Source organism: Rhipicephalus microplus, chromosome 5, assembly GCF_043290135.1.
Source record: "Rhipicephalus microplus isolate Deutch F79 chromosome 5, USDA_Rmic, whole genome shotgun sequence".
Classification (NCBI taxonomy): Eukaryota; Metazoa; Arthropoda; class Arachnida; order Ixodida; family Ixodidae; genus Rhipicephalus; species Rhipicephalus microplus.
In genome coordinates, this window is record NC_134704.1 from 58,994,109 (window position 1) to 59,066,197 (window position 72,089).

General features: G+C 44.6%; 1 protein-coding gene and 2 long non-coding RNA genes across 3 annotated transcripts; 1 reads left to right on the forward strand and 2 right to left on the reverse strand.

The window, feature by feature from the left end:
• Positions 1–5,477: 5,477 nt before the first annotated feature.
• Positions 5,478–7,435, forward strand: LOC142817268 (uncharacterized). The gene is made up of 2 exons (XR_012895141.1): positions 5,478–5,744; positions 6,179–7,435. It is a non-coding gene; the product is annotated as an uncharacterized LOC142817268 (long non-coding RNA).
• A 2,651-nt stretch (positions 7,436–10,086) lies between these two features.
• LOC142817797 (uncharacterized) lies at positions 10,087–15,208 on the reverse strand. The gene is made up of 3 exons (XR_012895366.1): positions 15,075–15,208; positions 13,665–13,750; positions 10,087–13,300 (listed from the first exon to the last, which is right to left on the reverse strand). It is a non-coding gene; the product is annotated as an uncharacterized LOC142817797 (long non-coding RNA).
• Positions 15,209–21,643: 6,435 nt separating this feature from the next.
• On the reverse strand, positions 21,644–23,436 carry LOC142817269 (uncharacterized). The gene is made up of 2 exons (XM_075894326.1): positions 23,177–23,436; positions 21,644–22,741 (listed from the first exon to the last, which is right to left on the reverse strand). Exons 1-2 carry the CDS (start codon positions 23,327–23,329, stop codon positions 21,809–21,811), a joined length of 1,086 nt encoding a protein of 361 aa, XP_075750441.1. The 5' UTR covers positions 23,330–23,436; the 3' UTR covers positions 21,644–21,808.
• Positions 23,437–72,089: the final 48,653 nt, after the last annotated feature.

The window sequence follows — 72,089 nt, forward strand, 5'->3', positions numbered from 1 at the left end:
GTTGACAGATTTGCTGTGTTTGGGTTAACAGATTTGCTGTGTTTGAAATAACAGATCTGCTGTGTTCAGGAATACAGATATGATGTGAAAGAGAATACGGAAAAATGTATAACAGAGACTTCGTGATACGGAGCCTGCTGTTACTCATTTACAGAATGCCTCCGGCAACGATTTACCAGCAGCTTTTGCTGTGTACCGAGACATTTTTTTTTACAGTGTACCTAATACTTCCGTATTCATGTAGCGCCTCAAATACGCGTCATATTTGCTTTTTGATTGACAACGTTCCCAAATACGAACGCAACTACCAGGTCAAGATGGGTGGGCTTTGAGCACAGGCTTAAATTTTTGCCAGCTGGCTGAATCGTTGAACACACAGACCAACAGACAGACCAAAATTTCTGCTTTGAGGCATCCCAAGAAAGGCTGCCGTCTTTATAAAGCATTATGGCAGCTTCGCCCTCATGGTGCCAGGCCTGAAGGAACTGTGGGGCTAAGCAGCCTTTTCTGTTTGTCTTCGGTCCTTTTTCTCTCTTTCCTGTTCTTTTTCTGTTTTTTGCATTTTGTAGTTTTTCTGCCTCTTTTCTTTCTGTATTTCTATTTCTTGCTACTTTTATGCTATTTTTTGTTTCTTTCCTTCTATCATTTTATGTTTTGCTTGCTTCCTCTCTTTTTTCAATGTTTATACGTTTCGTTATTTAAAGCGCTCCGCATTTAGTACCATTATAAAGGAGATCGAGGAAGAAGAGGAATGAAACTTCTCTTTGGTGTGAGCGCGCGCTGAATGTGCTGCGGTAAGCTATGTGGTTTCGACTGCGTTAATATCATCATCGAGGCAGCAGAAGGACAAGAGAAAGAATAATTGTATTTGGCACGAGCGTATGCTCGGATGGCTGTGCTATACGCGTATGTGGTTTTGTCTGAATTACGACAATCGACTGCGACATCATGGCCCCCTTAAAAAGCTCGGCAGTTCACTGACTCACTCACTCACTCTCTCACTCACTCACTCACTCACTCACTCACTTAAGAACAATTAACGTTTACGCGTGCGAACTGCGGTATGAGTAGGTGCTGGTGATGGTGAAAAACATTTACTTACAAGTAAGAGAGATAGGGGCGGCCTTGAGGCCCGACCCTGTATGAACTCTAGTAGGAGTCCCTAGTCCGGGACCCACGTGTCTTCCGCGGTGGCACGCGCCCTGGCCACGAGGGCTCTTTAACCCTCCAAGGTCGAGCAGCCGATCAGGGTAGCCTCCGGGCACGCTGTTGTGATGGCACGCTGTTGTGATGGACTCCATGTCAATCGTTATTACCCCGTGGGGCTTTGACATGTACGTAAGAATAAGCACGGGTGTTGTATGGCGATTCACCCCTCCTCATTTGCCAAAAGCGGCCACCATGGCCGGAATGCTAACTCGCGTTCTCGGAGGAGGCAGTGCACAACACCTCCTCTAAATTCAAGTATATATGACTGAAAAAAAGTGTGCACGGAAGAGAAGACCACATCATATTAACATGCCCAAAAGCCAGAGAGTCGGCAAGAAAATACGTAGTTGGGAAGCACGGGTAGCACGCCGCCAAATACTTTCAAAGAAGGAGTTCATGGTCGTGCTGAGCGGGATTTACGTTTGTTTGTCCACCTTATTTACGCTTCCTACACACCCTGTTCAGAAAAAGTGGTGAACGATTTATAGTACTTGGTACTCGACCATGAGAGACCATGAAGCCGTCCCGTAGGCCTCACACTAGATGAGGCGTTGGCAAGAATTACTCCTCGCATCGTGAACTGCCAAACCCCTCACGTCTCCAATTATTATTTGCCCTATACTGCTGCTGTGCGACCCTTTCAAGACATGTGGAACTTGTTTTGCTTGCAGAGAGAGCCTTGTTATCGGGCCCCTTTATGTGTCGCTTTTCAAGCAACGAGAGAATATACATAAAAAAGACTTGCCTCCACTTACACGGTACGTGACCACGGCTAGCTACTCCTCACTTATTTCTTTATAGTCGCTCATATTAAGTTGCGCTCTTATCGCTCGCACGTATTAACAATGTTTCTTCTCCGCATGCTTGACGCTGCTGCTGATTTCGGAAGATAGTTGCATGGTCGCCCACTCCCTAGAAGTGGTTCAATATGGAAACCTCTGGGCGGGCGGTGGCATCTGTGCCGCGTGCCTATCTTCAAATTGCGCTCGTTGACGCCCGTGTAATGTACCTGTGTATTTTTTTTCTTTTCATTCCTCGGCTGTGTACCAGCCGAGCCGTGCGAGAATTAATAGCCAGATAGAAAGTTGTGTCTCATGCACCGCTTCATCCACCGCCCTGCGCTGCCATAAATTTTAACAACCAAATTCGCAAGCTCTTTGTTCTAATATTTCTTTTTTCTCGCTTATCTGTGAGACAGAGAGACAGACGCAACTTTATTCCGCTTATCTATGAGCTAGATTTTTTTCTTGACCGAATAAAACATTTGGTTCTTGACGCGCGCGCCGCCTAATAGCACCTATTTTGAACTGCAGCTACTTCGTTAGTTTTTTGTTTGTTTGTTTGTCTGTTTGAAGCTACCTACTGTCCTGTTTTCTTTATTTCATTCTTTACAGGCACACCAAAACATCTAGTCCACACGTATGCCTCCTATTATTGAATTGAACACTGCAGCTCTGATGTTAATAAATGTTACTGTACAATATTACAACTCGGTATTGCACTCCATACTCCATACACTCGCCAAATATCGAAGCAACTTGAAATAGAGTTTTGAGCACATACAAAGATAGTGAAACTCTGCTCGATGCCTCTCGGCATATAACACTGCTTGAAAGCTTAAATAGGGGCTCTGCTTTAGTTGCTCCTCACCTGTTTTTGTTTGTTTGGTTGATTGTTTTTTTGTATTGAGTACCTGCACTTCTCTCCCATCATTTGTACATCTTTCGCCGTCGCCATCTCTCTAGTGCAGGGTAGCGAACCGGATGTTTCAGTTTCAGTTGAACTCACAACCTCTCCCCCATTTTTATCCCTTTCCACACTTTGAGACAAGCTTCAAAAGGAGAGGGTAGCGGATAACACACATAAATTACGTGAGGTATACACAAAGACGCCCAAAGTATGTTTATTGCACGCGACGCCATATTTTGTATCTTCCCCGGTCGTTTCTCTTGATTTCATAAGTAAAATCGCAAGAAAATTCAGCATCTCCGATATGTTAATTCAAAGAGTTACAGAACTGATTCACCTACCGAAGAGCGAAGTGAACAAAGATGAAATGAAATCGAGCGAAGCTATGTGAGGCTATAGTTAATAATTGAAAATGCATGGCCATCATGCATAATGCTGTCAGGATATGTCGGCATATGTACGCGGCAGCGTATACGCATGCATGTATAGACAGTGCTGCAGACGCTCCTTTTTTCTCTGAAAAGTTGAATCGTGTATATAGTTTAGCACGTTTATTATGGACACAGCGCTTGAGTTATTGTACACCGCAGCAAAGCTCTTCCCACTAAGCTACCGGGTGTTCTGTATTGCGCGCATGAAAACTGCACCCGAACTGTAAGCGATGTGCGACAGTCTTCGGTATATACTTTGAAACTAAGAATTCATTCAGTGCCACAGAACTCCGTAATCAGTGGGCACCGCGGTATTTTAAATGGGAATGCATTTCTTAGCCGAGCTATGTCAGGCGTCCGTCGGTATCCGACCACCGCTCTCTTCCATAACAACAGCAGCGGGCGGGCGCGTCCCAATCGCAACCGCAGTCCCCACCATGTCACGCTTCGGCGTCGGCAGCTGTCAGCAACAGCTGCGGACACGCGCGCTTATTAAATGTGAAGCATTTCTTAGCCAACTTGGGTGACTTAGAGCGTATCTATTTATCTATCTAATCTAGCCGCTTACGTTTGGGTGCTCTTCTGGTCACCCCTTTAATTTGGCGGGAACCAAAATTTGCATGGAAGAGTAAGATGATTCAACGAATATGATGCGCTTGTATAGACACATGAATAATGTCACAATCCCGTCGCGACGTCGTCAAACACTTCCCACCAGACAGCGGCACATAACCACGGGCGGTCATGTGCCGCTGGTATGCGCGTATGTGCCACAGGTGATCACACTTAGTATCTACCCAGGAACAACGAGAACACAAAGGGGTAATTTTAACTCACGAGCGTTAAGAAATACCCGACATCGAGAGCGCCGACCCCACGAATGCAAAGAATAAATGTCAGGGTCCAGCTGGAATCGAACTCAAGCACCCTGCGTGGCAATCAAGCATTTTACCGCGCAGCTAAGCCATGTCTCGGAACTATACATTTCAAATAGACGCTATCTTCATGAAATGTCAATAGTGGTTGCAGTGCTGCCTACCCAATGTTATAAACGTTATATATGTACTCCTTTGATACAGTCATCACGTCGGCTTAATGTCGATTCTAGTTAGTTGCCGTACGTTGAAGTTTTTCGTGCAGCAGTGTCCAGGATCAGCATGGTGGCGAGCATCAGCGCTTCAAATCAGCTTCTGGTGTTGGTAATACGCATGTTCCAGTTAGCATCGCTGCGCAAGTGCAAACAACTGGATATGTAAACGTCTGCAACTCTTCAACATATGTCTGTATGAACAACACTTACACATATATTTAGCGTCATTTCATGACATGTCACTATAGAACAAAATTGAAACACGGTCATCTTCCCTCCTCATGTTTCGCATAACGTCCATTCCCAGGTACGTCGGATCTGCCGAATTTTGTTATTAAATGCGAAGCATTTCTCAGCGAACTTCGGCGATTTTGAGCGTATCCATCTATATCTATCTATAGCCACCTATGCGACTTCTAGCTCTCCTGGCCGTTGCGTTAATGGTATCGATACCAAACTTGGTATGACATAACATGACTGTATTAACAACATATTTGACTAATCATAACATGAAAATATGAATGTCATGAATGTCATGCTTTACATTTCATGGTCCTGCAGCTCTTGCGGTGGTTTCGTTCGCATGGCATGTTGCAAAACTGGTACGGTATGACATGATTGCATGGTAAACAAAAGCGACAGACCCTAACTAGAAAATTGTACATGCGCGTCATGTAACAACATGACTACATGCCACACTTATGATGAACTCACGGCCGTTTCACTAGCTTCACATATGGCAAATTTGGTATTACGTGTTGCTAATGGATGACGAAGGTATGTGACTGGCGCAAACATGATAATCGTGAGATGCGTGTCATGCGATAACATCACCACATGCCACAGTCAAGGCACCAATACATTTCGACGTCACGCGGTCTTTGTGCTCACACCGGCATTCATTTCGTCGCGTCACGCCGGCGTTGCCACGCCAGGCGCCTGTACTGCCATATACCGTCACCCCCGGAAAATCTTTTCAGGCCTGCGCCCAGCAATCTGACGTCATTTCCGGCCGGCCGACTCTCGGGGAAGCCGCAGCGGCAGCGAGCGCAGCGCGAGCAGCGGTGGTGACGGTTCGGCGGCGTGGTGTTGACGGTGTTTCGCGTTTGTTGCTTTCCGTTGTTGTTTTGCGGCAATTTCGTTTCCGTGCGTGATGCTGGAGTGATGCGACAATGCCGAATAAGTGTTGTGTACCCGGATGCACCGGCAACTACAAAACAGGAAAGAAGATACAAGTGTTTTCCTTCCCTAAAGACGCCGACGCTCTCAAACAATGGCTACGTGCCATTCCTAGGAAGGACTTCGTGCCGACTTCGTGCACTAAGGTAAGAATTTGAGATGCTCCTGTTCTTAGCATGTCGTTGCTTGTTCGGGTAGAAATCACCTATGATGGGAAATACTTGAGCGTGTGGCCGCCGGGCCTCGCGAAGCGCTGACGCCAGCAGTTGATGAGAATCGCCCAGAAAGGCACGTTCGCAGCAAGGATGGTCAGCTGCGCTTTGTTCACTAACAGTGCCGTGGTGCCGTCCATTCTTGCAAGCTCTCGGTGGAAGCGCTTCGTGGAGTGCGGTGACATCACGCTCCCGTGTTTCCTTTCATGTTGCTTGTACCGCTTAGCGCAGCGCTTTTATTTAGATGCTTGCGAAACGTAGGTAGACTTTGTTTTAGCTACACGGACTGTAAACACGGTCATGCAAACGGGAGCGCATTTTTTTCTTTTGAGAAGTGCGTCTCAGACGTTCTTGAAACGTTTGTGCAGGTGTGCGCGGATCATTTCGACGCTTCATGCATTGAGAAGACGACATCGTAGACGGATCCAAGGACAGGGAGAGTTATTGAAGTTGCACTCCCAGTACCACGGTTGCGTCCTGGATCTGTCCCAACGGTATTTCCCGGCTGTCCGTCCTACCTATCAGTACGAGACCAGAGCACGAGAGAAACCCTTGACGCCAAGAGGAGCCGACAAGAAGCCTCCCAACTCGCCCGTGCTGTAGAAGAGTCGCTGGCGTCATATGAAGCGGAGCAAGAACGAGACCGGTTTTCGTCCCTCGAAGAACTAAGGGCTCGCCTGCAAGGGGTGTCAGTGTCTCCGAAGTGGACTGTGATTCATAAAGAAGAGTGCTCCATGTTTTTGAACATTATCGACTATCGTGAACCTTGTTTGAATGCGTCATTGACCGTGTTTGCAAACCTTGAAGTCTTTGCCTGCTATCAAGGTTCACCAATCAAGAACCTTGGTAGCGCTGTTGTACCAGACTCAGTTCAAAAAGTAAGTTCCTTGTTGGAAATTTTGAACAACCTGTCGATGCTGTCTGAGGAGCGCTGCACTTATTGCCACCTGGCTCAAGCAATACATTCCCTTGTTTGAGCCTTGTTTCCAGTTTTGTATCTCTTTACAAGTTGTTAGCTTTTAAAGGTGGTGTACTTTTTTCTTTTTTTTTAACTCGAACTGCCTCGGTGCCCACTGTAGCAGTTGTACAGTCCGTTTTGGTACCTAAGCTGTGTACACTTTCCTTGTGCACTCTGTGTACAGACATGTTGTGCACTGTGATTTGTTTTTTCTTAGATTTTTGTTTGATTTTTTTCCCTAGGACATGCACCTACCTGTGGCAATACAATTACTTTTCTTTCTGTCATTTATCATGCTGTGGACCACAATTTAGTCACCAGTGTTCTTATGTATTGTATTTTTTTGGCAAGTGTTTGAACCTGATACCTTGTGTTGCTACTGCTACTATGATAAACGAATGGTATGTTTTCCTCTAACCTACAATTTAAATGAAAGTGTGCTTTTTCTGTTCCAAAGCTCGGGGATGTTTTTGCTGTTACAATCTGTTTTGTTTTCTGAGTTTTATGTGGCAAGATATTGTGTTTTGTACTTTTGGCATATTTTCAGCATTAAGGGCAACATCTTGTGTTGCCTGTCGTCTGCCTGGACCGAGAACAATGTGCACTGTGATATTTGTACAGACGACGTCTGGCTGTGATAAATAAATACGCATTATTCCATTCACGATATTCATTATTTCTTGATACCTTGATAAGTTCCCCCGCAACGGTGGCTCAGTGGCTAAGGCGTAGCGCTGCTGAGCACTAGGGCGCAGTTTCGATACCCGGCTGCGGCGGCCGCATTTCTGATGGAGGCGAAAAGCAAAAACGCCCGTGTGTACGAGATTTCGGCACACAATAAAGATTCCCAGGTAGTAAAACTTGATCCTGAGCCCTCCCCTACGGCGCGCTTCATCGCCTGCGTTGCGTCGGCGCGTTAAACCATACAATCAATGGATACTTTGATAAATCGTGCGGACATGGTGTCAAGGAACCTCGCCCGAGTCGGTAGGCGTGAAGGGCGCTCGCGGCAAGCGCTCGCGGCTGGCGCAGCCACCCAGCGAAGGGCGGCCGGCCGGCCGGCGCGATGTGACGTCGTCGACGTCACGTCACGTGACGCGCAGGCCTGAAAAGCTTCCGGGGGTGACGCATATACTCGCAAGCGCACTGCGTTGCTTGGACTCATGCGCGTTTCAGCGTGTTCAGCATCTCACCTCAAGAAAAGAGGGAGACGCAGTGTTGTCTGGGTAACGTATCGGCGCTAAATGCAGCATGTCCCATTTCACGCCGGTTGCCGTCGGGCCGCGCCGACTGACGCTGGTTGTGCCGGTCGCGCCTGAAGTCAGACTTAGAGTTCTTTTGCTAACGTAGCGTCGCTGTGTAGCCAGTGTGCGCGCGCGTCAGCGCTACATAGGAGTATATTGGGCCCTTCATGATGCACTCGCGGCCATTTTGCTAGCTCCACATGTACCAACTTTGGTCTTACGTGACGTTAATGGATGACGGAAATATATGACTGGCGCAAACATGATAAGCCTGACACGCGTGTCATGTAAGAACATAACAACATACCACGCTCATAGCGTGCCCGCGGCTGCTGCGCTAGCTCCACATATACTAAATTTGGTGTCACGGGACGTGAATAGATTACGAAGGTAAAGGACACATCCAAGCATGATAATCATGACATGGAAGTCATGTACGGCATCATTTACCTTCACCTCTTAACATTCTTACTTTAAAGTGACATATAAACCTGTCCCATTCGTGCTTCGCATATCATCGATTCGTAATGTATGATGGGATCTGGAAATGTTTTTTTTAAATGCGAAGCATTTCTTAGTGAACTTCGGTGACTTTGAGCGTATCTATCTATCTATCTATCTATCTATCTATCTAAACGCCTATGACTTTTAGCTCTCCTGGCCGTTTCGATGATAGTATTGATACAAAAATTGGTACGTCGTAACATGACTGTATGTAGAACATATTTCACTAGTCATAACATGAAAAATATCACATGTATGCCATGAATGTCATGATATACATTTCATTGTCCTGCAGCTCTTGCGGTGGTTTTGTTTACATGGCATGTTGCAAAACTGGTATGGTATGTCATGATTGCATGGCGAACACAAGTGACAGACCCTAACAATAAAATCATGACATGCGTGTCATGTAACAACATGACTACATGCTACGCTCATGATGCGCTCGTGGCCATTTCGCTGGCGTCATATATACCGAATTTGGTATTACGGTACGTGAATGGATGACGAAGAAATGTGGTTGGTGTAAACATGATAATCATGAGATGCGTGTCATGTAACAACATGACTACATGCCATGCTCATGCCCCGCCGCGGTGGTCTAGTGGCTAAGGTACTCGGCTACTGACCCGCAGGTCGCGTGTTCAAATCCCGGCTTCGGCGGCTGCATTTTCGATGGAGGCGGAAATGTTGTAGGCCCGTACGCTCAGATTTGAGTGCACGTTAAAGAACCCCAGGTGGTCGAAATTTCCGGAACCCTCCACTACGGCGTCTCTCATAATCATATGGTGGTTTTGGGACGTTAAACCCAACGAATCCATCCATCCATCTATCCGGAGCCTGCGTGAGCACCAAAAGTGGTCATGTAGGCTCCCTACTAAGGTAATAGTCGCGTTCTACTTTATCGAACGCTCTTGCCTGAGTCAGTAATACGATGTCCCCATTGACTTTCATATCGTTGCGGATTCTTACAAGTTCAGGACCTGCACAGTAAAAATTTTTACACCCAGAAGGGTGTAAATGAGCTTGTCCCGTGGACGACACCCTAAGGGTGTTAATTCAGCACCTTCCAAAAAGGGTGCTTTACCATGCACCCTTAGAATAGGGTGTACATGTAAAAAAACTGTAGGGTGTTGCAAAAACACCCTTAAGGAAGGGTGCCTTCGATGTCCATCACTTTTTTAGCACCCTCTGAGGAGGGTGCGAGAAGGGTGCACAAGGGTGTTGAGTGCCCATGGCAGGGGTGGCAGTATTCTTTTAGACTGCACTAATAGATATCAGCATGCACTGGTTGCACACTACTTGAAGAAAGTGGTCCTGATTATCGATGGTGCGCCACCTGTCGAGCTCCATTCATTGCGTGTGGGCAAAAATATAAACGCGTACAATCGTGTATGAACTTGTGCTGGATCTATATATACTTCACAGTATATGCATAATGTGCGTTACAGAAAATGAAGCCTTGCTGCCCTAGCATATTGCGTTTATTTAATAGGCAAATAAAACAAACTTTTCTTCTGCCACACAACTTTTTCACCAGATATACGTTCACGTATACGTACACTACACATGCAACACCTCAAATGTTTATTATATTTTTTCAGTTTCACTTTATTGACAATTCTTTGCAACATACAATTACACTGGTTTCAGTTTAGTATACTGCTTCAAGTACATAAAGACTACAAATGAAATACACGCGAAATATATCCCTATAATTCTTTCAGGTATCTACAATCCCAGTGGCTTCCAGTTTAATACTCCTTCGTGTACACAACCGGTTAATAGGAATGAAATACAGGCAAATATATACTTATGATTGTTTCAAATATATACAATCACCATTATTTCACTATATACGCCTTCATGTACACAATCGTTCCCAAGAAGTGATGCACACAAAAATATATATGGATAGTGTTTTCAAATGTATACAATCACAGTGGTTTAAGCTTTGTATTCCTGGATGTATAACAATTGGTTATGAGAAATGATGTACATGCAAGCATATACGGGTTTTTGCACATATAACTTTAGCGAATACTTAAGAAACGAATACAATGATCAGAACAAAATAAGCTAAAAACGAACACAAAACTGAGTCAGGACACACAAAAAACAAAAGAGGTAATGCATAATTATGGCTAATGACACAGCTGGGTCACTTTATGCCAAATGTCCCAGCCATTTTGGCAACCATCTCAAATGTATTCGAAAAACTCGTGCTGCATTGAAAATAGAGAGCTTCTGGAATATTTAGGAGAGGAAAAATATTTGGTCACGTGGCTGCCTTCTCAACTTCCTGGAATGCCGTCTAGGTGTTGTATGTGAAAAATTTTATTTTAAAAGCACCGCTCCTTCTTTCCATACGAAACTCGGTCTACGTGTTACATAACAAGAGCTTAATTTGGGAGAGTTGGTTCATCGTGGTTGTGTGCTAGTCACAGCGCGACAACTTTAGGAAGAGACAGAAAGGACAGGAAAGAGCACTGACTGTCAACTGAATTTAATGAATGTGCTACGAGCGCTTTTATACGGAGTACAAGAACCGTGTTCATGCGCGACGACACGTGTGAGCACTACAAAATAATCTTAACTTTGAAAAGAATACTCCCTCTCGGAAAGGATAAGTGAATGTGTAGTGATGCACTGATCATTGGTTTACCTGATAAAAAATACTTCTACAAACGGTAAATTGGCATTAGGTAAACCTATTCTCGTGACGAATGGGGCAAGATTGACTATTCCTGTTGCTGTTTAGTACACACAATTTTGAAAGCTTACGAGGGGTAGAAAAACAACACGCTAATATCATATCTGCTGGCTATTTTTTTAATTGTGAGACACGTGATGTGGTATAACATGCAAAGGTTTTGGTCATTGTTTTTTGTTGGTCCTGTCTTCTTCAACTTTACTTTCTGCCGGAGGGTTTTGCAAACGGGTGTGATGATTCTGTTGGGATACCGAGCTTCTTTTAGTCTTTTAATCTGGTTTTTAAGCCTGACCTCACCCTTGTGCTAACATGACTTCTGAAGGGTGGCCTGAATACATGTGGTATCAATTCCTCTTTCTACTAATTTTCAATGCCCACTATCAAAAGGCAGAACATTCTTAGCACTCCTGGGCTGATAGCACCAGCCAGTACCCCAACAGCATCATCACACTTGTTTGCGAAACCCTCCTGCAGAAAGTAAAGTTAAAGGAAACAGGACCAAAAGAAAAAGAGAATGACCAATCACCTTTGCATGTCACACGATACTACGTACATAAGGTGTCTCACAATTTTAGGAAAAGAGCCAGCAGATATGACATTGTTGTTTTCCACCCCTTGCAAGCTTTCAAAATTGCATGTACTTACAGCAACAGGAATAGTAAATCTTGCACCATTCGTCACTAGAATAGGTTTAATGAATGCCAATCTAATGTGTATGAGATACCGCTAACACGTGGGAAAGTAAACATAGGACAAACTGGGCAATGCTTCAATGATCAAGCAAGACAGCATGCTTTAAATGTTAAGAAGGGCTATAGTAGTCTCATGGCCGGACATCGTAAAGAATGTAAGTGTAGTCCTAGGTTTCATAAAACACGGTTTTTGAAAAAAAAGCAAGCAGAAAAATGAGAGATTTTAGAACTTTATCAGGAAGGCCAAGGATTAATGCATCAGTACACCTTCACTTATCTTTTCCAAAAAAGAGTATTCTTTTCTCGGTTAAAATTATTTTGTCATGGTCACACATGTGTTGTTGCAGATGAGCCCTGGTCTTGTGCTCAGTATAAAAACGCTCGTAGCACCTTCAATAAAATTCAGTTGACAGCGCTCTTTCCTGTACTTTTTGCGATAAGATTTTTATTACAGAAAGAATTTCATTTTCTTACAGTTTAGGTATAATGATGAGTTTTCATTGTATCACAACATGGAGCAAATTGCATCTCAATACGGACAAAAATCACGATTTTGTGAAATTTGTGATATTTTTTCGTATATTTCAGCAGCTTGAGAGGTATAAAGATGTTTTTTCCTCAAAATAAACCTTCTGTGGAGTAAGTATTCACTGCTCAGATATTCATACAAAGTGCAATATTGCAATAAAATATGCAAACATAACACATTTTGGCTTTATTCTTGGAAGCGAATGTGGCAAAGAAATTGCACTATTAATATTGAGCTTCAAATACCTTACAGAAGCACATTTACTGAACACGTAGACCGAATTAGCTTTAGAAAAAATAAGCGGTAGTTTTAAAACAAAATTTTCCACAAACAGCACACAGACAGCATTATGCCAGGAAGTTGTAAGCTAGCCACATGAACAAGACTTTTTTCTCGCTGAAATATTCTAGCAGTTCACTGTTTTCAACGCAGTAAGTCAGCACATTTTTTTTTCAAACACAATTCAGAAGGTCGCCAAAGTGGCTGGGACGTTTGGCGTGCAATGGTCCAGCTATATTTAAGCAAAATACCTTACCAAAATAACAATATTTGTTCATCTACCGTGACCACACTAGAAGTTGTTCAGGCATTGTGACACTAAAATTTTCAGCGTCGTACTGCCTGAACAACTTCTTTGATAAACTCCAAACTCACGCCGAGAAAAAGCCGCTCAATCACGGTGGTTGTTAAAGGCCTTGCGGCCGTAGACAATGTTGAAAATAAAAAAAAAATCAACTCATCAGTGCTGTCACTCCTTCTTCGTCATTACTGACACGGAAGATTTTTCGGTTATCCATGTGGAGGTTCAGGAAGTAGGCTTGCTCTAGGACGTCAGCGGCACCCTCTCATCCTGTAATAAGAGCAAATATGACTTCTCATAAAAGGATGTTCGTGCTGTTCTGGCAGCCCCATATATAAAGAATGTGTAGTGTGTATCCTTCGAAATGGCGTGTAATTGACATTACACTGAACTCGAAGCATACAACCCATACATTCCAATAATTTCGTATGATAAAGATAAGAGTTTTCCAGCATACAGCAAATTCCCGAAATGAGGTGAAGTGTAAGACTACAACTAAAAAATGGCACTTAAGAAAGCCTGAACTCACCTAAGAATCAAATTCCTTTTAGGGTAGTGAGCCAGTGTGAAAAACAATTCTTAAAGTACAACGTTCAGAACATGTAGCATTAATCAAAACGCACAAGAAACTTACCTCTTCATGTACAAACAGTGAAGACATCTCTGCTTTCTCTTTTACTTGAGAACAAATGATCTTGGGCGTGGCACTAGCGAAGAGGTCTGCAAAAAAAGTAAAAGATTTACTGACTTTAATCACGCCTCTAACAATCTGAGGAATTGTTACAAGTCACCAATCAGTGCAATTCTGACTGCCTCTATAAGGGCATCAAAAATGAACAATTTTCTCGTTCTTTCTACCCTCACAAGACGCTCCGTCAATGGAATCTAATCCAAATTTGACGCTATGTACTTCCTATTTGCCTGCTTTCTAGACGTAGGGCTGCGAACATGTGTTTTGTGCACCTAATCTAGCACAGAAATTCGTCATCTATAATTCAATCATCTTAATTCATTGTAATTTGATAAAAGATGTGATAGCTCGTCCAGTTTATAAAGAGTTGCGCGCCTGCAATAGGCACTGCCTAGCACGTATGAAAGTATTTCTTTAAAAAATTTTTTTTCAAAGCTTGCTTTCAGAAAAAGCGTCTGGCATATTTCGACAACTAAGCCCATCCTCTGATGGCAATCAGGGGCCCGCTATTAGCGATTATTGACCACGGGATTTACAAACGTAACCCGCGCCTAAATACTCAGTTAAACACAATCAAGCAAGCAGGAGCGCTCGAACGACACCAACGCGCGCGGACGCCGTCTACGTTGCAGCAGGCATGGCTTATGCTAGAGCTACCGCACATAACTCCCTCAGTCACGTATAGTTTCTTGATTCTGTTATAACGCCGAACGTTATTGCAGATGAAGGCAAAGCATGAAAACAGCAAACAGAAACGAGGGAAAACAACGCACGGCGATGGCCACAACAACGCGCCTTTGGAAGTCTGCTAGATCTTTCCCTGTTGCTGGTGGCACTTGTCCTAAATAGCTTAAAAGACCGAGGCGCACGTGCTGGGAGCATCGCGGCATATCAGCACCTCCAACTATACCGTCTTTAAGCAAAAAAAAAAACAAAGCCATTTCGTACAGTGCGCCTCTGTACATAATTTTTGCTTTTTCTTTCTTTTTTTACGCTTACACCTACAGAAGCACGTTGCACATTTGAGTATTAATAGAAATGTTATTACGATGTAGCCCAAAGCACATCTTAAAACAATATCAATCACTTTGTGCAGTGTGGAGACAATGTGCGATCAGCAACTAATCCCGCCCTTGTTAAGTGATCACATCACTCACGTTATGAGTGATGCAGGCACTTACACAACATCGCGCAAAGCAGTGTGAACTCGTTAAGTCACACGTTTAATCGGGCATCTGCAACAGGCCCGCGAACGCATGCTGTTGTAAATGGCTGGCAGCCTACTTCGGCAGCGCTGCTGCAGGCGCCCAGCTAGCGCTGTATGATTACTACCTACGAAAACAGTACACTCACCGTTAACAGGCCCACGTTGTCCGTGTCCGCCACTCCATGAATATTCCTTAATTCGAGCGTCACTTCGAACACGGTGTCATTCGTGACCACCATTGAATATGCGCCTGTTCGCTAGAACACACACAGCGACCAAGACCCCAGACCAACGCAACGCATTTGAAAGACGATGAGACAGAGAGAGCAACGTTGAGAGAGAAGGAGGAGGCACTGGCGGCAGTGCCTCCGCCTAGACGGCGCCGAAAGGCAAGCGCTATGGCGCATACGGCGGACGGCCGTTCGGCGCGGAATCACTCCTTGTAAACGGCAACTCTCCTTCCAGCCAGTAGCAAAGCGACGCAGGTTATTTACCAGCCTCGGGTTCTTTGAGTATTTTGACGGAATGCGATTGCAGTGGGCGAAAAATAGTGAAGCAAAACTTGCGGAAAACAAAGTGCACCATGGAATGGCCAGAAACAATAATTATTTCGTCCTCGGTGGCATTAGCGGGAGAGCATCGCTACACCTTTTTCCAGAGGAATTTCTTTTCGCATTGTCTGTGTCTGGCAATTCCGCGTATGGTGCCGCAAACACTGAATGCGTAGTCGAAGCTGGAACAAATTAATCCACAGTCACGGATGTTTAGAAGGCTTGTCACGCACCACGAAACGTGCCGAGGTTGTTATAACAAACTTTTTGCTGACCACATGATCAGCACATAATTCCATATGGTTGCCCAATGAGCTAGCTAAGCACCTGTAGCAAAGGCAGGGCACGTTCTTGTTAAACGTTGTTAATATAAACGATGGTTGTGCATAAGTGCAGTGACAGCTTTCCGTGTGAATTGGTCATAACCCACGTTTTCGAGCGTAGAAGCGCCTCAGCGGACCTAATCAGCTACCACAGCAAGTTCGTAAGCAATGATGAGGTACGAAAATGTGCAGCTGTTTTCCATGTACTGAATAGTCCGTGTACAGTGCGTTGACCACCGCCATTTCTTAAGCCACCTCCCATATGGACTCCCAGTCTGAACAGGTGTGGGACCTTAAACACTAAGAAGCAGTGCCCCCCCCCCCCCCGCACACACACACACGAAATTTGAGGGCGCACGGGCTGATACACACGCATACTTATTCACAGGCGCACACACATACACGTATACACACATACGGCAACACACACACGCGACCGTAAACACACGCATGCATGGGCGTACACATGTGCACAGGCACGCTTAACACAAGCACGTACTCGCCCATACACGCGCACGCACACATGCACGGGTGTACACAGAATCGCGCTTACACGCGAACACATGCGCAGGCTCACGCACACACACCCATACTCGGGCGAACATTTTGTTCCTGTATATAATCCACAGCAAACATGTAGCTTATAACCAACGCTATGGTGAGCTTTCGTAACGTGGATTGCAGTTAATTGCCATTATAGATGAAACACGATTTGCTTCTGCTGGCATTCTGCTGTATTCGGAGAGCACCTTCACACATTCTAAGTCTAGGCCGTCATTTAACGCAAGGTCCACATATTAGTGCAGTAGCTACGCTGCTCGGCCGCCAATCCGAAGGTCGCGGGTTCGATGCCGGCCGTGGCAGTCGAATACAGATGGAGGCGAAAAGGTAGAAGCCTGTGCACTGTGCGATATCAGCGCCCATTAAAGAACACCAAATGGTCAAAATCTCTAGAGCTTTCCACTACGACGACGCTTATAATCATATCGAGGTTTTTGAGACGTAAAATCCCAAATATTATAATTATGTGTTCTTCTTATGCTGCATATTCCATCTGATGAATCGTCACCTACACCCTTCTCAGGCACAAAAGCACCCTTAGAGCCTATTTTAGGGTGCTATCGAGGCAAGCACCCAAACAAATGGGTGCTTTTTTTTCAGTCGACCATTTATGGGTGTTAAAGGGTGTTGCAAAGGGTGCTTTCTCGTAAAAGCACCCTTTTTACACCCTTTTGGGTGTAAAATTTTTTGCTGTGTGGGTACGAATGTGAATTACCGATTGGCCCGCTGCCGGGCATCCTTTCATGGGAGAATCTGCGTCGGACAAGAAACGCTTCATTCAGAAACCAAGGTTCAGAAGATGTGACTAGAAATTTTTTGATCACAGACTGTTGGACATAAATTAAATTTCCAAGAGAAGATTTTCTTGCTAGAGACACGTTAACGAAGTGTTTAGAATAAATAGTAAAGGATTTGCAGTATGGCGGACCGCTCTATATATGGGAGAGCTGACTTAGTTTAGAAAAAAAATTCTTAAACGATATTCAAGTACTTCGTACTCAACTATGGCAGGCCAGTGAACTGTCCGACGATCAGAACTCAAATCAATATGGCGCACTCTACACTAACGATAAATATGTGTTTCAAAACAAATGTGTAGTGATTTTGAGTCATCATTTTTTTCATCAGCCAGACTACGCCCACTGCATGGCAAAGGCCTCTCCCCCGGTCTTGTGCTTTCCGTTGCCACGTCATACCTGCAAACGTTTTAACCTCATCGGCCCACCTAACTTTCTGCCCCCCCCCCCCCTTCGTGCGTTTGCCTTCATTGGGAATTCACTCAGTTAACCTTAATGATTAGCGGTTATGCAGCCTACGTGCTACGTGCTCGGCTCATGTGCATTTTTAAAGACGATAGTCTTTTTTGGGGACCTTTTTCTTCTTGATTTCAACCATGATATCCTAAACCCCGGTTCGTTCTGTGACCCACTTTGCTCAATCGTATATTTCCCATACATATTCCCAGTCGTATATTTATTTAAACGCGTGGTGAAGGAATCGTTAAAGAAAAAATAAAAAAGTTCTGCGGTGGGGCCTCACTGGTGACCAACTGCCGGTGATGCACTCCCTCACCAGAGCAGGCTTGGCCACCCTGGTGCAGTACCTGGCCACAACCTCGAGTGAATACAGCAATTATGGATTTCGAGTACTTCGTACTCAACCATGGGAGGGCAGCGTGCCGTCTATATTTGGAAGATCTACAGTAAAGGCTCTTATAAATGTGTGTTTAGAAAAAAGTGCTCAACTATTTTGAGTACTTGGTACTCTACTATGGGAGAGCTTAAAGCCGTCCCGTGAGGTTCAAATAAAACATGTGTTTGGAACGATTTCGAGTACTTCGAACTCAACTATGGGACAGCACTGAGCCGTCCCGCTATAGCATCAGAGCAACTACATGTGGTGCAAGAACTGCGAAACGAAGTTAGTGATAGCTGAATGCAAGCACCTTTGAAAGTGCTTAGGTAATCCTTTTGTGTGGACCAACAAAGGAGCGCCAATGAGCACTCGGCCGCTTTACGTAATAAACGTTTAAATTTTTTGCATAAAACTTGAACAAAAACGCGCTTCTGGGTATATCTGTAAGGCACACTGTCTTCTTTATTCAACAGCGCATTAGATTCAAAGAGCTAGTAGAATGAGTGATTTGCTTAATCGGTATGGACATTTGTAAAGGTTATCTCCCCTTTTTTTTATTAAATGCAAAATACTTCTTGGCAAACTCTGGCGACTTCGCGCGTATCTATCTATCTATCTATCTATCTATCTATCTATCTATCTATCTATCTATCTATCTATCTATCTATCTATCTATCTATCTATCTATCTATTTAGCCGCCTACGACTTATAGCTCTCCTGGCCTTTTGGATAGTGGTATCCATACCAAACTTTGTATGGTATAACATTACTGTATAAAGAACATATATGACTAGTCATAACATGAAAATCATGACATGGATGTCATGAATATCATGATTTACACTTCATGGTCCTGCAGCTCTTGCGGTGGTTTCGTTCACATAGCATGTTGCAAAACTGGTATGGTATGAAATGACTACATGGTGAGCGACAGACCGTAACATGAAAATCCTGACATGCGTGTCATGTAAGAAGGTGACTACATGTCAAGCTCATGATATGCTCGCGGGCGTTTCGCTAACGTCACATATACCAAATTTTGTACTACGGTACAGGAATGAGTGACGAAAGTATGTAACTGGTGCAAACATGATAATCATGAGATGCGTGTCATGTAACAACATGACTGCATGCTGCGCTCATGACGCGCTCACGGCCGTTTCGATAGCTTCACATGTACCAAACTCTGTATTACGTGACGTGAACGGACGACGTAGGTAAATGAAACATACAAACATGACAATCATAACATGAGTGTAATGTAACAACATGACCACAAGCCACACTCATGATTCACTCACGGCTGTTTAGCTAGCTTCACATATGCCAAATTTGGTACGTGACGCGAATGGATGACGAATGTATGTGACTGGTGAAAACATGATAATCATGAGATGCATGTCATGTGAGAACATGAGTACATGCCACAGTCAAGGCGCCAATACATTTTGACATGACGCGGTGCGCGTGCTCACCGGCGTTTATTTTGTCGAGTCACTCCGGCGTTGCCACGCCAGGCACCGGTCCTGTCGTATACTAGCAGGCTCACGCCGCACTGCGTTGTTTTCACGCATGCGCGTTTCAGTGCGTCCGGCGTCCCTGCGTCACGAAAAGAGGGAGACGCAGTGTTGTCTGAGTAACGCATCGGCGCGAAATGCAGCATGTCGCAATTCGCGCTGGTTGCCGTCGGGCCACGCCGATAGACGCTGGTCGCGCGTCAACACCACATTGGAGTATATTGGGCCGTTTATGATGCGCTCGTGGCCGTTTTGCTAGCTCCACATATACCGAATTCGGTGTTACGTGACGGCAATGGATGACGAAGGTAAACGACACGTCTAAACGTGATAAGCATGACATGGAAGTCATATGCGCCATCATTTACCTCCACCTCGTAACCTTGTGCTGATTTTAAAGTTACATTTCAACTTTTCTCATTCGTGCTTCGCATATAATCGATTCCCACTGAACGTGGAATCTGCCAATTTTTTTTTAATGTGAAGCATTTCTTAGCGAGCTTCGGCGACTTTGAGCGCATCTATCTATGTATCTATCTATCTATCTATCTATCTATCTATCTATCTATCTATCTATCTATCTATCTATCTATCTATCTATCTATCTATCTATCTATCTATCTATCTATCTATCTAGGACTTTAAGCTCTCCTGGCCGCTTCGATAATGGTATCGATACCAAACTTGGTATGGCGTTACATGACTGTATTAAGAACATAATTTACTAGTCATAACATCACTATCACATGTATGTCATGTCATGATTGACATGTCATGGTCTTGCTGCTCTTGCGGCAGTATCATTGACATTATATGTTACAAAACTGGTATGGTATGGCATGAATGTATGGCGAACACGAGCGACAGACCCTAACATCAAAATCATGACATGCGTGTCATGTAACGGCATAACTACATGCCACGCGCATGATGTGCTCGTGGCCGTTTCGCTAGCTTTGCATATGCCGAATTTGGTATTACGGGAGGTATGTGACTGGTGCAAACATGATAATCATGAGATGCGTGTTATGTGAAAACATGACTACATGCTACGCTCATGATTAGCTCGGATCCGTTTCGCTAGCTTCACATGTACCAAGTTCGGTATTACGTGACGCTAATGGACGACATAGGTAAATGGCACGTCGAAACATGATGATCATTACATGCGTGTCATGTAAGAGTATGACAGCATCCCACACTCATGATGTGCTCGCAGCTGTTTCGCTAGCTTCACGTATGCCAAAATTTTATATTACGTCACGTGAATGGATGATGAAGGTATGTGACTGGTGCAAACTTGATAGATGTGTGTCATGTAAGAACATTAGTACACGCCACACTCAAGGCACCAATACACTTCGATGTGAGCTGGCGCGTTTGCGCGCTGGCGTTTTAAGTGTGAATGCACTTTATAAGCGACCCCAAACCATCCACCGCCGTCGGCGGCGTCCGCAGTCTTCTCTCTATCTTTAAAAGAAAGAGGACGCCGCAGCGCGACGCTCTACCGAATAAGCCACGGACGCGACGCTGATATCGGTGTCAGTAACGCGCCTTATACCCCCTCCCCCTTCGCTCGCTCCTCCGCTCACTGCAGCTGCGCGCGCACCCCTCTCTCTCGCGCGCCCGCCTTCTCTCTCAGTCTCCCGTCGAGAGCGGGTCGTGACATCACCCCCGGAAGCTTTTCAGGCCTGCGCGTCACGTGACGTGACGTCGGCGACGTCACATCGCGCCGGCCGGCCGGCCGCCCTTCGCTGGGTGGCTGCGCCAGCCGCGAGCGCTTGCCGCGAGCGCCCTTCACGCCTACCGACTCGGGCGAGGTGCCTTGACACGATGTCCGCACGATTTATCAAGGTATCGATTGATTGTATGGTTTAACGCGCCGACGCAACGCAGGCGATGAAGCGCGCCGTAGGGGAGGGCTCAGGATCAAGCTTGACTACCTGGGAATCTTTATTGTGTGCCGAAATCTCGTACACACGGGCGTTTCTGCTTTTCGCCTCCATCAGAAATGCGGCCGCCGCAGCCGGGTATCGAAACCGCGCCCTAGTGCTCAGCAGCGCTACGCCTTAGCCACTGAGCCACCGCGGTTGGGGAACTTATCAAGGTATCAAGAAATGAATATCGTGAATGGAATAATGCATATTTATTTATCACAGCCAGACGCCGTCTGTACAAATATCACAGTGCGCATTGTTCTCGGTCCAGGCAGACGACAAGCAACACAAGATGTTGCCCTTAATGCTGAAAATATGCCAAAAGTACAAAACACAATATCTTGCCACATAAAACTCAAAACAAAACAGATTGTTCATGTGCCTGCAGATGTTTGAATCTCTGAGACACATAGTGAAGGAAAGTGTCGTCAGAAGAATCAACTTGTGGGCACATTTGAATAGACGAGCACACATTTCTAATAGTGCTTGGGTGGGGCAAAGTTAGTGCACCTGTGCTTCTCAGGAACTTGTAGGCATGTGGTGACACTGTACGCAAGATGCATGCAAAGACCATCACCTGGGCGCTATACTGAATGCGCTTTGCAGAAAGAAGTAGTAGCTGCTCCTTCATAAAGTTCACCGTCTCTTTCTTGCCTTCATCAATGCTGGCTTCCAATTTGTCCAGAAGGGAATGTATTGCCTGAGCCAGGTGGCGATAAGTGCAGCGCTCCCCAGACAGCATCGACAGGTTGTTCAAAATTTCCAACAAGGAACTTACTTTTTGAACTGAGTCTGGTACAACAGCGCTACCAAGGTTTTTGATTGGTGAACCTTGATAGCAGGCAAAGACTTCAAGGTTTGCAAACACGGTCAATGACGCATTCAAACAAGGTTCACGATAGTAGATAATGTTCAAAAACATGGAGCACTCTTCTTTATGAATCACAGTCCACTTCGGAGACACTGACACCCCTTGCAGGCGAGCCCTTAGTTCTTCGAGGGACGAAAACCGGTCTCGTTCTTGCTCCGCTTCATATGACGCCAGCGACTCTTCTACAGCACGGGCGAGTTGGGAGGCTTCTTGTCGGCTCCTCTTGGCGTCAGGGGTTTCTCTCGTGCTCTGGTCTCGTACTGATAGGTAGGACGGACAGCCGGGAAATACCGTTGGGACAGATCCAGGACGCAACCGTGGTACTGGGAGTGCAACTTCAATAACTCTCCCTGTCCTTGGATCCGTGTACGATGTCGTCTTCTCGATGCATGAAGCGTCGAAATGATCCGCGCACACCTGCACAAACGTTTCAAGAACGTCTGAGACGCCACTTCTCAAAAGAAAAAAATGCGCTCCCGTTTGCATGACCGTGTTTACAGTCCGTGTAGCTAAAACAAAGTCTACCTACGTTTCGCAAGCATCTAAATAAAAGCGCTGCGCTAAGCGGTACAAGCAACATGAAAGGAAACACGGGAGCGTGATGTCACCGCACTCCACGAAGCGCTTCCACCGAGAGCTTGCAAGAATGGACGGCACCACGGCACTGTTAGTGAACAAAGCGCAGCTGACCATCCTTGCTGCGAACGTGCCTTTCTGGGCGATTCTCATCAACTGCTGGCGTCAGCGCTTCGCGAGGCCCGGCGGCCACACGCTCAAGTATTTCCCATCATAGGTGATTTCTACCCGAACAAGCAACGACATGCTAAGAACAGGAGCATCTCAAATTCTTACCTTAGTGCACGAAGTCGGCACGAAGTCCTTCCTAGGAATGGCACGTAGCCATTGTTTGAGAGCGTCGGCGTCTTTAGGGAAGGAAAACACTTGTATCTTCTTTCCTGTTTTGTAGTTGCCGGTGCATCCGGGTACACAACACTTATTCGGCATTGTCGCATCACTCCAGCATCACGCACGGAAACGAAATTGCCGCAAAACAACAACGGAAAGCAACAAACGCGAAACACCGTCAACACCACGCCGCCGAACCGTCACCACCGCCGCCCACGCTGCCGCTGCGGCTTCCCCGAGAGTCGGCCGGCCGGAAATGACGTCAGATTGCTGGGCGCAGGCCTGAAAAGATTTTCCGGGGGTGACGGTCGTGAGGGGGAGTAAAGTTAAAATCCGTTGGCATTCGCCAGTGAGTTAACGTAAACTCCCCCGTGTGATCAAATTGCGATTCCCAGGAACCATTACACCATAAAGGCACCATAGTGTGATTTATAAATATAATAGTGCGAATTAATAAATACCCCTCATAGCATCACCCCGTGTATTCGCACTTAACCATGTTCACCCTCGGGGAAATGCTTGGAAGTTTTTGTTTTATCGCGTCACGCCGGCGATGCCACGCGAGGCGCCGATATCCCACTAGTAGAGATCATTGGATCGGCCCACTGACCTTAATTGTGGATCTGTCTGCCATAGGCGCGCGCCGCGCTGCGTTGATTTGACGCATGCCGGTTTGAGCGCGTGCGGCGTCCCTCCGTCACGAAGAGAGGCAGACGCGGTGCTGTCTAAGTAACTTCGTCGGCACGAAATGCAGCATGTCACATTTCGCACTGGTTGCCACCGGACGCTGGTCGCGCCGCCTGCGCCTGGCGTCACACGTATATAGTGTGCTCGCGCTTTGCTATCGTGGCGTCGCTGCGCCCAGCCTGCGCCTGCGCCAACGTTGCGTCGGAGTATAATGGGCCCTTCATGACGCGGCCGCCACCGTTCCGCTATCTTCACATGTCCCAAAAATTGGTATCGCAGGGAGTGAATAGACGACGAAGGTAAATGACACCTCAAAACCTTATAATCATATTATGCGTTTCATGTAAAACATGACTACATGCTATGCTCATGCCACGCTCGCGGCATTTTCGCTAGCTCAATATCTACCAAAGTTCGTATCAGGTGACGTTAATAGATGACGAAGGTAAATGAAACGTCCAAACGTGATAATCATGACGTGGAACTCATGTACAGCATAATTTACCTCCACCTCTTAACGTTGTGCTGATTTTAAGGTGACCTATCACCATTCCTCATTCGTGCTTCGCATATGATCGATTGATTGATATGTGGGGTTTAACGTCCCAAAACCACCATATGATTATGAGAGACGCCGTAGTGGAGGGTTCCGGAAATTTAGACCACCTGGGGTTCTTTAACGTGCACCCAAATCTGAGCACACGGGCCTACAACATTTCCGCCTCCATCGGAAATGCAGCCGCCGCAGCCGGGATTTGAACCCGCGCCCTGCGGGTCACCAGCCGAGTACCTTAGCCACTAGACCACCGCGGCGGGGTGCATATGATCGATTCCCACTGTACGTGGGATCTGCATGCTATTTTTTTTTTTTTTTTTACCGTGCACGCTATAGCTACTAGAGCTGGAAACGCATACCACGTTTCCAGAAAAAATGCCACGTGCGGCCAACGGCGCTATTGACTGCAAGATGTAAGAAAAAAAGAAAAAGCATTACTCTTCTAACGCTGCATTTTCACGTGCGAAACGCCGTTATGAACGCTATACGCAATGCATTCGCATTTTGTCACGATTTTAAATGCGAATCATTTCTTAGTGAACTTCAACGACTTTGAGCGTATCTATCTATCTATCTATCTATCTATCTATCTATCTATCTATCTATCTATCTATCTATCTATCTATCTATCTATCTATCTATCTATCTATCTATCTATCTATCTATCTATCTGTCTGTCTGTCTGTCTGTCTGTCTGTCTGTCTGTCTGTCTGTCTGTCTGTCTGTCTGTCTGTCTGTCTATCTATCTATCTATCTAGCCGCTTACGTTTCGGTGCTCTCGTAGTCACTCCCTTGGCGTGAACCAAAATTAGGATGGGAGGGTAAGATGGTGTGACGAATATGACGTGCTGGTCAAGACGTGAGCAATGTCACAATCCCGTCGCGTACGTCGTCGAAAATTTCCCGTCAGACAGTGGCACATACTCATGGGCGGGTATGTGCCACTGGTGAGCGGGTATGTGCCACTGGTGATTGACACTTAGTATCAACCCACGAACGACGAGAACACACATGTGCAATTTTAATGCGTGAGCGTTAAGCAGTACCAGACATCGGTAGCGTCGACCCAGCGAAGGCATATAGAAGGTCAGTGCTAAGAAAAACCAGACATAGGCAGCGTTGTCCAGCCAACGAATGCAAATAATAAATTTCGTGGTCCCAGCAGAAATATAACCCAAGCATTCAGCGTGGCAGTTAAGCATTCTACCACAGATCTACGCCAAGTCTCGGAACTAACGATAGTTATAGCGCAAGACCAAAACGACGACACAGAGACAAGAAGGACACGAAAGACACAGCGCTCGTGTCTTTCGTGTCCTTCTTGTCTCTGTGTCGTCGTTTTGGTCTCGCGCTATAACTATCGCCATGCCATACCAACTAGCCCAAGCTGCCACACTTCTCGGAACTACTTTTGAAATATACGCTAATCTTCGTGAAATGTCAATAGTGGTTGCAGCGCTGCCTACGCAACTTTATAAACATTACATGTGTACTCCTTTTATACAGCCGTCGGGTTAACGTCAATTGTGGTGAGGCGCTTGTGCTGAAATTGATTTAAGTCGCTGTGTCAAGGGCCAGCACCTTCGCGAGCATCAGCGCTTCATATCAGCTTCTGGTGTTGCTAAAATATTTTCAGCTGTCATCGTTGTGCGAGTGGAAAACTGGTTATATAAACATCTGCAACTCTTCAACATATGCCTCTGCATGCAACATTTGTACATATATTTAGCCTCACTTCATGACGTGTCGCAAAAAAAATGAAACACGGTTACCCTCCCTCCGCGTGCTTCGCATAAAGTTGATTTTCAGGTACGCGGGTTCTGCCTATTTTTTTTTTTCAGATGCGCTCAATAGGTATAAAAATGCCTCGAAATGTTTTTAGTAAGGAAAGGATCAAAGCCTAACCACCGTATTCAACCGTCTTAAATGCAGCACAAACGTGTTGCGAACGCGCTCTCTTAAGGCGATGTCAAATCAGCACAAACGCACAGCCGCGTTCCAAACGCGCTGCATTGAAGGCGGTTTCAAGTCAAGGTCAAGTCAAGGAGCATTTATGAAAATGGGGGTACGAACTTCGTTAGTAAACATTCAGTGAAGACAGGGCTCTCTGTTCCAATTCCCCTACACTATTCGAACGCGCGCACTTCTAGCTTATTTGCCTTATAGGCTCATGGTTATAGCCTCTGGTAAGCAAGTAAGCATTAACATGAAATGACTATGTATTTATTTACGTGACCCTCAAAAACCTTATTATAGGTGTTAATGGTATATCTCTAAAACCTTTTCGTGATGTAAGAGGTGACTGTGCTTTCTATATGCTTTCAGGCACGCCACACGAACCAGCATATGGCATTCGGCTTAGGCTTCTATATTGTAAGTACTCTTAACCAACGTAAACTTCAAGACAGATTGCCACCGGCATCTAGTTTTATCTTGAATATCGCAGAATGCACTGGCGCTTTGTCAATGGTACATTATTAAGCTTGATGGAGAGGCGGCAGAACAAATTCAAGCACAAAATCTTCCAGTCCTTGGTTCACTGTCCGATTGTTGTACTGGTATAATTCTTCATGGAAGAATGGCTCTTACGTGCTGATGCATTGTTAACGGGTCGTCGTTCGACTCCCGACTCACGAGGGATGCGGCCTATACTTATTTTAACCTCTATTCAGGAGTGTAAGACACAATCTTGAGAAATGGATATGAATAGGAGTGAGTGCCAGTGACTTCGAAGAATCAGCATGCAAGGCAAGGGTGTTGCCAGATTTTTTTTCTTTATGAGGCGAAAAAAAGGGGGGCGGGATCGTCCAACCTCACCATGTGTATGTTTGTGCGCGATCTTGCATGCGTGCGTATTTATTTATTTATTTATTTATTTATTTATTTATTTATTTATATGAGAATACCTCAGGCCCTGCAAGAGGCATATGGTGAGGGGAGGTATACAGCACAATTCAATACATTGTAAAGGAAGATTTCCACAGAGTATAATTACAGGGCACTAGAAAAATAACATTGGATAAATAACAAGTGGAAAAGATATTAACAGATAACTATACGTGCAAACGAAAAAAAAGTTTTACTAATAAAAAATCAAGGATACCAAGTCAAGTGTGTGGAAAACTTGTTTGTTCAACTGAAGACAAAAAGCGTCATAGTCTATAAGTGAAGCAATGTTGTCTGATAAGCTGTTCCAGAGGTGAATAGCACGAGGTAGTGGGGGAAAAATTGAAAAAAATTGAATGATTGCGTCGCACCATATAGGCGGGCGTAACTGAGAGTGTTGTGCAATCTTCGCGATGTATAGACTTGATGATGATTCAAACAGGGTAGTGATAAGTCGTCAGAATGAATGACCTTATGGAACAATGACAGCAATGGAATATTACGGCGGGTACCTAACGATAGTAATGATAGTTTACTTTTTATTTGCGTGATACCAGACAGGTTACTATAGTTGTGAGCAATGAAACGGCTTGCCCTATTCTGAATGATTTCTAATGCTTCGATAAGGTATTTCTGATGTGGTGACCAAATCGGAGACGCATACTCAGGCTGCGGTCGCACAAAAGTTAGATACGCAAGTTTTCGCAAGAGGGGGGGGGGGGGGCTGCACTGCGCATGTTTTGACGCAAGAATCTTAATGATTTGGATGCACTGGCACATATATACGCAAGTTATGTGCTGTGACCATTATATATCATGGTATAGATTAGGTGTTAGGTGCACGCCTAGATACTTATAGGTCGCGGTCGGCGATATGAAAATATTGTTGATGTGATAAGAAAACTGTGAATTAACAGGTTTGCGGGAAAAAGACATAATTTTACACTTCGACACGTTTAGTGTCATGAGCCATGTGTTACACGACTGGTTTACTATTTCTAGGTCTCGTTGAAGCGTGGTATGATCATCAATGTTGGTTATTGGGCGGTAAATTATGCAGTCATCGGCAAGTATTCGTACGCGAGAGGTGATGTTGTTAGGCAGATTGTTTATATAGATTAAAAACAACTGAGGTGCAAGGACGCTACCCTGTGGCACACCGGAAGAAACGATAGATTTAGAGGAATCGACTTCATTAACAGAAGTGAATTGTTCTCGATTGGATAGAAAGTTTCGTAGCCATGACAATGTAGAGGAGTCTAATTTTAGAGCTGAAAGTTTTGATATGAGGCGGCAATGTGCAACGCGATCAAACGCTTTCGAGAAGTCAAGGAATAAGCAGTCTGTTTGTAAGAAGTTATTCATGTTAAGGTGGATATCTGTTGTAAATTTGAGTAATTGTGTCTCGCAAGAAAGGCTTTTTCTGCAACCATGTTGATTCGAGAAAAAGAAGTTGCTCGACTCTAGATGTTTGTAAACTTGCGAAGCAATGACGTGTGCCAGCAATTTGCAGCAAATGCACGCAAGTGAGATAGGCCTGTAATTTTCACATGCATTTTTACTTCCATTTTTGTATATAGGAACTACCTTTCCTATTTTCCAGTCAGAAGGAAGGACAACGGACAATAAGGACCGCCTGAAGATGTGATACAGGATGATGCTGGATATAGATATGGTGTTTTTTACTATCTTAGAATTTATTCCATCAATCCCACACGATGAAGATAATTCAAGATTTTTTTATTTGTGAAGCAATGCCCTCGATTGTAATGTATATTGGTGCCTTGTAATTATAATCGAAATCATGTGCAAGCGGTACCGCTGAGCTTTCCTCGCTTGTGAATACGGACGTGAAAAAGGAATTGAAAGCCGCAGAGCACTTACTCTCAAAAAGGGCAACTGCGTTGTCATTGTGTGAGACGATTTGTGAACTTCTTTGATTTGGGCTCAATGTTTTCCAAAACTTTGTTGGATTGTTTATGAGTAATTGTGGCAGATCATTTGAATAGTATTTATCCTTTGCTGTGAGCACGGCGGAGCAGTATGATTTAAGGTAGGCCTTGTAATCAGTCCATGCTGATGGTGTTCCTGCGCGTTTTGCGTGCTTATACATCCGCTTCTTTCTATTTTTCATACGGCTAAGGGTTTTAGTGAACCAAGGATTAGGTGTACAGTTACTGATCTTAAAGCGAGGAATGTATATATCTATTAATGTGGACGTCTTTTCGCTAAACATCAGCCAATTTTCTTCAACTGACCTACTGTGAAAAGATGGCAGCATGAAAGCTATCTAGTTCACTATCTATTGCGACGTAATGACCTTTATTGTAATTACGAATGAGTTTCGATGGCATATTAGTAACGGGAGAAGGTATATTTAAAATGACTTGAAGCAAACTATGATCGCTGAAACCATCTACATGTTCTATGTGTACTAACGTTTCAGGATGACATGTACGAATAAGGTGCAGTATGTTCGAACCTAGTGTTGACTGGGATACAGTTTGGAAGAGGCTGTAGTCCAGGGTCAAATGAATGAATTCAGTTGATACGTTACATGACGAAGAAAGTCTGTCCCAGTCAATTGGCGGGAAGTTGAAGTCGCCAAATAAATAAGTAATGCTTAAGGGGAAGACCTGAGATGTTTTCTCTATGCTGATGCGCAATTGATCGTTAAAAGAGCTGTATACACACACACACACACACACACACACACACACACACACACACACACACACACACGTGTGTGACACACACACACACACACACACACACACACGTGTGTGTGTGTGTGTGTGTGTGTGTGTGTGTGTGTGTGTGTGTGTGTGTGTGTGTGTGTGTGTGTGTGTGTGTGTGTGTGTGTGTGTGTGAACGAGATATTACAAACTTTGGGGAGAAAAGTTCGATGCTTCCCACCCCCGCCATGTCTTCCTCCCGGCTACGCCAGTAATAAGCGGAAATCGCTCCAGGAGTGCGAGTGAGTTGACGTATACGCATGAAAGCTAGCAGTGATGTAGTAGAGCAGACATGATTGTACAAGCATAAGTGACTGCCGAAGCACCCGTTAGCGGGATTTTTCAAGCCAACGTTGATGAGCTCAAGGTCTGCTCCAACGACGGCGTGAGCTACAGCGAACGCATAGCTTGCGAAAATGTCGGTGAGGTGTGTTCGACTGAGCTTCGGTTTACACTGACGTCATAGACCGTGGCCACGCAACTGATGTGGAGCTGCAGGAAGTGAGCGAGTACTGTTGGGTGGCGCGTGTTCTCGCTTCCGCCGCTTGCTTCACCGCGCCACCTGCCGCCTGCGGCTAGAAGTTCGCTCGTCTCGTCTCGGCTATCGGAGAAGGATGGGTCGAGGCAGGCATTAGGAGGGCGCGCGTTTGGGAGAACTCGCGGAGGGGCACCGGACGGCGTCCAGCGTAGAAGGAAGGAAGATACCTGGGGTCCCCCGCAGGCACACCGCAGGTTGCTCTAATGTAATGTAATGAGACGTTGAAGAATGGATGCGCGTCTGCCTCAATAACCGGTCTATATACCGTCGAGAGAAGAAATGTTCCAAGTGGGGAACAAAAATGTATCCAGAAAGAAACAAAAAAAAACGCCTCTTCTTACGAGTGATGAGGGCCTGGCAGGTTCCCCCTTCCTTTCTTCTCTTCGCCTCTCCTCATGATTAATGACTAATTCGTCTTCTTCTGTGTCGCTCTTTCGTCATTTTAATGACTCCCCGCCGAGGCGGCTGCGGGTTTTTCTTTTTTTTTTTACCCGTTATTGCTTGTGTGTTGATTTTTTGTGAAGGGCGAGCCGCTTTAGTTCTCTCGGTGTAGCGACTAAAACCGATTTCTGGGTGCCACTTGGCCGGTTGTTTCACCCTCAATTTCGTTCGCAGTCCTCCTGTTTTTTTTCGAATTTCGTGTTTTGGACTTCGCGTAGCACTTGGGAGCCTTTTTTTTTTCGGCTCCCAGAAATCAACGCGCCACCAGGTCCGTCTGTCGGCGCCTCTGTTTCACCTGTCTCTTGTTAACTCCGTCAGGTGAACAAATAATGAAAAAAGAAAGAAATCTGTGGCAAATATTTTGAGTAGTGTGTTTCTGTACGTCTTTCGCACCTGTCCCGTATGTATGTATGTATGTATGTATGTATGTATGTATGTATGTATGTATGTATGTATGTATGTATGTATGTATGTATGTATGTATGTATGTATGTATGTATGTATGTATGTATGTATGTATGTATGTATGTATGTATGTATGTATGTATGTATGTTGGACCATTCGTGGGTAGGCATGCATTTTCACATTTTAATTTGTCTGACGCTTTGCACAATGTCAGGTCTCTCCCCGAAAAAGCAACAAATGCATCTCGGCCTCATTGAACCTCGAAAGTTTCCACTCCCTCCTGCATGACATGGATAAGAGAAGCTTACAGTTCCGTCTCGAGACATTAGTGACTTCGTAGATTCTGTGTACGTCAAGCAGGACCCAGTTATGCCGCTAGTAGAACAGGTAAAAGTGAACCTACTGAACTTCAGGGCTCAACCGAGGTGTTAATTGCGAAGCATTTCTTAGCAAACTGTGCCACGGGTACCTTTAGCTTTTCTATATATCTAAATAGCTGTCTACATATGGGTACTCAGATGATCACCTCCTTAACTTGGGTTGACCAAAATTAGTATGGAGGGATAAGAGAGTTCGAAGAATATGCCTGGCTCGTCATTGCGTAAATAACGTGAAAATCCCGTCACGTACGTCGTCACACTCTTTCCTTCAGACACGTGTAACACATGTCCTAAAACCACGGGCTGCAATATACGGATATGCACCACAGGTGATTGACAATTTGTGTCTGCAAAGGAATGCCGGGAACATAAATGGGTAATATAATGCGAAAACAATAAATAATTAAAACTAATATTGGCAGCGTTTACCCAACGAATGCAAATAATAAATAGCAGGGTGGATGCCGGCATCCAACCAAGGCTCTCTGTACATAGCAGTCAAGCATTGTAGCACGGAGCCACGATAGGCCCCAGAATTGCTTTGTAAAAACTCCCTGTGAAGCAGTAATGTCGACGAAATGTCAGTAGTGGTTGCATTGATGATTATCTAATACTATTTCAAGTGCCAATGTACTCCTACGATAGATGCGTCATGTTGGTTTAACATCAATTATAGTTGAGCAGCATCCCTGACTTATCACCTCTTCTCGCAAGTCATGCTCTGATACAAATTGCAACATGCGCTTTAGTGCTTCATCTTCAATGCACTTTCTCATTCTGCATTGTCTGTCCACTTCTTTTTTTCTTTCTTTTTTCCTAGCCTCCAGTAGTTCTTTTGCCTACTTTTGTTTGCGCAACTGGTATTTCAATCTCAGTTTTACAACTTACGTACCTTAGCTTTTTGCTGACATACGCAGTTTCACTGTCGGAGTTCAGGGAGTTTCATGGTCTCTAATGCATTCGGCTAAGCCAACTTGAAGGTTTCCAACCATCTTTTTCTTTCTCTTCGCAAATCTATTGTATTGATCCCAATTTAGAAGTTTTTTTTTTCGCCCAACGTAATTTTTCGGTGCTTTCGAGGTCGGCCCACTTACGTCCAAGCAACATTGTCACGTGACGTTAGAGTGACGTCGTAATGACGTCACACTAACGTCTCAAATTTTGTCTATCTGTGACTTCATGATGACGAAATTACGCGGTGATTTTTTTTTCTTTCATGACTTCACGCTGACAGCAACGCCTTTGATGAGGCATGTACGACTTAAGTCTTAATTACTGTTTCCTACCGCTTTGTTGTTCCCTTTCCGAATTACGCCACATTACTTACTCTTCGCGCTAAAGTATAAATTGTATACTGAAGGCATCGACGAAGACAAAGTGGCGTATACTGATGAAGGTCACGTGTATGTGTACCTATCGAAGCCTATCGGCGTCACGAAGTCTCGTGGAATTTGCAATGCTGCGGGCGCCATCTAGCAAGCGCCAGCGAAAGAGGCCGCAGCAGTGATGGAGATAAATGACTGCTTCGGCGCCAGGCGCACTTTGAGCCGACGGGCTGCACGTATACTGCAGGCGCTCACCGGTCTGTCATGCGTGCTCCTGACATCGTATGAGTGTCCGGAGGTGAGCTTATAGATGATGTTCGCTGATAGATATCTCCCAAGCGTGGGAACAAATGTATGGTCCGAGGCCGGTAATATATGACCTTGGCATGGCCATAAGCACACATGTCAGTTGATAAAGGTCGGTCCATAGCGAAGGAAAAAAAGAGCAGCTCACACAACCCAATATGGTATTCATTTGCCTCGATATTTAATTCTCTCTTGCTTCATAAGGTAATTCAATCTGACGAAGGAATCATCACTACCGTGCTTGAAACAGCAAGCATGACAGCGATGCATTCATGACACTCTCAGCTATGGCCGCCTATTGGTGCGACGCAGTCATTCAATTTGTCACGTCACGCTATGCGTCCCTGCAACCAACTACCAATTAAATAACCTTGCTTTGATTAGTGACCGTAATTTTTACCGCGTTGAATTGACCAAACTTTCTTCTACACGCTGCGCTTAGTTGAATTTTCTTTTTGTTTCGTGATAATTTACCATGCGCGGGAGCTTTTCAATCCGATTGTTTGCCTTCAGATTGCGCTGTGATGATCTTGTGCATTTACTGTATAATGCATAAGTACGAAATTATGTTGTAGTCTGGCTGCGTTACAAATTTTTCTATGCAGTACTTACTTTTATAACTTCAAACTTTTTTCGTTTTTTTTAGTTATGCGTTAATTCTTTTTCCGCTGTTACTTTCTTCTTAAAGCTAAGCAGTACGATACGATATCTTGAAATTTTCTTAACTCAATTGCAATTTCGCAATACGCTTATACAAACAATATTTTGTATTGTGTGGTACTGTAGCCCCCCCCCCCCCCTCCCCCTCAACCTGAGCCTCTTCGGGAGCCTGTGACGCAGTCCTAAACAAAAAAAAAAAAAAACGAATGAATAAAAGAGGGTGACAGCGAGAATAATTGAAAGGACAGCCACGGATGAACAAAAGGGGGTTCTATTTGCCATCTCGCATTGTTGGTGTGAAAGAGATGAGCGTCACTGAAAAATTCGCTCCACATTGCGCAAGTTTGCAATGATATGCACGAAAATATAATCCTTGACGCTACTCTGACTGACCATCGACGACTGGCACTCCTGTTGTTGCAAAGGCTAATTCGGATCACGTATGAGCAATTCGCTCTTAGAAAAAATTAAGAAAGCGAGCACTATCACAAACTCGAAAAAAATTAAGGCATAGGGGCTGCCAAACCTGAAGAACGCGTGGAACTGGGTGGTCTGCCTTGTTTCTGTTTTTTTTTCCTGTCTTGTTCTTCCTTTTCATTATCTCTTTCTCAGTGTGTCTGTGTCTTTCTATATCTTTCGGTGTCTATTTCTTTCTCCGTCTTTCTTGTCTTTGTCTCTCTACTTATATCTGTTTATCTGTTTTGGTCTATCTCTTTCTTCAAATATATATATATATATATATATATATATATATATATATATATTGATTGATTTGTGGGGTTTAACGTCCCAAAACCACCATATGATTATGAGAGACGCCGTAGTAAAGGGCTCCGGAAATTTTGACCACCTGGGGTTCTTTAACGTGCACCCAAATCTGAGCACACGGGCCTACGACATTTCCGCCTCCATCGGAAATGCAGCCGCCGCAGGCGGGATTTGAACCCGCGACCTGCGGGTCAGCAGCCGAGTACCTTAGCCACAAGACCACAGCGGCGGGGCATATATATATATATATATATATATATATATATATATATATATATATATATATATATATATATATATATATATATATATATATATATATATATATATATATATATATAGCTTGCAGTGTGTTAGGCCCTTTGCTTTTTCTTGATATTGTTCATGTTATTCACCCTGGTTTTTAAATAGGATTGTTTGCAGACGATTGTGTTTTGTTCAAAGAAATACATTCCACTAACAATTTCAACGATCTGAGCACTAGTCTTTGTAATATATATGAATGGTGCAACAAATGAGGAATGTGTCTCAACGCGAACAAATGTATGTGCCTTCCAGTGACTCGCCAAAAGAATCCACAATCGTATACATACATATCAGGGTCTTCACCACTGGAACAAGTCAACTCCTACAAATACCTTGGTGTGACACTCACTTCCAACTTATCTTGGAATCTCCATATTGATAATGTTTGTTCATCTGCCTTTCGTAAACTATGTCTTCTTAAACATAAACTTCGCAGTGCTCCCACGAATATTAAAGTACTTTGTTACACAGCCCTTGTGCGGCCAAAACTAGAGTACGCGAGCATAGTATGGCATCCTTAAAAACGTAATATACACACTCTTGAGCGTATTCAAAGAAAAGCTGTTAGATTTATATTCAACAAGTACTCCAAGTTAGACTCGCCCTCAGATTTAATGCTAGCCAACAACATTCCCTTACTGCAGGTGCGAAGTCAAAAAGCTAGATTAGAATTCCTTGATCAACTTTTGAACAAAAAAAATAGCTCTAGACCCATCCCCGTATTTGACACCCCTTAGTAGCCGGCCCACCCGACACCACCACCCAAAGGCCTTGATCCCATATTTTGCTCGCACAGACCTGCTGAAGTATTCGTACTTTCCAAGAACCATATGTGAATGGAACTGTCTTACTAATACATGTGATGAATGAACTAACCTGCCAAACAACCTTCTTCGCCCTTTATTGTTTCGTTTCGCAATTATGTTATTTGTATGTGTATTACCACACTGCTTGGACCTCGAGTCTGCAGTATTGAATATATATATATATATATATATATATATATATATATATATATATATATATATATATATATATATATATATATATTTATAAACTTCGAGAATAGTGCAGTATAGGAAACAAAACAATAAATATTTATTTAATCCTAACAGTTTCGGCTGGTGGACCAGCCTTCTTCGGAGGATGTAAGTGAAATGAGGATGTAAGTGAAGTGAACGTATATATATATATATATATATATATATATATATATATATATATATATATATATATATATATATATATATATATATATATATACCTGCGTACTGCTTCTCTCGCCTATTCTAGTGGCGGAATCCCACGCGCACGCTGGGAAAATCGGCGCACGTGTTCTGAGAGCAAAGCGGAAAATTGGAACTCGGAGATTTGAGGAACTCATCTTCAGCAATACTGTCAGCATTGCCTGGATTAACGCTTATACTCACGCCTATTCACAAGTATTTCAAATCGGTATAGTTCATGCACCATATCAACATTTGTTGATATAGAGGCCTGAATCACGAAGCATGGTGCCTTGACGTCCACCCCTTCCCCCTCCAATTCTTGCAATTGAAGTGCTGGATACATATGTTTTATGGCCCCGCCGCGGTTGTCTAATGGCTAAGGTACTGGGCTGATGACCCGCAAGTCGTGATATTGAATGCCGGCTTCGGCGGCTGCATTTCCGATGGAGGCGGAAGTGCTGTAGGCCTGTGGGCTCAGATTAGGGTACATGTTAAAGAACCCCAGGTTGTCGAAATTTCCGGAGCCCTTCACTGCGGCGTTGTGTCCTTGTTCATTGGCGCAGTGGAGCATTTCTCGTATTTCGCGCACGTCTTTCGTTATATAGGATCCGAGATGAACTGCCCCAGAAGGACATTGTAGAGCTGCCTTTGAGTAGCAGGATTCTGCTTATCGATTAACCACTTGCTCACTGATATAATCGACATCACCACGCAGTGTAGCATGCTCCGTACCAGTCGATGGGCACACCTGACAAAGTTTGTTAAGTGAGGTTGATGTGTCGTGATGGCAGGACGGTGGGGCTGGTAGAGGGAGTGTTCATATAGGGACGACAATATTTCGTCTTATATCGGATACGTAGTAATATCGTCAGTGGGCTCTTGGGAATGTGTCCGTGGCGTTGTGCGTCATGTCTCTGGGTGACATTCTTTCTCCACGCACTTGCAGTCTGCGAGTATACTGATTTGGCGCACGACTTCACTAGAATGAAAACGAGAGAGAGAATTAAACTTTACTTTGTCACCAAGTGCGCGTTCTCTTCGCCCAGGAGTGAATGACTTCCTCATTCCGGGTAGCCATGGCTAGCCGCCGTCGCCCAAGCCCTTTCCACCAGCCGGGGCTGATCCTCTACAAACACCTTGTCCCACATGGAAGGGGTGTCGTAATAACCCGGGTATCCCGCCAATGGATGAACAGAGCGGACAAGCAACCATAAGAGCAGTGGGGAGGCGTTGCTGACGTCAGTAGAATGAAAAATGAAAAAAAAAAAGGGATAAAGCAAATGTCTGTAGTGTGGTCTGTAGATTTGACCCCGTGAGCGCGACTTGGTATCCCAAACCGAGAATTTTAATCAGCGCAGTTCGTGTAATACTTCACGGCCCAAACCCTTGCCTTGCCGGCCTAGCTCTGTGCTGCCACATCCAGCTCCTTTTACGCGCCTAGTCCACGTACACTTTGCGACCGTATGTACCGAGACCGGTTTTCCGAGAAACTCGGCGGGCCTGGCTTCGTGGAGATGTGGACGCAACAGGGTGATGTTGTGTTGGCGGTGTCGAGAAGCTCGTTTCTCTCTCTCTCTCTCCACGATAGAATGAAGTAATAAGCGAGAGACGGGGAGTGTGTAGGATGAGGTGAGAGGCGGGGGGGGGGGGGTAGATGCTGTAAGAAGGAGGGAGGGGCGTCGCGGGTTATTTGTGCCGGAGAAAGGCGGGGCTTGCCGGCCACGGTGGGCGGGGCGTCGCATACGGCCACTTGTAGCGGCCACCCCTAGCTGTCCGGTTTGATACGAGAGCCGGGGAGAAAGGGAGATCGGAGGCTGCTGCCTGTACACGTTGCCGCTAGAAAGTAGGGATGCCATGTCGGGAGAGGTACCACTGGCTCCTGTCGCGCTCTGGTTCGGTAGCGGCGACAGTGTGGCGAGCCCCGACGTATCGGAGACGATGCGACGTTGGGGGTCTCTCCTCTTCTTTTGTGGATGACTCCTTTAAAAAAGAAAGGATAAAGAAATAGGAGTGATTTATTGATGGCGTGTATTGACGGCGGTGACCCCTGGTGGCAGCCAGGGTTGCTGTGAAGGGGTGTGTCGACGCTGCATGTGCGTGTATTCAACAGAACCTGCCTGACTGCTTAGGCAAATGATCACTTTCATTTCATTTGGGATGTGACACGCTTATTGATTATACTTTTCGTCGACTTTGGCTTTGCAAGTGAAAAGAAAGACATTTTGGTCACCTAGACTTTTGCATTAGGAAACATTCCTTCAGATCCTTTGAATAAAATGAGCGTAAGGCAGGCATGCTTAAAAACAAAAGAAATTTTAACCGCGGTGGATGAGAACATTTTAAAGAAAAATGCATGCCTCAGTATGCATCTGTTGCATAGGCCGTAATACCTAACCTACAGGTCTCTTCATAACTTCTTGATAATAAAATTAAATGAATTCACAAATAATTTACTCCTTATATATTATGCAGTTATCATGGGACTGAGAAGTTGTAAAGGGTAATCACCCTGTAGTACGCGTTACACCCGCTTGTGATCCCTCGACGTACAATTTAGGCAACTTGCTCATTTACTGCCCAAGAAAAGACCAACCGTATATATAGGTTTGCTAGATAAATGAAGTTGGATGAAGGTAATTCTCTATATGAAGAATCCCACGTGGTCGAAATTTCCGGAGCCCTCCACTACAGTGTCTCTCACAATCATATCGTGGTTTTGGGACATTAAACCCCAAATATCTATCAATCAATTTTCTATAAAGAAAGTATTTACCCCATAATCTTGTCCCACTTAACAGTTATGTGCTTTGACAGCCTTCTGATATTTTCGTATATATAAAAATTTAAGTAATTTGATTTGATGATGCATGCGCGTGGATTCTGCAGTGTTTACGCATACCTGTAGAGTGCTTCATGCCAAGTGCTTGAAAATTTACATGGGTGTGTTTGGCGGCTAAGCTTTCTAACCTAAAAGGTCTGCTTATTGATCGCTTTTTGCTGTTTAATTTGTCCTGTTTGTGATTTTCCATGTTTTTTTTTTTTGTAGGCTTAGATCGCTGTTTGCTCGTTTCCAGTACAATCTGCGTGTATACGTATGTGAAATGGTCAGTTGAGACCTACTATAGTTATTTGTTGGACTAGCTGGCTAATATATAGCCAATAACAAACGTGTGGCTACTATTAGGACAACTGCATACAGGATGGTAAACCCAAGATGACCGTACAAATAGACTGCAACTCGGTAAAAATGTTTGCCGGCTTGCAGACATCAAGGAACCACATTTTACGCAGTCGTCTATATGTGTATACGTGTGGCGATCAAACGAAGAAATATCTTTAGCATTGTTTTTGAAAACATATATCTACGCATGCATTCCGATATATAAATGGGCTTGGCATTATTCATTAGGAGGCATCGATGTCATTTACTACCTCAGAGAACAGTCACTGACTAGGTGTGGAGTTCATGACTTTCCCCACTGATCCATTTTCTTGGGTTTTTTTTCATATAAAATATATGTCAGGTTACCCCAGTGTCAGACGCCGTGGACAGAAAGATACCTTTCTATGAGAAAAATGGCAGGTACTTTTGGGAGTTCATTATACCTGCTAATTGGCACAGTTTGACGCATTCAAATGAATCCAAACTAACCCGTCTACCTATAGAAATCTGTATTTGTGCTTTTTCTATGTCTTTTTTTTTACTAATTGCTGTCAAACATGGACATTGCACACAGTGAACGAAAAATTTTTTTTATGAAAAGTGTACTGAGCCTACGCTGTACTCTGTCGTTTTTTTTTTTTTTTGGCTAGGAATAGAAATAATTTGTTTCCCCGGGTAAAAATTTTTAGTGGCGCGATTTTTTTATCACGACGACTTCTCCTGAGCACTTGCGGTTTGCTTTAGTGCGTTAAGTCAATTGATTGCGTATGTTTTACCAACTGTATACTCTTTGTAATGGAAGTTCAAGAATACATTTGTACAGAATAAAGAAAAAAACATTGAGAGAGTGTGCGTCCTGCGACTATAAAGGCCTTATATGCTAACTTTTCTTTTCAACTTCTTTACTTGGTTTGTACCGAATCGGGTTGTACGACAAGCGTTTTCTCATTCCACTAAAGAGCTCCTTCCTCTTCGGTTCGATTACACGAATCTCGAAAAATACAAGGTACAAATTATAAGTGCGCGTGAGCGGGCGGTAACTGCACATTACGCTTTGCTTTGGCGCGGCCGTATTTCGGGAGCCCGTGCTTATACAGCACGAACATCCTGTGGACAACGTCTGCCGTCAAGCTGTATCATCAGTGAGGCGAGGGCCTCGCTATACATAACGGGCTGAGCGAAGTCCTCGCCAGAAGCGTCTCGAATGAGTGATGGCAACAAATCATCGGTGTGGCTTCACTGTCGTTTTCACACGCACACACTGCAATAAACTCCATTGCACGCTGAACGTATATACGACGGACGCTCCACTGCGAGCTGTGTATAACGCAGCATGCGCCCCCCGGAAAACGAACGAAGCCATCAATTTCGGATCACTCAGCAGACTCGTGGTTTTTCGCGGTCGTTAATACGCGTCACTTGCGGAGCTTCCGCTGGCTTTACGCATGCGCACTTGTGGGTTAGGCCTGCGCACGCACTTTGAGCCGAAGAAAAGTGCAAAAGAAACAGTAGGAAAAGGAACATCTGCGAGGGTAAGTGCGTATATATACCTTGTCACGTAATAACTCTTGGTTTAAGTGACAGCCTCTCCTCTCGGAAGTCATGCATGCAGCGTTGGTTGAGCCAGGTAACGACAGTTGTTCTGGTGTATATATATATATATATATATATATATATATATATATATATATATATATATATATATATATATATATATATATATATATATATATATATATATATATATATATATATATATATATATATATTCAAATACGTCTGTATGGGAGGCGTAATCGTGTCGCTGGTTTTGCGAAAGCTGTTGCGCAGTTTCTGCGCATTCAAGCGCGCGTCTCTGCGCGACAGACGAATCTTCAGCTGTCTTGTTTCGGAAGAGTCATGATGGTCCGCGTCCGAAATTACATATACTTAAGACATTTATATATTACATGTCTGGCTAAACAGGTGTGCATCTATCTGTCTGCATGAGCAAAGACAATGCTGCTGGTGGAAAACAAAAACGCGCGGAAAAGCTGTGTTTAGAGCTTTTGTCTGTCTTCCGCTCAAGCATGTATCAGCCGTGGGGTGTCTACTGGCATCATTCAGTATCGCCGGAGTTCAGCCATATATATTTTTTCTCGACGGGGGGTATGTGTGTGCGTGACAGGTCAATGTGTCGCTCGCTGGATTGTATGCACACTAGAAAGGAAGTGTTTTGTGATGAAACTTTCGCACCGACCACAGTAACATTGACAAATTGCGTGATATTATATACAAGAGGGTTTATACTCTATAGTAAGCAGCGCAAAAGGTTTTTTATTTTTTATTTCTTGATTTTTATTTTTTAATTTATTTAATAAAGTTACAAAGAAAAAAGTTCGACAGCCTCTTAGACACTATACGTTACACCAGAAGACGAAAAGCTGCTGCAGAGAACAGAATGGGAATTGAACCCAGGTCGTATGCTTGGAAGTCCAATACACTTACCCAAAGCTATACGCGGTGGCTTGAAACAGTATAGCAAACTGACAACGGTGCTCGTTTCATTTCGGGTAAAGAATCGCCTTAACATGCGCAATCAAGCGTTTCAGACCCTTAAAGTAACAACCAGGCGTCACACAATGCGAATTGCGAAACGAGTGGGCCATTGCATGAATGCTCCCACCCATTACAGAAGCCTCAGGCCCAATTCTTGTTCGTCGACAGCCACAGCATGCATCATCAAAGTGCATATATAATGCGCTATACAAGCGGGTAACAGGTACCACGCTTTTCCAAAGAATTAAAAGCGATGGCATCGTGGATGCCCCCGACACAAGCATTTTCGTGATATTATGGCGTATATCGTGAACTTACTTACAGCGCAACACCAGAAAAAATACAGGACAGGGAAGGAGCACAAGAGAAAGAAAAGAAAAAAGCGCCGTCTTTTCTTTCTCTTTTGCTCCTTCCCTGTCCTGTATTTTTTCTGGTGTTGCGCTGTAAGTAAGTTCACGATGGATGCTAACCAACTGGCCCAACTTACCGTCTTATTATGGCGTATAGTTGGTATATATATGAGCTTGTAGTACTCCAAAAGTACCTAAAAATTCTCTAGAAAGGCCACTCCTCCAGCTTGCGTTGTGAATTTCGCGTTTTTCTTGTTTTCAATCAAATGTAAAAAAACAAATAGAAAAACGGCACGCGGGCTTTCGGCCGTATTTTGTACGCATGTATATGTGTGCGGTTCTCCATAAGGGTGGGCGAGGATTCACCGAAGCAGCCCTTCCCCACCGCTATTGGGAGAGTCCAACAGGCTCCATCACGGACGCAAAAACTAAAATGGGGCCATGACGCTCTGCTCACTTTTCAAGGGGAGGAGAGGGTAAACAATGTGGTAAGTAAAGATAAACCGTTGCTGGACTTGCAACATCTGAATTCCTCGGCTGCCATTATTGTCGAATGACCAAAAGTAACGGTAGATAAGAAAAGGTTGGGAGATAAGCCAGTTCAAGGTGACCGGTTTTCCATGCCACACATGGGTATACTGAATGGGTGAGACAGAAAGAAGCAGAGAAAAGAGGATAAAGAGAAATGAAATAGCTCATCACACATTTGATTGATTTGTGGGGTTTAAGGTCCCAAAACCACCATATGATTATGAGAGACGCCGTAGTGAAGGGCTCCGGAAATTTCAACCACCTGGGGTTCTTTAACGTCAGGGCGCCCAAATCTGGAGAACATGGGCCTGCAGCATTTTCGCCTCCAACGAAAATGCAGCCACCGCAGCCGGGATTCGATCCCGCGACCTGCGGGTCAGCAGCCGAGTACCTTAGCCACTAAACCACCACGGTGGGGCATAAATGATGATGTTTTGAGAAAGAAAAGTACATGCGTACACGTCGCGACAAACAATAAAACACATCATATTTTCGGTGCAACGCATGATGTGAATACATCTTCATGCTCTTGTTTTCGATATTTTCCTTCTTGAAGTATATATAAAAGGGGGAGTATACTCCCCTTTTTTTCTAGATTCTGAAGCATATAATTATTTTCAATCTAGATGCCACGAGAGTGAGCTTCACGCGTTAGCCATCATGAGCACTGTTGTTTCTGAGATGAGTTCTCCAACGTTCCCGTTATTTATTTATTTATTTATTTATTTATTTATTTATTTATTTATTTATTTATTTATTTATTTATTTATTTATTTATTTATTTATTTTTATTTATTTATTTGCACAAGTGCAGTTTATCCATGCATCGTGAGCCGGCATGGCTCGCAAACAAGCTTGTGTACTCGAGGAATGCCCCGCTCGCGTGCTATAGAGACGGTTGTGCGCGTACACACACACACACACTGCACTTGCGACCCGAATAAAAATGATGCCGGCCCCGGGCGAGAATTCATAATTGAGCGCGAGCTAAGCGCTCATAACGCCTCTTAAGGGCGTGGGCGGAGGACGCCCGGCGTTTCGCTTTTTTTATGTATGACTATACGCAACACTTTGAAGGAGACCGCGCGAAACTTTTAACGCCATGCAGTGTGCTTGCTGTTGCGTCGGCACGCGGACTTCGCGTCAGCCAGCGCAATATAACGCATCGTCTCCATAACTCGAGGCGTCGACGTGGTGCTGTAACGCATGCATGAAGCTTTTTTTTTTCTCCGGGCGCTCCTGAGGAATTGTTTAGCGGCACGAACGTCGGAGTTTCTCGCTCGCGCGCGCTTTATGCATGCGAGCGCTTCTATACGCGAAGTGTTGCAGCAACAAAAAAAAAAAAGCACGTGCTGTGCATACAAGCACTTTGTGAAAGCTAGAGCTCTTGGGCCGCGCCTTTGACGCTCTCCGAAGGCTTGGCCTGGCAAGATGGATGTTTGCCCTCTTTAATGTCCGTCCTCAAGAAAGTGTGTACCTAGCGTGGCGTGTGTGTGGAGGTTGTTATACCATTGCATCGTATGTATATAGCCTAACAAGGAACGCTCGTGAGTTGGAGGCGGGGTTGTTGAAAACGCCGTCTGGTGGTGGGATCTTGAAAGGGGCAGCTGGGATTAACGGATAATGTGTCAGGAGGCATGAAAAAAAAAAACGTGTATCTGATGAATGGGGCGTGAACTTCGAAGACCCGCAAAACTTTGCTGCTTCTCTCGCTACTTTAAGCTCGTGCACAGTTCGCATTTTGTCCGAAGTGTCTGCCATCGTCTCCATTTGAATTGCTGCTGTGATTTTTTTAACACAATACGCTGACCATGGCTGCTTGTTCAACCTCTCAGATTTCTTGCTCAATAGTGTGTCCTGTATACGTGCGTTCTCTTTATTTATTTCTTGTATACTCAGTTCATCGTACACTTTATTTTCTTGTTTGGTTCTCATTAATTGTAGCCCACGCAGTGAAAGTTGGAGGTGCACTTAGACGTAGTCGTCGTAATGTACTGCCTCTATTGTTTCAGGCTTCCGCTTATGCAACATAGGAAAATGTTGTGAGATATGCTGATTTGTGTGTGTTGTTTTAGTTAGCAAACAGTACTTCTAATATTTCAGAGTTGAATTGTATGTAAGTGCTTCACGGCGTGCGGTATGGTGAAGCATGGTTGTGCTTTCGAAATTCAGATGAATTTATTACACTCCAAGGACTATAGGCAGAGAGAGAGAGAGAGAGAGAGAGAGAGAGATAAATAGAGAAGAAAGGCAGGGGGGTTAATCAAGCTTGGCTCGGTTGGCTACCCTACACTTGAGGTGGGGGAAAGGGAGAATAATAGCAAGGAAAGAGATAGAATAGTAGTAAGAAAGAGAAGGATGAATAGTCACCTGGAGACTACACAGCACGGTCTCACACTGTTCTTTCACAAGAGGTCACGAAGTCTGGTGGTCCTTAAGAAGTACGAGAGAGCTTTCGTGGCTTTGCGCGTATGGGAAACCGTCGGCCAAGGTCCGAGGATCTTCTCTTCTGTAAGCGGCCGTGAATCCAGCTAACAGACCTTGGCTTCCACAATACGTCACTCAGACTGGTATGCTGGGCAGTGGCATATAATGTGCTCAAGCGTTTTCTCGCAGGCGCAGATGTTGCATGCCGAAGTGTTGGCCCTTCCAAGCAGACGAGGATACGCATTCGTAAATGCCACGCCCAACCTCATGCGACACAGTAAAGTTTCAGCGCATCGTGGGAGCCCGGATGGGAAACGTGGTTGCAAGTTTTGGTCGATCGAATACAGGTGCGTGTTAAAGAAACCCGGCGTGTTCCGTTGCAGGAGAGTTATGCGGCGAGCGAGTGATTGTAGTCACCTTGCAGCGTGCGTTCTCAAGAGTGGTATTACGCAGGACTTGGTCATGAGCCGATCGAGCAGCTTCATCCGCGCAGTCGTTGCCGACAATTCCGTGATGACTCGGCAACCACTGAAATACAATATCGTGACCTTTCTTGAGCGCTTCGTGGTAGTCGTGTCTTATTTGATATACGAATTGTTCGTGTAACCCGTGCTGCATAGCAAACCGTAGTTTCTGTAAGGCTGACCTCGAGTCGCAAAAGATGGCCCATTGGTTAGGTTGCTGCCGAAGAATGTAAGTACTTTACTGCACCTTGAAGTGCTGTGATCTCTGCTGCTGTCGACGTCGTGGTGTGAGAAAACGTGTATTGAAGCAACACATTATTAGATGGAACAACCACTGCATGCCCCTGTAGAGCTGTTGGAATTAGTGGAGCCATCGGTGTAAACGTGTATGCGGTCGAAGTATCTTCGTCCAACAGACGCAAACTCAATTGCTTCAGGGCTAGCGGTGACATACGTGCCTTCCTAACGATTCCAGGAACTGATAAGCGCACGTCAGGTTGGCGGAGACTCCATAACGAAGCTGCTGTAGGCATCGCAAGTTTGAAGCCAGGCGGTAATCTGTCCTGATGTTTTGTCACAATACCGCAGAACAAAGAATGGGGCGAGGCTCCACGCTGTCAAACACGCTAAATGATGTGACGGTAGCCGTGATAAAAGCCGAATGTGTGCTCTAAGCGTCTCGACAATGATATGCGTTGTGACCGGCTGTTCTCGTGCAATAACAATAGTTGCCACTGTCGACGAGCATCTTGGAAGGCCAAGACATGTCCGAAGGACTTGGGCTTGCATGCTCTGTAGTGCACGCATGTTAGTCTTGCACGTGTTCGACAAGATAGGAAGTTTGTGCCGGAGAATTCCGAGAAAGAGGGCTGTATAAAGCTGCAACATGGAGTGCATGGATGGGCCTCATGATTTTCCTATGACGAACTTGAATGCATTCTCTATGCCAATGAGCTTTTTCTTCAGGTATGCGACATGTGGGCTCCAGGTTAGGTTACGATCTACGATGACACTTGAAAATCTATGAGGGCTCATATATGCGATTGATCTGCCATCGATGCACAATGGGTAGAAATACATCGGTTTGCGTGTAACCACGCAACCGCTGCGCATTTTTCTGTGGCGATAGTCAACCTTTGTTAGCGAAGGTGTGCCGATGTCATTGTTGCCGCTTTCTGTACCCTTGCGCGCACTTGAGGCCGTGTCACGCCGGACGCCAAAATGCAGATATCATCAGCATAGAGAGATATATAAGCCGTCTGTGGCAGCATTTCGGTGAGCCCCACCAGGACCATGTTTAAAAGAGTTGGACTCAAAACGCCACCTTGTGGCACCCGACGACTTGTGAAATGCTTATTCGTAGGCCCATCTTCAGTTAGAACGAACATGGATCTTTTTGTGAGATAGCTTCTTACCCATCGAAAGACACGACCTCCAAATTCAGCGGCTTCAAGAGCATTGAGAACAGCCTCATGGGTCACGTTGTCAGGCACCTTTCACGTCTAAGAACAGAGCTACCGACGGCCGCTTCTTAGCTTTCTGTTGCTGAACAGAAGTCATTTAGTCAATGACGCTATAAATTGAGAACCGACCTCGTCGAAAGCCAGCCATAGCATCAGGATAGATGTTATAATGTTCTAGGTACCATTCCATGCGTATAAGCAGTATCCTCTCCATGACCTTGCCGACGCAGCTCGCTATAGTGCTTTAGGCCGGTATGCATGCCGAATTCAGTGGAGACTTTCCGGGCTTCAACAAAGGCACCAGGCGACTGCACTTCTACTCATCAGACACCATTCCATCATGCCAAGACTTATTGAAAATGTCGAAGAGACAGCGCTGTGCCTTCGGGCCTAGGCAACGTAGGGCAGTATAGGTCACTCCATCCGGACTTGGGGACGATGAGCGTCTACATGTGTTCAATGCCGCATAAAGTTCTTCCACAGTGAATGCAACCTCCATTTGCTGATCTCGTGCGACTAGAACGCCTTGTGGCAATAGATCGATTGGTATAGAGAAGTCGCCGGCGATTTTTGCACAAAATTCACCAGAAACACCAAGCTGTGAGCGACGTTGATGTAGCGCCAGAGCGGCGAAGGGATGACGCTGTTGCGGATGCGAGTGAATACCTCGAAGGGTCCTCCATACGGGCGACAAAGGCTTGCGAGGGTCTAGCGAGTCAGAAAAACTCTTCCATCGATGTTCCTGGAGTTTGTGCATTCGACGCTGGATTTTCTTCTGAAGGCGTCTGGATTCTCGGAGGTCATAGATAGATTTAGTGCGTCTGTATCGTGTTTCGGCACGTCGGCGGACCGCTAGAAGTTGTTCCAACTCTTGGTAGAGTGTGGTACGTGTCGATTCTTTCGAACATATCTTCGTGGAAGTCTCAATCGCACAACAAATCACTTCTTCAATGGATTCTGGTGGTTCGTGCATGCACTTGCTCTCCACTGATATCTGATACTTTTCCCAGTCAATACGACTTGAGTGTCCTGGGGAAAGAGAATCGTCCAGACTTCTGACTGTCATGTACGTGGGGATATGGTCGCTGCCGTGGGTTTCAATATGTGTGAACCATTGGACTTTCGTGAAAATGCTATGCGACACTCAGTCAAGCAACCAATCAAGAAATGACGGCACATTCAGCACAGGACTGCTTTTTCTTTTCTGCGAGCACCGCCGTCGACGGGAACACCGTCGTTGAACAACCGTTACCGCTTCTTTTTGTGAGGATCCGTCTTTCACCATTTGTCTCAGAATGCCCCTCGCCTTCTTGAGTACTGGGCAGTTTTTGGATGAGGTCTCATGGTTCCTGTTGCGGGTGCTGCATTTTAGGAGAGTTGCCTGGCAAGCCTCTGCTTTGTGGTGTCTGGCACAACGTGGACATGCTTGCTTGTTGTTACACACAGCACTAACATAACTCAGTTTTAGACAGTTGTGGCACTGTAGTGGCCTTGGGATGTATGGCCAGACAACGGGACGAAAGTGACCAACATTGACATGTGATGGGATGCAATCACCTCTGAAGGTGACCTTGATAAAACGGCATTTGCCAAGCCGGCATACTTGCAATATGTCCGTTGCCTGGGTAGCTGGCTTTATCAGCACAGGAAGGTCTCCGTTCGGCATGGAAACATCAACGCCATAAATGACTCCCATCGTCGTGTCACTATCCTGCAGAATGTAGGCCTGAGGTTGATGCCTCCAAGCTCCGTGACAGTTCGCAAAGTATGTAGAGCCGTCGGGTGCTCAACGTCTATGGCCAAGATATTCTTCCGTGGGTTGAGTCAAGTATCCTTTGTCTCATTAGGCACAATAGCTTCGAGACGTGCTGATATCACTTGCCTGTTCATGTTATTCAACTAGGTTGATCGAAGAGTCGACAGGAACAAAAAGTATGGCGTGGCGTTCAGAACTGCACGCCGCCTTCACGGTAGAGACGCTAGCTGGTGAAGACGCGCCGACCAATCTCCTTTTAGCTTTACGCTTCACTGCAAGGGTGAAATCGTCGTCGCTGTCTTCACTACTCGCCGTGTACAGTTCAGTGCTGTCACTGGCGCTGTGGTCCTCCGGCTGTTACGCTTCGTTGAGGTTGACGTCGAAGGTGACGCCAAGTCCGGATTGCGTATACTGTGGGGTCTGTATCAATCGCTGCCCGCAGGAGAGCGATGATCTTCGGATAATGTGTAAATTCACAAAAACCCCAAACGGAATAAGCAGCGTTCGGCAGAAAACACTTCGTCATCCGACTATAGGCAGATTTCTCCCGTAGCTATGCTACGGGAGAAAATGATATATACCTATACCTGGAAAGCGCAGTTTTTTTTTTACTATGTACTTCTGGATCTGAATAAAGTTTGCCATACCATACCATATAGTAATTTTAGAACCTCGGCTTGAAGTTCGCGATAGGATGTATTTTTTTTTTTCGCTGCAACTATGATTTCGCGATATCGAGATTTGCGTTATTGACATTTTAGCTTAATTCGCAAAGTCAGCCACAAAGAATGATTTGTTATCCAGTAGATATCGGTACACTCGGCTTCGGCTGTCATGGCAACAATCATTTCGGCTGCATGCAGCACAGCTTATACACAAAGGGTTTAGGCAAGCGGAAGTTTGTGTGTGTGTGTGTGTGTGTGTGTGTGTGTGTGTGTGTGTGTGTGTGTGTGAGAGAGAGAGAGAGAGAGAGAGAGAGAGAGAGACAGGTAGATAGAGCGAGAAAGAGGTGAGGGATCAGGTGTACGTTCCCCATGCCTTGTGTGACTCTGTACAAGAAACGCAGACGATATAGACATTAGCTAGCGTTTCAGCTCAAAAGGAAACCATTTGTAAGGTAGCATGCGTGTCGACGAAAGCTTTCAGATTATATATTATAAAGAAGAAGAATAAAAAATAAAGAAGTGTACGTTAATGTTTTGACTTAATAATACTGGAGCTATAATAGAACAAAAAAATATGGATTCTCCTCCACAGCCTTCCTTCCGTTCTGCATCCAAGGACGCAGAACGGAGTGGATGGCAATGGCACGCGATCCCTTCAAGTCAACCGCCCGTTCATGATTCCATTCTCTCCGGCGTGGTACATGACTGAGTCTTGTACGTCTTTATTAGCGCACAAGAAAGGCTGCGAGTCAGTTCGTGGACCTGGTGCGTTCGTCGATGCGAGAGCGCCCGGTGCAGTCGACGCCGGCCACCACGACGCGCTGAGGCATGCATGCATGCACCCACCGCGTATGTTTACGTTATACAAAGTGCGGGTGACGGGATGTACTGTGTATTGTACATGAAAGGTGTGGACAACGTATACATATAGAGCATAGTGATGTCGAAGGATTGTTCTGCATCCAAACTGAGATCACACGAGAGGAGCTGCATTGCTTGAATCTCTGAAAATAGGAAGTTTTCGAGTGTGCACTGACGCATTTCGTGCACGAAATTCACCAATCCAGCACACCTGGATGACTGGGGCCACGAAGATGAGATTGTTGGTCATGAGTCCGTAAAGTACGCAAAAGAGAGAGAAAAATTAGGAAACTAGGAGTGTTTGAGAGACGCTACTCAAATTAAAGAAACTACTTGGACCATTATTGCATCAAATGCATCTTCAGAAGAAAGGTGAACATCTTCCTGAAAGGCTTCTTAGTGGATGCCGAATGGAATAAACGCTTGTGATATACAGATATGTGTTGTTATATATCAATGATGTTCATATACAGCGGACAGAACCAAAAAATGTGTGCATGTGGACGCTATATTGCAATGTAAACTTCCGTAAGCAAACTGTACATTACCATGTTTTCTTACCTTGTTCAAGTGTGCTATTATGTGTTCTTTTTTTTTTGCGGGTCGTTGTTCATTGTGAGTTAAGTTATTTATTTATTTATTTATTGCTGTAGAACTTATAAATATAGAGTAGCCGAGGTAATATGAACATCAACCGCTGCACAGTAAAACAGGTACAACAGAGCATAACAGAACATCCTCTGACGTTTCCTGCAGTAAGCTGTCAAGTTATCAGTATATTGGGCTTGATTTCGTCTCTTTTAAAGGGACAAGACCAGAGCAGCGCAAGAGAAAAAGGGCGCCACAAGTGAGGAAAAGGCGGGAAGGTAAACCGGAATTGAACTTCTTGCCTGCTACACTCTGGTGAAAAAAAAAAAAAAACGTGTGCGTGCGTTTATGATCGACTGTGACGACGACTTGACACGATGACAAGCCGAGATTGTATAAGGTACTTCTCCCCTAAAACAAAACAAATTTAGTCAACTTTGTACTAGTGGTGCCCAGGATGTAGTCAGTGCCGATCTGGGGGCCTGCCTTGGTTCTTTTTATTTTTATCTTTCTTTCTTCCTCACTTTTCTTTACCCCTTCATCTTTCAATCTCTTCTTTTTGTCCTTTTTTCGCACTTTCCATCTTTATTTTTCTTCCCTCTCCATGCTCTCTCTATCTCCCCTTTATTTCTCGCTTCCTCTTTCTTTTTGTCTCTTCCTCTCTTTAGTTATTTCTCTCTCTCTTTTTGACTATCTCTCTGCTCGCCTTTCTTACCTTCCTGTCTTGTTTTCTCTTTTTTTCTCTCTCTTTATTGCACTTTTTATTTCATGTCCTTCCCTCTTTGTCTTTCTTCCATATTACTTTTCTAACGATATCTCTCTTTCCTTCTCTCTTCTATGTACCCTTTCTCTCGTTCATTATAGTTGTTGCATCTCACGCCGGACAAATCGGCGCACGTGTTCTGGGATTCTGGGCAAAGGTCGGTGAACTCACTCACTTGAGTAGACTCACTCAGACTCAGATCGTTCACTCTTTGCGGACTAACGGTTGGGTTAAACAGCTTCGTTTCAGACGTATTGAAAGGCCGAGTCACACTCTAACTGAGAATTAAGTCACTGTCACGTGAAAAAAATGAATAAAGCCGGGACCAAGCTCCGGTGTGAGAACAGCCCAGATAGGCGCTCTCTATACTCAAAAGCGACCCGCCTTGAAAGTGAGACAACCCAGCCGTGATCACTGGTTCTAGTAACGTTGGCCGCAATGGTATGCAGTGTTAGTTCTGTGGCGAATACAGCGGTGAAGAACATGACGATAGTTATGGCGCGAGAACAAAACGACGACACAGAGAAAAGAAGGACACGAAAGACATGTCCTTCTTGTCTCTGTGTCGTCGTTTTGTTCTCGCGCTATTATTATCGTCATGCCATACCAACTAGCCCAAGCTGCCACACTTCTAAGTGAAGAACATGTCCGGTGGTTTCTCTGCAGCCGCAATGATTGCAAGAAGCCTGCTTTTTTCCGTTCTGACGTGGAAGGCAAAGTATTTCATAAAAGCGACGGCAAGTTACAATCGGTACTCAGCTATTGGACTAGTAAATTCATTTCATACTCTGCACTGACTATAGAAAGTATGGTGCATTAAAGCGACCAAGCAAAAGAAAATAAGAAAAGCAGTCACCTTTGCCATTTCCCATCCTTTTTTATTGTGTCGAGCTCAGTGACCTTGGGTTTGAGAGTATCACGCAGCAAATTAATTTATTTGTTGATTTTGCTATCATTTAATTATTTATTCATTTATTTATTTGAAATACCCTCAAGGTACATACCCATTTTAGCGTGGAGGGGCGAGTGCACTATTATATTTAACACGGAACGAAGTAGGAAGGAAGAAGTATAGGAGAAAAAACACGAAATAATCAAGTGAGCGGAGTAACAATGTACAATAAAGACAAACTGTTGAGTGGTGGGCCCAGCTGAGAGTGCGAAATCGAACAGACGGTTCCAGTCGTAACAAACGTGGGTGCCACGCCTCGCTGTGGTGGTCTAGAGGCTGAGGTACTCACTCTTAGAAAAAAGGTAGTAGTACTTGCTAACTTTGGCGTAGTAACAGTTTGTCACATATGTTATCACCTTTGTTGTTACTACAAGCATTTAGTAAATGTTACTACCCTAGCCGTTACCACCCATGGGTGTTAACGTTAAAAGGTTTCAAAAAAAGTACCAACCGATACTATCTTGTTCAATAATTTTGGCATAGCTTTTCTTAATTGCTAACTTTGATCAATCACTGTCTCATTACTGCACAACTTCGGGTAATCTTGCGTGGTGTGTAATGAGTGCGATGATTACTTAGACCTAAGAAATTCACTTCCTTTTACGCTACCGTATACGAAGTACACGTGGGGTATATATAGCCCCTACTTTGCAGATGCATGTCATGCACAGGAAAGCAGTTGTCCTTCTGAATGAATTATAGCAAATGTGAATCTGAAGCACTATATCATAGTACCTGACTACGTGTGTTTGGAGACTTAGCACAAGACTTTCAATAAGCCTTACCTTAAAGAATTATATGTCATAACTATTCAATAGAAAAGGGCCGCAGAAAGGCATTATTTACAGTGGCCAAAACAAGGTACCGTATTTATTGACATAGTCTCAGTGCATTTGAATGCTTCACTCAGCTAGTATATCAGAGGTTGAAGTGTAATAATCGTAAGGGGGGTTTGACGTGCCAAAACAACGATAATATTTGGAGAAACGCCGCAGTGCATTAATTCTGACCGTCCTCCAGAATAATTGTGACCATCTTGATATTTCGATCCACCAGTCTTGTTAATTTTCTGAAATTTACCAAGTTTGTTCTAATTGTCTATTACAACGCGTGTAGCACTTGCTTATGGATTGTTAACTTGTACTTCTTCGTTTCGACAATATCAGAATGACGTTTACATATCTCCGTTGCGTAATTTAAAACATTTTTTTTTTCATCTATGGATATCTTATGCGTCATTTTTCCGTTTCTTGATACGCTAAGACGATTCCTTTCATAAATGATCAGAATCGGAATCACACACTGTTTTGGAATAAATAGTCAGCAGCCGGGTAGCAAAAAGGTAGTAACGTAGCAAGAAAGGTAGTAACGGATGCAGTTACTATCTTTATCATTCCAGTTAATAACTGTTTACTAACATAGGTAGTAAACAGGTCGCAAAAAGTTAGTAACGGCTGCAGCTAGTAACTGTTTACTGACGTAGGTAGTAAACAGGTTGCAAAAAGGTAGTAATGGTTCGAAAAAGGTGGTAAGCGCTGAATTTACTACCTATTTGCTTGCAGTTGCTACCTTTTTACTACCATTTTCTAAGAGTGCTCGGCCGCTGACCCGCAGGTCGCGGAACCGAATCCTGGCTGTGGCGGCTGCTTTTTTCAATGCAGGCGACAATGCTGTGTGTCTGTGTGCTGAGATCTGGTTGTATACGTTAAGCAACCTCAGGTAGACGAAATTTCTGGAGCCCTGCACTACGGCGTCTCTCATAATCATATGGTGGTTTTGGGACGTTAAACCCCGCATATCAATCAATCAAACGTAAATGCCACGAACTCGGGTAGTTCTGTAAGGATTCTGTGGCTTCATTTACGAGCACGAAATATTTCGACGCTCTATCCATCCTCGAAAGCGGCATCGAATTTCGGATGCCCTCGGGCGCTCTTGGAGCTTGAACCGAGAAGTCACGTTGGCACATGCATGACCTGTAATGCTACCGTAACTATACTGAAACACGGCGTCCTGCCATTGTATGACGAGGCGATAGATTGACTGTCTGATTTTTAGGGATAATAAGGTCTGGATTTTACAGTGTAAACCGCAAGTCACGCAGTGAATTAAGAGTTGCCTTGAAGCCAATCAACATGCTCCATTCATCGGGGAGGGACATCGGTGCGGTCCACAGAACATATCATCTCGGAACGCCCGCGTTTGCCAATTGTTGGCGCACAACGCTCTGTATGAAGGATGCATAGTGGGCTAAAGATCATTCAGCGTCAGGGCTCTTAAGGGTGCTGGTAACATGGCTTTAATTTCGCGTCGAACGACTCTGGTAATGTCAGCAGAGGGTGGGTTGAGCTGTATCTCGATACGGAGGTCTTTACAAGTTCACGTCACCGCGGTATTAGGAAGACGGGTGAAATGGTGGGCAATGCGACGGCTTTTATTTAGCCTTTTGAAAGTGTCGGCACTCCTTAATCACGTCTTCAGTTGTCGAATAGCCTTTCAATACAAGGATAATTAAGGCATCATCAGCGATGCTCTTGAGTACGTGCGCTACCTTGTTGGCTTCGGTCTTAGTGGTATCAACCTTATACGGCAGAGGGTCAAGACATCTTAAATATAAGTCAGGTTAGACTCTGGGGGTGTCTGTACACGGGTACCAAGTTCTTTCAGCGGCCTGCTTGCACCCGGCAGAGTGGTCGAACAACTCGCGCAACTTCGTCGTATACACACGTGCCAGCTGGTAAGCTCCTCCACGTTGTTGTCGAAGCATGCCATGGCCGTTCCTTTCAAGTAAAAGATAAAGTTTGCCAGCATCATGGTTGGCTCCCACCTGTGATTTTCACTCACGAGCTCGTACAGTTGAAGCCACTCATCTACGTCCTAGTCATCAGTGCCCGAAAAGTTGCCAGGATCGCGGGGTGGAGAGGTCACAATGACCACAGGTGAGGTGGGCGCCGCTGGTGCATTGGGCGTCGCTGTTGACGCAGCATCCTTGTCGGTATAAAAATTTGAAGCGGCAACTTGGCGTCCGCTGCGAAGCTCCGTCGGACTTTGCTACCCCGCACCTCCACCAAAATCTACCGAGAGAGCACACTGGGAAACGACGCGATAGTTGCGATATATTTACACAACTCCAAGCGTATAAGCTGAGAATGCTGTCTCTCTTGACTCTGCAGTGTTAAATGGTCTTGTAACAACATATATATATATATATATATATATATATATATACGGATAATAAAGCGCATACATGGATAGAAAATGAACGCAACCATGGGTCGAGAAACTTTCAAATACACTTAAATAGCCTCCACGCACTCTAGACCAGCGCACTTTGCTGTGCGCTGGTCTATATAGAGTGCGTGGAGGCTATCTGTGAATACTGCCATAACTTGCTTCATAATGGAAGCCTTTTCATGTAGGAGCGAAGTGTTCCAATTGAGAACGCGTAGCCCATGTACACGTAGTGTAGACAGCAAGGCAACCGGGGATGACAAACACAACGGCAAGAGAAGCGAGGAAAATTTGCGTGCAGCCATCCGGCATGCCGCGCGATATGTATGTCCGTGCTGTTGAAAGCGAACACACTACATAGCCTTAATTTCTCCCGTAATAATCTCTCTGTTTCGCCAGTGTCGTCATCTTCCATTTGCTACATTGTTCATACACTCGTGGTGTACACGTTTGCATAGGGTTTCTTAATATACACTAGAGGGAACTCTGGCGCTAGTGTCTACGGGAGCTGCAACGCACGGCGCTTCAGCGAGCATGGGAATGCTGGGTAGTACACACATTTGTCTTATTTTCGCACTTCTGGCCTGCTTTTGGCTCCATGCGTGTCCGTGTGGCTTAGAGCTGTCTTTTCACAAAAAATAAATTAGCAAACAGTGTTCAGCGTTTGCGCTTCACAACCTTATTGTTTTAGGCTTATCATTTTGAATCGAGTCACAAAGTTTAAAAGCGTTCGTTCTTTCCTTCAAAACAAAACCGTAACCAGCAATAAACGAAGCCGCATGTATACGATTCGCCACCCGCAAGTACGAAGACAAGGCAAATGTGTGTACTACCCATCATTCCTATGGTCGCTGAACGATTGCAGCGCCAGAGTACCCTCTAGTTAATTTTAGGAAACTCTATGCACGTTTGCGAGTCCACTCTATATAGCGTTTGCTTCTCCGCACTTAGCATGCGCATTTTGTCCCGCCTCGAACAGGGAAGCCTTGCGTGAGCCTCTGTCATGAAATGAGCCGGCAACGTTGGCTCTTCTATTATCCTAAGAGGCCTGAGTAGCCGTGTGCGAATGGACAAAGCGCAAAAAAAAAAAAAGAAGTGAATGAAAGAGTGCATGACGATCGACTCTTTGCATGCGCTTCACCATACATGCCACGCGGCTTGGTGAAGCCCCGCTGTGCAGTGCAACGTTTATGCGCTGCTGTGTGCACTGCGACGTAGGCATGTTATAAGTAAATTCATCCGCCCCTATTTCTCAGACGATGCCGCGATTTCTCTGCCGGCGCGTGCACGTGCGTTTTATTTTCCTCTATTCTTTTTATTCTCGAGTCACGAAATGTCATCACAGGGACAGCTCGAAATATACGTGTCAGAGCGCACGACAAAGACGCTTTTCATTGGCTGTATTGTGGGCTCCACAATATCGCAGGATATTGCGCTCTGCTCGTGACCCGAAGGACGCGGGATCGAATCCCGGCCGTGGTGGTCGTGTTTCGGCGAATTGCCAGAGGCCAGTGTACTGTGGGAAGTGAGGGCAAGTTGAAGATCCCCAGGTGATCGAAGTTTCCATAGATAGCTTTACTAAAGAATGCATGACCATCATTGCGGTAGTGGCACGTAAAACCCTAGGTACTATCACACAATTACCTTATTGATTATTTCTTTGAGCACAACTGGCAGACGAGAAGGGCGGCCTTGAACATGAGCTTGTTTCATCCGCGAAATAGTTTGTTGGAAATATTTCTGATGAGAAGAGAACATGCGGACTGAAAATGACATCACCCAATCGAGTCATGCCACGGTATAGTGTGTAGACCACCGATGACCATTTCATGAGACAGCAATGAAATTTAGCCGCAATGGAGATACGCTCACTATCTCGCATACCGACATGTTTTACGTATATATACCATGCACTCACGTCAACGCGAGTTTTACGCGATAAAGTACGCCGCCCTGTAGTGCTTATAAACGAGCACTTAACATAAGCATCCGGTTCTCTCCTTCTCGGTCAAATCGTTTTATCTGCGCACCATCCTGAAACCAGCTCACGCAGAGGGTATCTTTGCAGTCTCGGACAAAGCAATTTTTTTCCGCTTTGCTTTCTTTATCCCCAGCCTTAAAATATGAGCCCTAACCTTTCCACAAGTTTAAGTATGGCCTTCGCAGAGTGTACGTGCCACTCTCTGATACCTTTGCGTATCATGCGATCCTCCATGGTTACGCCGCTTAATTTCGTCGACAGGCCAGCGCATATCATAGTAGTTAAGTTTCGTACCAGTGCCTCTAACTATACTCCACGCTGGCCACTATAACTGCATCCTAGCACGCGAGCGTAGGAGACGTGGAATGACCCCTGTCGCTTGGAGAACAAAGCGTACGTACGAACCTGCATGTGCAAGCTTATGCGAGGGCCATGGTCTATATCTTGTCCCTACGGAACTGCATAATCAGGGGGGCCAGCCAAGCCACACGGAGTTAATTAAAGGGGCCCTAAAACCCGTTTTAAAGTGCTCCTGCATGTATTTCAGACATTCATAAGCCCTTATTACGTACACGCTAACACAATCATATGCACGCGGTGGTGACGCGCTTAGTCAGAGCCCGCTTCGGCGCTGCCTGTCGAGAAAACTATTGCACAAACGTGAAAATTTCATGTGGTTGATAACCGAAGCATAGTGGAGCTATGGAGTGTTTCAGCTAATTCTGAAAACTCAGCAGCTACTACTGCTCGCTTGTATTTTTGTATGTTGAAAGAGCACGCAATTAAATACTTTATTAACACTTCTATCTTGCTTACACGTGTAAGTTCTCGACATGATACCTCTTTTTTTTCACCCTGAAAGGGCTCTGTCTATACAAAATGTTGAAGTTCACATCTTCTTGTTACGATGGTCGAAGCTGCTCCTTGTCGGTGGGTCTGTAACATAAGACTCCTCATCTACAAGCATACGAGTGCCATCTACAATATATATATATATATATATATATATATATATATATATATATATATATATATATATATATATATATATATATATATATATATATATATATATATATATATATTTGAAATCAGCCTGCGAGTGGACGACTAATACTGAACGACTATCAGGCAAAGCATCTCTCCCAGCACACACCTAAGTGAATTTAACTGTACTAGCTGCAGTTACTGCTGACAATAAAACTTACGCTTTCTGAAGGTCAATAAACTAGGTGTTTTTCGCCGTTGCGTGTTCCTTGTTTGCGCTATAGTAAACATCAATTTCAAGAAATCAACTTGTGCAATGCATCACGTGTCTGCACTGCGATTCACGTAGATGGCCTTGATCGTATTACAAGCAGGATAAGACAGCCTGCACAAGTGCTCGTTTTCTCTCCGATTCATTTGGGTATACGCAAGCTGTACCTCAGAAATTTGCTGCTGCGATGAGTACTTGCGCATCTTCTGTGCATCTACACTCTTTTCAGCATGGAGGTGTGGGCCGCGCTAGTGATGTTAGGACGGGTCTGTACCACATTCACTCTGTCTTAAACGTTGGGGAACGCATCATTTGGCCCATGCAAGGATGCGGAATTGAATGCGACTGAGTCGTCTGACGTGTACACCTATTACTTTTTTTTTTCGCTTCAGAGCTCAAGGGCTCGTGGCCAACAGCTAGGCGAAGACCTCTGAATTTGCCCAGATCACTGAATAACTCACCTGACTTTTTTTTTCTTTTTGAATAAATTTGTGATTCTCCCTTTTCTATATTGCTTTAAAGTATTTTTGCTTTCTCTGCCAATACTATACAAAATTCTTGAATGCCATGTGCACCCCTATAGCCATGAGCGATATTGCAGAGGGCCTTGTCTTCGGCGGAGTCCAGTTGGCATAGCGAGATTCATCAAACGGGAAAGGTGGCGGCGACCAGTGTTGCCGTTGGTGGTTACATTGCGCCGAATTGGCTACTTTTAAATCCCGTTGGGTGACGAAAATTTCCAGTTTGCACAATGGCTATTTTCTGGCTATACTTTTAAACTTCTTGCGTTGCTTATTCAACGTGGTTTGATTCATTCACCAATAGCAAAGACTCTGCTCATAATACCACTCCTTTTCTATTTGGCTGCTGCAATGGTGACATAATAAATGACGTGGCTACTTCGCCAACGTTTCGCTTGAAATCTGGCGCCTTTTCAAGTCCACTCAACAACAATTCAAGCGGTGACGATCAGTCCGGTTGGTCTGGCTGCTTGGTGTACACCATATAGGTAGCGTGATCTCCTGTGCATTCACTCAGTCAGCTGGCAGCGTCGGACATCGAAAGGGGTTTGGCGTCATTGGAATGGCCAACGGTGTGCTTTTCGGCGACACCTGTAGTGTTGCCTCGCAGCAACATGTATATTGCAAAGAAAGCCGTCGGCCATGCTTTCTTTCTTTCGGTGCGTCAGTCGGAAACGAAATGCCCAGAGGCAGTTCCTGGCGTCCGCTCGAGCGCACCTTGACAATATACCGTTCCTTGTTGAAACCTTTCTTACGTGACATCGCAGGAGACATCGGAGCGGAAGGCGAAGGCGCTACTTAGGTTTTCAAGTTAAACGCATTTGCACGGGCAGCTGCGACAGTACTGTCGCCTATTCATTTCGAAGGTTCTTGTGACTGAGGGATAACACAATACCTATGTTGCGGCACTGTTTTACACAAGATCTTGCTCCAAACAGGGCTTTGTAGACTGTTACCATGCAAGAGTGACGGGACTGACTGCGACTGACGGCGTGTGTGCTGTGTTATCGCTGCATTCCTCTCTATTTCACCCTCTTTCCGTCTTTAAATCTTCCCTATCCTGTTCCCAGTTGTAGGATAACAAACCGGTTGTCTTAAATAGATAAGATTTTAGCATTTCCTTCCCCACTGTTTTGTCTTCTCTCACGTTTCGTACCCGGATCGCAAATTATACTTTTTTTTATTATTAGGCTTTCTTTTGCTGTTTGTGTAATGTTGTATAATACTTAGGGCTCGAGGGGACACTTTAATTGTTAGAGGTATCTACAGTTAAGCAGAAATCTCATGCTCATATTGTGATAGCCGACTGCATCCCACTCCGTCAATGTATACTATAGCTTCGAAGTGCCTGCCTCCTTACAAAAGCAAAAATACATAAAGGCTAAAAAGGAAAGCCCGAAGGCGTCACACTTCCTGAAAAAAAAGAAAGAGGTCATTTATTATTTTCCTTGTATCTCTCTCCTTCAATTTGCAGTATCGGAGTCGATCGTTCTTTTCTGACGCTCAGGGGATCGTACACACTTCGACGAGGGCATAGACCTCGGGCTATTTGCTCTTCCCTTTGGTTGCTTGGGTTCGATTTGATTTATTTTCCTTCTTTTCGCATCTTTTGAACGTATTTATGCTAAACCAACTGACACGAGGAGGCGGGTGGCCAATAGTTTATACGCCGCAATTGCCAGTTTCGAACCGAGGATAACCAGCCCCTCTCGAGTCGCTGCCGTGAATCGCAGTCCTCGCAGATCCGACGCCTCCGCACGCTCACGCACATACACACACACAACCAATATGAAACCTAGACGTATGCCTGACCGTGACCGAGCAAGAAGACGTTCGAAGACGCCAGCCTTCCGACCCCCGAGAACGACGACTTTCTGAATAAAATAAAAAAAGAACACTGGAAAGGTCTTCGTCATTAACCAATACTAGAATATGTCGAGTAAAAAAATAAAACTAAAGATTACCAATAAAAGAAAAACGTCCCGAAATGTAAGTTCCTGAGGCACCTTTCCGCCTTTCAAGGCAGCTCTTGCGCCCGTCTAGACTGCGCTGACTAAAAGATAAGCCCAGAAACAAGAAGAGATTTCTGGTTTTTACCTTTTTTTTATTCTCCCCGAAACCACCACTAACAACCGAACAGAGGCCTTGCCTTGTTCTCGTCCTTCGGCCTTTGCCGCCGGCGCACCGGAGTCGCACTAAATCAAAGCCGGCGTATACGTGACCGCCCCAGTGTTGCCCCCGCTCTCGGCTAGCCCATCGAACCTAGCATTAGGAACCAGAAGTAGTGGTGGTAGTATACTTTATACCGTCGGCACGCCGGGGCAGAGCAATGGCATTCGCGCGGAGCCACACGGCCATGTAGTACCTTTACTACTACGCGGGACCATGCGAAGATCTGCAACCTGGTCGGTTGTATATATGCACGCCGACCGCAGTCTTTCGGACGCCAGACCGCGGATAAATCCTCATCCCCTCGCTTTTCACTTAAGGCTGCGATTACGCTTTCCTCTAGCGCGTCAAGCCCCCTCGCACACCTTCGTGGCGTTTTCGTCTCTTCCGAGAATCGCGTCGCGCCGCGATTCGAATGAACGACCGAGACGCGTCGGGTACGGGAGGAGGGTTTTCGCGTGGGTTCGGGACAGATGTCGGGCGCAACTATGCACCTTCGGACACGTCACACTTACTCCGCTGCATTCGGGATATGGGATTTCATTCGTCCGGTTGCCTTCTATTTTTTTTAATGTGAAACATTTCTTATTGAACTTTCGCGACGTTGAGTCTATCTATCTATCTATCTATCTATCTATCTATCTATCTATCTATCTATCTATCTATCTATCTATCTATCTATCTATCTATCTATCTATCTATCTGTCTGTCTGTCTGTCTGTCTGTCTGTCTGTTTGTCTATCTATCTATCTATCTATCTATCTATCTATCTATCTATCTATATATCTATCTATCTATCTATCTATCTATCTATCTATCTATCTATCTATCTATCTATCTATCTATCTATCTATCTATCTGTCTGTCTATCTATCTATCTATCTATCTATCTATCTATCTATCTATCTATCTATCTATCTATCTATCTATCTATCTATCTATCTATCTGTCTGTCTGTCTGTCTGTCTGTCTGTCTGTCTGTCTGTCTGTCTGTCTATCTATCTATCTATCTATCTATCTATCTATCTATCTATCTATCTATCTATCTATCTATCTATCTATCTATCTATCTATCTATCTATCTATCTATCTATCTATCTATCTATCTATCTATCTATCTATCTAGTTGCCAACGGCATTTAGCTGTCTTGGCCCTTCCGTTAATGGTATCGATACCGAAATTGGTATGCCGTAGCATGAGTGTATGACGAGCATAAGTGGCTAGTCATAGCACGAAAATCATGACATGAATGTCATGATTAACATTTCATAGTCTTGCTGCTCTTGCATTCATTTCGTTTGCATGACAATATGCAAAACTGGTATGATATGACATGACTGCATGGCGAACATAACAATTCGAGCCCGCTGTGTGATGTGGTTACGGCCACCGGTGGTGGCGGCGGCGTTGGCGGCGAACAAAAGACAAGAAGCATTGACAGACCATAACGTGTAAATCATGACATGCATTCCATGTAAGTTATCTACACGCCACGCTTATGGAACGCTGGTAGTCGTTTGGCTATAGCTCCACATATACCAAATTTGGTGTTACGTGACGTCACTGAATTACAAATTTATATAGCTGGTGCAAATATGATAATCATGAGATGCGTGTCATGTAAGTTATGTGGGGTTTAACGTCCCAAAACCACCATATGATTATGAGAGACGCTGTAGTGGTGGGCTACGAAAATTTCAAGCACCTGAGTTCTTTAATGTGCACCCAAATCTGATCTCACAGGCCTACAGCAATTTCACTTCTATCGAAAGTGCAGCCGCTGCAGCCGAGATTCGGGCCCACGACCTGCGGTTCAGCAGCCGAGTACCTTAGTCACTAAGCCACCGCGGCGGGGCAACATTCGTGACATGTAAGGACATGTCTACACATGCCACGCGCATGATGTGCTCGCTGCCATTTCAATAGCTTCACATACACATAAGTTGGTATTACTTGACGTGAACGGACGACGAAGCTTAATTTTACAAACATGATAATCATGACATGCGTCTCATGTAAAAAATGACTAGATGCTACGCTCATAGTGCTTTCGCAGTGGTTTCGCTATAGCCTCCCACATAAGAAATTCGGTATTACATGACGTGAATGGATGGCGAAGGTAAATGAGACGTCCAAACATGATAATCATGATACGCGTGCCATGTAAAACATGACTACATGCTACGCGCATAGCGTGCTCGTGGCCCTTTCACTAGCTCCACATATACCAAATTTGGTGTCACGTGACGTGAATGGACGATGAAGGTAAGTGATCTATCCAAACAAGGTTATGATCCCAAATAAGTCATGTACGGCATTACTTACGTTCGCCTCGTAACGTTGTGCTGTTTTTAAAGTGAATTATCAACCTTTCTCATTTGTGCTTCGCATATCATCGATTCCCACTGTACATAGGATCTGCCAATTTTTGTGTGTGTGTGTAATAGGAAGGCATTCACTATTTCATCCTTCGTCATTCTTGGCAGAAGCGTGGTACCAGCTTCACATTTGCAATGAATTTTGTGCAATATTTTGATGATTTGGCTGACGACGATGAAGTGGCTGATGACGATGAATTTCGCTTGAAGCTTTTGTAGTGGCGTTGGACCATTCGACCACTCACTCGTTACGCAATTCGCATTGTGTGACGCCTGGCTGTTCATTTGCTGTTTTGAAACGCTTTATTAATCCTATTAACGTGATTCCTTTCCCGACAACAAGCCTGCCTATATATAAGGCCAGTTTATCTGTTAAGGCTCTTGTGCTCGTCTTCCAGCATGTAGAATTGAATCCATGTTCTTCGGTACGGGACATATCTTGTACCAGGCTCTGACTGATACAATTTCTTCACTCGTCCGAGGCCAATCCTCTGAAGAACTCCTGTGCCGGTTGGCGTCTGTAGCAGGCGGTTAATTTGGGTGGTTACTTGCGCTTTAGCCAACTCAGCAGATGTATTTTCAGTCCAAGTGCTAATAACTTCGCAGTTCAAGTGCTTTGTGGTAGTCGCAGAGCCGCTTTATACACCATTCTTATTATTTTGGCTGCTTTTTTCTTTCTCCCCTCTATTCATGTTGGGTAAGGGAGCGAGTATACGTTAGTCAACTTATGATTATGACTAAGCTCTTTACCAAACGAAGAGCGTCTTGCTCTTAATTTCAGACGAGCATGACTGTTTGTTACTTGGACTATCATACGAACTATTTATTGAACTGTTGTTTAATCATGCTGATTGTGTGGAGGCATCGCTGATTGGACTATAACCACATTTCTATAGAATTCAAACGGTTGTTTTTTTTTTGGAATAATATGGCCTCTACTACTCACAATTCTCATGCTCGTTGAAGCGCTGTGCGTTGCAGCTCCCATTGACACTATAGCGCAAGAGTTCTCTCAAGTCTATATTTAGGAAACTCTATGCACGGAGTAACCGACTCCTGGTGAACCGGTGAGCCGTTGAACTGAGCCGGTTCACTTTAGTGAGCCACTTTTCCCATAGCTTGGTTCTCAACCAACACTATGTGCAATAGTGTTAAAGAAAACTGTTTAACGGTTTAGAGTATTTCGTATTCTACTATGGGAGAGCATTAAGCCGTCCCAGATACGGTCACAACTTGGCTAGGGATGGGGGAGCTTGTGTGTTTAGAGAAATTTATTCTCACAGACAGTCGACATAAATAAAATTTCAAAACAACACCTCAATGAAACAGAATATGCACAGGCACTCAGATATTTGTTACAAAAAGATATGTAAATACATGTACATTACATGGTAAACGAAAAACACAACTGTGTGTTTAGAAAAGTGGTTAACAGTCAAGCTAGAGTATACTTGGTACTCTACTATGGGAAAGCATAAAGCCGTCCCGTGGGTCTCAAATTCATGAGCCCATGTCTCAAAAATTATGCCGGAGATCACATACGATCGCAACACTGTTTATAAAATTTTTATTCACGCTGTGTACAAAAAAAACTTCATGACATTCTATTTATATGGGGCACATAGACATCGACACATCTACGTGCCACGACGAACGTCATCACTATGTTGTAGTGAACAAATCATTACTCCAAATTACATAGCAGACGTCGGATGCATGTTCAAGACAACACAATGGGATATCATGAGTCTCATGACTCAATGAATACAATGGTACAACGATACAATAGATGATTGGGCGTCACTTTGTCTCACTTCCAACTGAACCAAAGTAAGTGGTTTTTTGCCACTGGACATCTTACTGCAATCTCTGCTATTTCACGAACTACTTTCTGAGCTCATTTCTTCTTGTATTTCTTCGTAGTGCATGCAACAATACATTTTTGAAAGAATGATTTAAACCTCGTAAACGGCCGGTATTCTTGAACCAAAAACAACGCAAAAACATAACTTAAAGACCGGGACGTCATGCTCATTATTTGAGAAATTACGCGCTGTGTCATTGAATGAATGTGCTTTTGAGATGGCGTTACGGTTCTGTGGAGGGTGCACGTGCTTCCTTTTTCGGGCTATTTTTATAAGCATACACTACCTTGCAACACTTTTTAGAGGCGAAGCTTATCAGCTTCTCACGGTGCCCTTTAACGCCGTTGCCGTAGGTTCCCGTCGGACCGAAACACAGAGGTTTAAAATAGACCGTACTCAGTTTGTGCATCTGCCTGTCTGTCCATCCGTCCGTACATCTCTCCTCCCTGTGTCCTTCCCTCCGGACTTCTATCTGTCTATCCTTGAGTCCCCTGTCACACGTGGCAACTTAAGTGCACTTCGATCCAGTGTACTTACGCTCACGAAGTGTCTTTTTGGCGGTTCGCTGCTACACGAGAAGTGAATTGTACTTTGGAAACGATAGCAGTGGCGATTGACGGATTTGTAGCACAACGTATATCTATTATTTTTGCGCCTCTGTCTCATTTTCGAACCACGTTATCTTCGTGGAAGTAGCACCTGTGGAACATGCCATCTTAAATGACTAGAGTACAACTCACCTATACACATGTGCAAGTGTACCTTGAAGTAAACAACACGACGGGCGAACGTTGCCGCAAACAGCTCGACGGTGAAAGTAGAGAGGTTATTGTTGAACTCATGACTTGTCTTATAGATAACAATATCCATCATAACAAAAATGATATATATATATATATATATATATATATATATATATATATATATATATATATATATATATATATATATATATATATATATATATATATATATATATATATATATATATATATATATATATATATATATACTAAAGAAGTTTTTTCAATGTGCCAAACGTACTTGAGAAGAAAAGAGACACAACTTAGCGGTTGTCTTAGTTTTATTTCCAACGGCTTCGACTGGTGGGCCGGTCTTCGTCAGGGTTTATGTATAAGTGTGAAGCTATGCGAGCATGCCGCATTTATTCATTTAATAATAGTAATAATCGTGCAATCATTTAGTGAAAATTTCATAAACGAAATTTATTGTAGCAAAACAGCCATTTGGGCTAGTTGGTAACGGTTCATTATGGAAGAAGCAGGGCACGGTACCTAACAAGGACTTGTTCTCTCCTCCAGTCCGTGTTACGTACCAAGCCCCACTTCTTTCATAATTTAATGAACATTACGTAATCATCTAAGAAGCTTCGCTTCATCATCAGCATTCACTTCGTGGATCCGTGCTGCCCATTTTTCAGCATGCAGGGAAAAAAAGCTTCCTATCGGTAATCCAGGCTCATGAGAACACGCCAGTCAAACATTACAGCGGCGCACAGGGCCTGGAATAAACCATTAGTTCTCAAAGTCAGCTATAAAGGATAATAATAATAATAATAATAATAATAATAATAATAATAATAATAATAATAATAATAATAATAATAATAATAATAATAATAATAATAATAATAATATATGGGGTTTGACGTTCAAAACCAGGATAGGTCTTTTATATGGATGCCACTCACGCGACAGACGTTACTCGTGAACTGGGCTATCCTTTCACGCTACACGACGATTCACTAGTTCACAGGCGGGGATTCGCAACTGACATAACTGGATCTTAATTTTGGCAGTATACTTACACCCGAAATATTTGCGACGTTCTTATATACCGCTTCATCAGTGTCGATATTTGAGAGAGAATCTCGATTAACGTGGTATAGCGGTCCTGCCGCGCGATTTATATTGCCACGTTCCTTTCCGAGGCTCAAGTTTTGTTATCACCCCGTTACACTACGTTCAGCGCAAACCGCACCTACGATGTGCGAAAAGCTTCGAGGCTGTAGTAGATTGTTTTGTTAAGATTACGCCCACTTCGTGAACGTGGCAGATTATTCTGGTACCTACGTCACTGCTAGCGATAATTCTACTACATGCGATGGCAAGTGCATAAATGCCGACGCGCTTCCCTGCTATCAGTGCCAGACTTTCCGTTTACCGGGCACAGGTTCACTCAAATAAACAGTTTATTATTAGACTTGCTGTCTGCTTTATTCGTCCACGTCACGACTCCATGACAATATTATTTTAAAGGACATAAATCAGTAGCTTAAGTGTGAAATCGCTTAGAGAAACTGACATCAGCATCACAGCCCCGATGAATGCCAAGATAAAAACTCAAGATCTCAGCAGGATTCGAACCCAAGCGTTCTGCGTGGCTATCAATCAAGTATTATTCCATACAGAGCCACGCTATAGTCTTGAAACAGCTTTGGAGAAATACCTTATGCAGTCGTAATGTTGGAAAAACGTTCACTGTGGTTGCAGTGCTGGCTATCTAATTTCATAAACATTAAACATGCACTTATATGCTACACTGACAGGCGTCATATCGGGTTAACCTCAATTGTATACTTACTCCCGTATTCTAGAACGTCCCTTCACTCAATGCTCCACCTTCACTTGAGAAAGCCGATGGGAGCGCCGTCTCTAGTCACGACAAGTCACTGCCCATTAGCGATAATCTGCTTCGATTCTTGAGTATATAGGGCAGCGCTATTTTCAGCCGACCGGTGGCGCAGTGCTCAACTCTGTCAAGTGAAGGGTGAAAGTCGAGTCGAGGAGCGTTTGTCGATACGGGGGTTAAGCGCCATCCACTGAAATTGATCTACGGAGCATTATAACGAGAGCTACCATCCTCGCAAACACAAGTTCCACAGATTAGCTTAACGTTTTCACTCTTGGTACCCACGTTGTTGTTGGCAGCGTTATGCAGCTGTAAACAACTGCTATTATAAAACATATGCGGCTGTTTAACATATGTATCTTCAATATTTGTGGGTATCCTTAGCGCCATTTTGTGACGTTTCATTCCGTATAAGATTAGCACCGCATGTCGCCTTCCCTCCACATGCTGCGCATAACATCGATTCTCATGGTACGTGCGTAAACCATCGGCGTGCGCATCAAGGGAAAGGGGGGGGGGGGGGAGCAGGGGGGTTGCCCGCCTTCCTAAGCACCTAGGATAAGGGGGGGGGGCGCATTGTCAGCCCCGTACATTGACCTAATAGGAAGGGGGTACTGCGATGAGCCTTCGCCCTCCCTGAAGGGAAGCCATCCGCGCGCCTATGATGGCTACAGTCTTGTCTTCGAACACGCGGTCCATTTTCAATGTGACAGCGATCGCGCGCGTGGGCACGTGGCTGAATTGTGCGACGGCCACGGTAACTATGCAGCTCATGACATGGCCTCCGAGATTTCCTGCGGCATGCAATCTCGGGGGCCATTTCGGTTGACACAGCGCACACTAGACCACGATAAAGAAGGCTTCCAGACCATGCTGTCGATCTAAGCAGGCGCGAGCTATGCAGCTCAACGGCAATGAACGTTGGGTACACTTGTAGAGAACAAAAGGGGCTATTTTTAGCTTACTGGGAGTTAATGGTGGATTCCAGGCTGAGTGATGCGCTATAATGTTTGATTAGCGTGTCCTTGGGAGCTTTGACTATAGCGAAAGGAAGCTTTCTCTGATTAGGCTGAAAAAGGGGTTGCGGGCTCTTTTTAAGACCTATAGCCTTCGAGGCGTGGGGTTATTCAATAACCAGGACCGATAAGAAAATTTTGTGCTGTAAAGTAAATAGAGGCTTTTCGCTTGTGCCTATACTCCAAGTTTGCGTGAACGTGTTGCCGGATACCGGATAGAATCTGCGCCTGCGCGGGTCTTTACAGAACGTAAACCTTTACGTAACGTAAACTACCCGCCGGATAAGCTTTAGGTTTTCAGCCCTATCTTGCAAATCCACCTTCATTCGTAGGAACTCGCGATATCCGCTTTGCGCAGCCGCCAAGGCAAAATAAGCCGAAGTGCGAGTGCCAATATAGCGATTACATTGTTTCAGCCGGATTACCAAATCTAGAATAGCCTAGAATATCGAAGCCGTAAACGTGTGAGAACTCGACAAGCTTGATAGGTGGTGCCATCTAGCAGGGACAAAATGAACCAAGCAGTCACAAAATTGAAGTTTCTTGAAATTTGAAGTTTATTGACAATCGAAAACATGCAACATTCATTTATCAAATGGTTGAATGGGAAGGGGTGATGAAAAGGCAGCTGAATGCCTGACAGAACACCGATCCCTGCCCTGTTATTGCAGAAACCTCGTGCATTGTACGTCCAAGTGTAAAAACTGCACGGCCGCGTTATTACGAATGGGTGACCTTTTAAATCGTTCTCACCTCAAAAAATATCACGCGTAAGCCAACGTGCTCATGACTGTGATTGCACGAAGTGTCACAAGATGTCGACACCATCGTTGCAGTAACCTTGTATTTCTTCACCCTTTTGCGCATACGAGGACAACGTCTCGAGATTTTGCCACATCGGTCATTCAGTCTTATCTAAGTTAAATATAGTTTAAATGCAGTTAGCACCACCATTCATGCTTGCGAGAACTTAATGGTATACGTTTACTTACGTACGTAAACGTTTACGTTAAAAACATTCGTTCCGGTAAACGATGAACGCAAACCGGTATCCGTTTACACGTTAACGTAAAGAAGTATACGTGCAAGCTAAAAGCCCCTATTTGCAGGGCCATTGGACCAACGGACACAATTCTCTAGCCGAGTCTGCACATACATTTTTAGGCATGTGATACACACCTGCTCCCTTAGGGGCACTAGGTATTTTTTTTTTTTTTTTTTTGCAGGAGGAAGGATGCCTACAAATCAAGGAGGTCTGTCGTTTACAGCTGCTCTGCGAAGGAAGAGTGATGCAAACTTACATACCTCGAACACGCGTAAGCGCCTCTTCATTTTAAATGTGTGCAGTATAGTCTTTTTGTGCCCTTCTCCATGTAAGAACGGGTAAGCTTCCGGGAGTTCTACTCGATAGTGCAACCTGACTGCCTTGTACTTGCAACAGATCATCATTACACACGTCAGTATCATAACTGCATCATTTTATTATTTACTAAGAAGGAGTGGTCGCCAGTCACGGCAGTACACAGGTGATTTTTTGGTCGCTATTTGATACTCCATGGAGCTGGACGAGCTTCAATGTGTTGATTATGGCATCCTGGTTAATTGGGCTTTTTGACAAGTTTTGTACGCTGACTAATGCAATGCTTCTACCATTGTGATCTTCTAAAAATAAACAAAGGAGAAACACGCCTAACTGACGAGCAATTTTCTAGTTGCCATTCAGCACTGCCTGTAGAGCAATCTATCTGCACGCAAGGAACAGAGCTCCATTTAGTAAGTAAGCGTGCTCAATTTCGCTACGGCCTCACCATGCAGGAGCATGGCTTTACTCGGTTGCGCGTATGCGCAATGAAAAAAAAAAAGGCGCACGCCGCATCATCGTCGCAGCAGCCTGGCCGTTTTGTAAGGCCAGCGATCCTCGCTGTCCTTCCACCTGCGACCCTCGACGCTCCCAAAGCGCTCGCGGATCACGCAAACTGCCCCACACACACGCGACATGTAAGCCGCTCGGTTCACAAAACGCTCCTTCGCGCGTAAAACGCA

Bases quoted from the DNA above. Each gene is read 5' to 3' on its own strand.
- LOC142817269 (XM_075894326.1), bottom strand. From the start codon at position 23,329: ATGCCGAATAAGTGTTGTGTACCCGGATGCACCGGCAACTACAAAACA. The intron at 22,742-23,176 runs GTAAGAATTTGA...ACGTTTGTGCAG, and splicing joins TGCCGACTTCGTGCACTAAG to GTGTGCGCGGATCATTTCGA.